Genomic DNA, 72,089 nt, shown 5'->3' on the forward strand with positions numbered 1-72,089 from the left:
AGACAAAAGCTGAAGTATATTTCTTTGGCACTCGCCACATTTGGAGGTGACATTTCTATCTGCACTCTTTCTTAGTGGTGTAACATGCCAAGTCCAAACTGAAGGCTGCTGAAAGTATGTTATTTAAATAAAACAATGTGCACTCGATTACATAATTATGTGTTGCATTATAGTAGCATTGCACTTTGGAGTGATGCTATTACTCTAACAGTAAAAAAAACTGTAAAGGTTTACACAACAGTCACCAATCATTCATTCATATGATCTTCATGTTACTTTGACATGTGGGGATTGGCTTGTGGGAGTTACCCTCCCTGACCTGGCTGACCTCCAGAAAAAGGCCAGCAACATCTGCAAAGATAGCACACACCTGGGTCATTCTGTTTGTTCCCCTGCCATCCGGAAATACAGGACTATCAAAACCCGGTCTAACAGGCTGAGAAACAGCTTTTTCCCCAGAGCGGTTTCCTCCATCATCCTCCTCGCGTATGGATTGAGCTTTAACATACGCTGTGTGTGTGTGTGTGAGAGTGTGTGTGAGTGTGTCTTTGCTCTCTATTTTCTCTTCTCACAGTTTATTTTATTATCTGTAAACCAATTGTGCAGGTGAAATATTTCTCTTGGAATTGCCCCGACCAAGGTCTTTATTTATGAGTTATGAGTTTTCCTGTTAGATATCATATTCCTACATACTCGTGTGCTGTTTGCACTGTGCTTTTGTACTAAATGAGAAATGCAATTGAAAGAGCGAAAAAGGAGCATCCTAGAGTAGGAAAGGGAACATTTTCACAGATATTACACCTGGAGATAAGTGTTAATAAGTACATGTACGTGCAGACGTAGATACATACGCACACACAGGTGAAACACGTACAGATCATATTTGTGGAGGGGTTAATGACGTAAAGCAAGTTGGTGTGAAAAATCACACTGTGAGAAGCAGTAAAAGAATACATCTGTGAACTGAAGTTGATCCACTGACAAAGTGCTTTGGCACTGCTACTTTGCCAGTAAAGCTTCAGATAAACAAATCAAACAGATGGCGTGGCAGACTGAGAGACGGATAGGACATTGAAGAAAATGAAACACTGCAACAGAGCAGAGGAAAGAACAACAAAAATGCTGTTTGATTCGACATAGAAAATACAGTACAACCCGATTTTGATCCCTTCGATCAGAGGATTAGTGATCACCATATCCCTCTCTTCAAAGCACAATCTAAAACGACAAGGCTACCAAGAAGGGATTGTGTAAATGGTCTCTGCATGATGAGGAAAGTACTCTGCTGAGAAAAATATTTGTCTCTGTGAGAAACGTTCAATGAGAATATTAAGCTATTCTCTGGGGCAGAATGCCACATGCACTAAGCCCGATTTGCCCCCTCAGGCTGTTCATTCGGTGTGTGAATGAGTATGAATGGTGCAATAGTCCTAAGCAGTCCTTGCATAGTAGCCCCGGCCATCAGTGTATGAATGGGTGAATGACGACATGTAGTGTCCAAGCGCTTCGAGTGGTCGGAAGACTAGAAAAGAGCTATACAATTACCTGATTACATGATATATAATAATATATAATATAATACAGAAGTTGTTTTCATATATGTTTATTAGGTGAAAGGAATGTCCCAGGGGAAATCTGGAAACCAGATGGGGCTATAATTTGTGCTTCTATAAATATATATATATATATATAATTTGGTAAAAATGTATTTACATTTCTGCCAGATTGATTGCTCTAACGTGAATGATTGGACAAGGCGCCAGTTTATCAAAAGGCACATATAGAGACAGACAACCATTCACAGGCAATTTTTTAAGCTCAATTGTTGGAGGATGCCGGAGGGAACCCACGCTGCCACGGGGAGAACATGCAAACTCCACACAGACGGACCACCCAGACCGGGAACCAAACCCTGGCCCCACTCGCTGTGAGGTGACAGTGCTAGCTCCTACACCACCATGCAGCCCAAGTAATGTTTTTGTGTTGTTAAATGTAGCTAAAACAACTCTCGACTGAGACTGCTGTGATGTAGCTTTAGCCCCTTAGACAGTGTACATCTCCCATCGTTAAGATCAATAAAGACACAGTGTCTGCCCAGCCTAATGGACAAAAGGTGCCCTGTGGAGCTTTTCTGTAATCAAACAAAATAATGTTTTCATTCAATGCTACTCACGGAAATGCTTTGTCTGTATATCCTTGAGACCTCACAGTCAAAAAATACAGATTTGATCTTGAAAATAATTTTCTACGGATTTTTATTTTGCATTTACCTTTAAATGCATTTACCGTTAAAAATTGTTTTCTATTTTTAATAGCAATGTAAGTGTGGAAACAGAGAAAACAATGTAGAACACACAGAAACGGCTAATTACTAAATAAAAAAGTGATTCTGCTCTCCATCTGCCTGCAGATACTTTTGTTTATTTTTCAGGTCAAATTCAGTTAGAAATTGTACACCTTATAAAGTGAGTGAAAGATCCATACATCGCTAGAGAGAGAGAGAGAGAGAGAGAGAGAGAGAGAGAGAGAGAGAGAGAGTGGGGAAACTTACAAGAGCTGTGAGAGAACACTGAGCACATTAGCTACGGAAATATGAATGAGCGAGTGAGTGAGGGATGGAGTAGGAGGAGAAGGAGGGAGAGTGGACAATATTGATCTGAACACATGCAAACACATATGGCTGAGTGTTATACAATTCTTCTGCTGGTGATGAAAGCGGAGGACAGGAAGTTGCATTGACCAAAGAAAGCAGTGAGTGAGTTCAATCACTCATTAGTCTGCTTTCAGATTAATGACGACACCGTCTCCATCCAGAGCCACAGAAGACATTATACAACAGTTTTTGTCATGTTCACCGTGTGGTCATCTGGGCATAATTCAGTATTCTCTTGCTAACTGCCTGCTGCTGTTTTAATGAGTTGTTTTGGTCATGTGACGCAGCCAGGTCATAGTTCAGAGATTCCAATCAGGAAATCAGGCTTGAGTTGCATGGTCAGTTTGCAGCTCCAGCTACCTTATCCTTTCCTTCCTCTGTTTGTGCTTTCAAAAACTTCACTTGTAACTTATATTAATACCAATAGATAGTTAAGTACACAAGCGTCATGTGATGTATTCTGTTAACTTATATTTAAATACATGTTGTTTATCTACATGTGAACACTTCCAACGTGTAACTATCTGTGAGTCGCCATGGTGTTTCCTTTTAATGGCTATTTGATTGAGTATTTAGATTTTCCTTTCCTTTTGTGGGTTATCCATGTCGGTCACCTGGTACAGTGTATGCCCATTTACAAGACCGAATCCTTACTGCAGTGGCCTGGGTTTGCATACAGAATTGGGGACAGCATGCACTTTAGTGCATGCTGTCCCCAATTCTGTCCAAAATGTGTTCTTTTTTATTTTGTATGTGTCATTTATACACTATATTTTTTATTTAGTACATTTCATAATTTACGTCTGTGGTCGTGTGACGTTTAAATAGCATTCAGTACTTGGTGCCATCTTTCTGCATCATTTCAGTTTAAAACAAAATCCTTTCATGAGAATGCAGTGAAGAAATTGTGGCCTTTGACTTTCTCTTGATATCCACTATTAGTGGATTTGTATAGAGACACACACATTGTGGAGGGAATGGTTTCACAGACCGAGTAGTGCTCTTCATACTGAGTAAACTAAGCTTCCTGTGTAAAATTGGCAGAGTGTGGCTTTAAAGACAATTAGTTGGGACCCTGCACTCTTAATAGTCAAATGTATTTTTATTTTAATAATGCTAATAATTTTAACTAATAATTTTATTTTACTAATGCTAAAAAGTTTCCCTTGGTGAATAAAGAGAAATAATTGTAAATCACTGTTAAAGTACTCATAAATCTAATCACACAAAAGTGATGACCTGATCCCTAAATGGCTGTCTAGCACATTAGAAACTTGTTGCATTATAAGAAGAAAATAATTAATTACAGTGCCCATTCCCATTGTTCTGCCGACTGTGTGCCAGTGTGTGGAAAGAAAGCAGCAGTATATGGTTAAGCGGAAGTGGTGACGCCAAGGGACAGAACGAATGAAAGACACTGGCAGAAAAGGGAGGGAGCAGATGAAGACAAAGAGAAATGTGATGTAGGAGAGGGGAGGTGAGCTGAAGAATAGCACAAGCGTCTTTATTGGTGACAATGGGAAAGACTCTGAAAGATGCTGCTGACTCTTTAAGGGCATCTTTGAGAAATAGATGGGACGTGCCAATGAGAAATGTGTTAGATGGTTTCCTACCACACAATATGACTGCTGGGTGACCTTCCAGAAGTACATGTGCTGGTTTGCTTTGTCTCACTGGTTATGTGCGTGACACTATGCCTTTTGCTGTTTACTTCACAGTATGTCTGTCAAATCTTTTACTGCAAATGCATGTCACGCGGTATGTTGACCTCCTGCCTTTCTCATACCTCCTCATTAGTGACGACCAACGGGGTGCAAATACACTGAGCGTCCAAGTTGTGTTTCGTGTTCACTAATGAGAGGAACGGTGAACCATATAAAAGCTATTCCCCCTTATTAAACCGCCAGGACTCCAGGATATTAATTGAGAAGCAAATCATTTCAAGCCAATGTGAATTGTGCAAAAGGAGGCTGCAGTTCAATAACAGGAAGATATTACCTTTTATTTAATAGCTTCATCACAGGCCAGAGAACAGAGTGTGTTGTTACCTTGACAACAGACACACCTCTACTATATCCCATCATCCTTACTAACATGCTCTCCCACTTGCTATCAGTGTTGATGGTGTTAATGTCACGCAGGACTGAATTGCGCAACCACACCTAACTAGGTGTACCAATCAATCCAGGAGGCTTATTTACATCAGCTGATTGAAAGTGCAATCAGTTTATCTCAGGTTGTTTCACAACACACAGAGACAGATACCAACACTGCGCGGAAGTTGGTGCAGTGACACACTCCTCAGTTGGTAACAGATAAAGACAGACGTGCAAAAAGAGATAGGCAGGCAGATGTGTGTGGAAGTGGGTGCGGCCCCGGGGAAGCCTTTTTTTTCTGTGTGGGGATTACACTAATGCTACGGAGCGATCTTCACACTCATTGAGGAGACAGTGCCTACACAGTACCGCAGACCTGCTGTGTGGGTGACTGGCACAACACTGATTGACTGACACTCAGTGGTGGCATTTAGACAAAGTTGTGTCTCAGCAGGCAGGAATGCAAGCGCACACACTCACACATGAAGCTGGTACTGTGGGTGTGTGTGAAGGGGAGGCCTGTGAGGTGTTGGTCCCGGATGGCCAGTGGGCACCAGAGCTCGTCCACAAGTCCTGATAAGGACAAAGCAGGAGGTGTGAGGGAACAACAACACACACTGTGAAACGGATCCCCTCAATTACTCATTTGTTTATGATGCCTGTGGCTCAGTTGGCTTCATGCTAAATTAAGCGTGTACATGTGTGTGTGTGACATGTGAATATGTATTCTCTCGTATAATTCATCTGTTGAGCCACCTGTGTGTTACAGTATTATGAATGTGAGCACTGCTGATGTTTACCTCATTGTGACTCTCAATCTGAGCAGCGTTCCACATTTATTTTTATTCTCAGACATTTAAAAAAGAAGAAGAAATCTCCAAGGTTGACTATGCTATTTTCCTCTTCTTACTGTTGCTTGTCTAATGTTAAACTGGCATAAGCAGTTCTTATAGGACTTTCCAGAGCTGACGAGACCAAACTAACCAATGATCGATACAAGCAAGTGAGTCGACAGCAAAAGGAAACAGGAGAGCAAACAAGTGAAAAACAATGAGCACCATTTTAAAGAGGCCTTAAAAGCTGATGGCCTCTTGAATGCTTCCCCAAGACTCTTCAATTAATTATTTCTCAGATCCTATTCTATACTTCCTTCTAGTCAGTGTAATGTAGCTGCAGTTGCTCTGATTGGTCCTTTGCATTTTTGCATTTATTTAGAGCAATACGTACAGATCCCTGGATAAAAGAACAATAGATATGCACAAAAGAGATGGAAACGTATACAATATAATGCAATACAAAACACTAGGTTTGCAAATAATACAAACTTAGTTGTTTGTTTATTAACTCAACTTGAGGCTTCACAGTGTGGTTGTACGAAGTGTTTCTAATATTCTGTCCACCCTATTTACAATGGAGGAATACATAATATAAGCACCACGCCACAAACCAAGCTTCAAATTTAAATCATATGGTTAAGGATCAAATAATTTTAAGTTTCATAAAGATAGTTAAAATAGAAGGGTTGTTGCTTTACATTAGGGATTTCACTCAGTCCATTAACGTAGTAAAGCACTTCACGTACATTCGATCAACCAAAAGGCAAATGACAAAGTTGTATTTATCACACTGTATAATTGTCACATTTGATGCTATCTTGCTGTAGCTGGTGGTTTAACACAAGCAACGACAGATTGAGCCCCAGACACACAACAAAACAGACTTGAAGTGCCGTGCATCTGTTGTGTTTTGCTGTCTTTCTGCTTTCTGGTTTAATTACTAGCCTCTTTCCCCTATTTTTAAACCTAATTAACAATAGTTGAACGCATGCAATAAAACCAGAGGCAAGTCCCATTCACTTTCACAGATTTAGTTAAAAGTGATCTACATCTATTAAATTGTATATAAAAAAGAAGAAGAAAAAAAGCACATTTCCATCTGACCACTCTTGCCTTGTTTATCCACTCATATCCCATCATCAAATAATCTATCTCATGAGCTATAATTGGACCATGTCGTATTTAACCTCCTTGCTTTGAGTGACTCTTTTCTGGCACCGACTTTTCCATTGCGGTTGACTCATAATTCGGGGGCATCCTGCTTTCCTCAGGCAGAACCATCTAAGTCCATTTTCTGTATCTTTCTGTCTGGCTGCAGTGCGCCGGAAGCAGCCCATAACAGTCTCTGAGAGAGCCAGCCAGGAAACGAGCTGTGCGCTCTTCTCCTACCCGTTCTCCGCTCCTCCACAGAGTCATCATCACTAGGCACCGTGCCTTGCCCCCCCTTCACCCCTCCCTTCACTGTTTCTACTTTCACTCTCTCACCCTCCCTCCCTCTTTTTCCTATATGCGTCGAGAAAGTCTCCTCCTCTCATATCTGAGCGCACGTCTCCAACCAGTCTTTGCGCGCGTACAAATTCCCTACGGTGGGCCCTCCCCTTTCCGTTTTTTTTGCCGCCCTCATTCATTCATGACCCGGGATCGATGACGTAGGAGATTCCTCGGTGCCCACTGCCGTAGTATATATGGGACACTGGTAGCCACCAACCAGCACACTCTCAGTCGCTCCGACTCGGGAACCAGAGCTTCAGCGGAGATAGCAGGCTTTACTTCGCCCTCTTAGGCTAACTCGCTTTGGGCTTTGGTTCAGGATGGACTCCTCTTCGATTTCTCGGAGCCGACGATGCTCCATCATACGCAACTGCAAAAGTAAGTTTCTCTCTATTATCTTTGGTTTTGGATACATGGACGTTACAGCTACTGTAATGCTGCTTTCCTAAAACTTTTGTAACAATTTCTAAGTTTTAACAATGTTTGCATGGATGATACAAATTAGAAAGGAAAACAATTTACGACTTAAATGATTTAATGTGAAGTAGAATATAACAGGGACTTTTGTAATAGCGCAAAGAAAGAGCTGCTAAGTGTGGACAGTGTGATTCGTTTGATTAGGCTTTGCGTAAAGGTCGGTGCCTAACGCCGAGGCGTGAATTTAACTTATTGTAGAAACACAAATCTGTAGTGTGTTGACAGTCGAGATTTAATTACATCCAAAAATACCAGTGCAGTAGGCGCTAATGTACACGAGTTTGCACTCAGTTTGCCGTTGAAATGCATGATAATGGCCAATTTCAGAACCATGGACAGCTCCCGCTCACATCCCTCTCCCCGTCTTCCTGCTTTCCTTCAGGCGGTCTCTCCCTCTGGCTGGTGGTGTGGCTGGTCCTCGGCAAGCCAGGTCCGGCATCGGCGTGCCCGCACCTGTGTGTGTGCTACCCGACGCCCATGACCGTGAGCTGCCAGGCGCAGAACTTCACCACCGTCCCGGTCGGAGTGCCCTATGAGTCGCAGCGCGTATTCCTCCAAAACAACCGGATTACGGAGCTTAGAGTTGGCTCTTTTGGCTTTGGGACTCAGGTAAGAGGAAAACGACTTTTACTGGAAGGGAAAGAGACACGTGAAGCTTAAGTTATGTGCAGAGAAACGTTTTATTTCAAGATGGTTTCGAAATGTTCCACGTTTACAGTTACTATCCATTAAGAAGAATACTCACCGTTCAAGTCATGTGTTTATTTGTATCAGGTTCTGTGGCTGTTCGCAAACAACATAACGTGGATTGAGGGAGGGGCATTTAGTGAGCTGAGGGACTTGGAGGAGTTGGACTTGGGGGACAATCCCAGCCTCCACAGGCTGGAGGGGGGAGCCTTCCGCGGACTAGAGAAGCTCCAGAGCCTCCACATGCACCGCTGCCGACTCACTGCCCTGCCCCATGACATCTTCCACAAGCTGTACAGCCTGCAGTTTCTCTACCTGCAGGTAGGGGCGCTGGAGAGACATACAAAGCATGCATATAACTCGGACACCCACACAATTTACACACATCATCACAAACGTCCAGTTACAAATATTACGAATTACAGTGTGTCTGTTTTTTTCATGCTAATCCCCCTCCCTCCTTTCCTCAGGAGAATAATCTTCACTTCCTGCAGGACGACATCTTTTCTGACCTCATCAACCTGAGCCAGCTTTTCCTGCATGGCAACCGTATCCGCACCCTGTCAGAGAATGTGTTCCGCGGACTGGTCAACCTTGACCGCCTCCTCCTACACGACAACCGCATCAGGCAGGTGAACCGTCGCGCCTTTCGGGACCTCGGCCGGCTGACCATGCTCTTCCTCTTCAATAACTCCCTGGCGGAGCTGCCAAGCCAGACCCTGAGGGACACCCAGGGCATTGAGTTCCTCCGCCTCAACGCCAATCCCTGGTCTTGTGGCTGCGAGGCCCGCGCCCTGTGGGAGTGGTTCCGCGAGGCTCGTGTCTCTTCATCGGAAGTGATCTGTGCTTCCCCTTCCAACCGCCGCAACCAGGACCTCCGCTTCCTTCGCGAGATGGACTTTGCCCTCTGCCCCCTGCCAGACCCTGGCTCCATCGCCGGCTCCACCACCACCACCTTCAGCACCAAAACCCGCTGGTGGTTCCACAAGAACAAGCCCCAGTCATCAACGAAAGGTCTCTTTGAAAAGTCCTCCGAGACTGTCAAAGCTGGTTTGTACGGGAAAGGCCCATCCACAACCACCTCAGTAGTCAAGTACGAGTTGGGGGAGGAAGAGCTGGCACTGCCCAAACTCGACGCAGAAGAGTACTGGGTAAACTACGGCAACGAGGACTCAGGTGTCACCCTGCGATGCGTTGAGCTCGATTGTCCACCTGAGTTTGACATGCCTCCATCTTCTTCCTCTCCCTCATCCTCCTCTCCGACTTTCCTTGCACTACTAGCCCTTTTTGTTTTCAGCCTCAACCTCCACTTGCTATTTGGCTGAATCTAACTTTTAGTACCACACCAAATTCCCCTTCCAGCCTGTTTTAAAGGCTGTGAGAATACCTGTTAGACCACCCCCTTTGCCCGCTTTGCTGTAAGCCATTTCTCAAGGCACAGCAAGAGAGATAGGGGGATGGTAAGATTCTGAATCTACCACCTACAGGGTTTAACACTTTTCAGGGCTGATAAGAACTCTTCAGCTAAGATCATATATATCTACAATACTCTGCAGGTTTGGCTTTCTGTGTCTCACCTGTATGGTGTCACGTTATGATTCCCTGCAATCAGGGCGACGAGGGCTGAGTCCTTTACTAATGTCAGTGCAATTTGATAGCAGTTGTGAATGATGTTGTCAATTTTGTCAGTGCATCCAATTAACTGGCTGCTAATACAATTACTGTTAAAATCAGTGCACAGTAATGACAATACTGTAACCACTTAGTGGCATGTAGATAGGTATGTATTTTTGTGATATTTGATATCTGTGATCCACTCCAATCACTTTCATCTTCATGCAGGAGAGAAGGGTAGTGCTTCTTCAGGACAGAGCACAGTGAGGTTAACGTTGAGACAGACGAGAAGACAATATGCTGTGATGCTCGGAGGGAGGGAGAAGAACAAGATTAATGCAGGGGGGATGTCAACAGTAAGAAAAGGAGACAGGGATAATGAAAGGGAGATAAAAGGAAAGGGTTATTCCAATAACTAGGAATATAACGAGGAAGAGATAAAAGGAGGGAGGAGGGGGACAGTGTTCATGCAGCAATAAGAAAAGAGGCAGTCAGAATACAGCGAGACGCTGAAAGGACAGGGCTGGCAGTAGAAGCAGCAACTTGCAGGAAAGAAGTAATAAATCCACTCGTCCGTAGTGGTCCGATCCATCCATCTCACACATACCGCACCATCTGTAAATGTGTTGTCGTTTGAGACAACCACAGGGAAAGAATGCTTCCTGTCAGGAAGCCAGAGATTTGGATTTGTGGATGTCTTTTTGTGACATATTGATATACTGTGTAAATATTGTTGACTTGAATGCAGATGAAGATCTTGATAAAAAAAATACTTGATACAAAAACTTCCTGAATCATGCTTTTCTTTGGGGCAATATTTGCAGAACTTTAGAAAAATATTTACGGTTCTTTGCATGGCCTTTTTGTGTCGAAAGGAAAATAAAACAAATGTGGGACAGTACAACTAAAAACAAAAAAAACACCAAAAAGTTGCAGATTACACCAAACTGTGACTCCTGAGAGGACTGGCCACTAGACAGCTGGAGGTGCTCAGAATGGCGCATGCTGTGAGTATCCGTCTGTGTGTGTGTCTGTATGAATGGATTAACAAGCTGCCACCTCTGCAAAAGGCAAATACGTCAGTAGGTTTGTCACTCCACTGATTCATTGGTGGGCGATGCCAGATGGACAGACATGGTGGAAATTGGCTGATTTGTAAATACACTAAGAGAGCAATTAAAGAGTCTGGTGACTGTCAAAGCGGGAGACATCCGCTCTCTCCTTCAGCAGTGGTTATTCATATTAATCTCGCTCCCTTCAAAGCATGTTCCCACCTTGCCTTTTAAGAAGCAAGATACAGTAGGTGTGCTGATGTATAGCAACTCCTTTTCTTCTATATGCACTTAGTTTTCCTAAAGCTTCCTCCATCACTCAAGGCCACAGATAGGAGATAGGATGAAAGGAGAGGGTCCCAAAGGTGACACCGTAAGGCAGAGATGTACTAGGCGTGAAAGAGTAGGAGGTAATGTTTGAGGCACACACACACACACACACACGCACGCACGCATGCACGCACGCACGCACGCACGCACGCACGCACGCACGCACGCACGCACACACACACACACACACACACTGCCATTGTGTAAGTCCTCTAGGCAGTTGTCCAGCTTTCTCAACTGTGAAACTGTTGAGCTGAGGAAAAACAGGAAGTGTGGAGATGAAAACTGCATGAACAGTGTAATATTCCTGACCATTCACCGAGATTTAGAGCACGGTGACCCTGCAAGTTTCAAGTTTCAGTGCTCCAATGACATAAATAACACCTGCCAACAACATCTTGCCAACTATAATTGTAATTAAATAATAATGATGGTTGAGCATCACATGTATATAAGATTATAAAGATTTCTGTGTTTTTTTTAAGTACAGATCCAAACTCACTATGAGGCCAACATCTTGTCTAAATTTGATTACTTCTGCCGACAAGTAAAGAGAAACCTGATTACAACTTCCATTGCGTTATGCACATGAAACACCCAGGTTCACATTGTCGTACTCTAATGTGTACACACATCGTAAAGGTTGTTGTCTGTTGTATTCATCATTCCTCCTTGTCATACTGGTAGAGATCCCTTCTTAAAGCGATTCCAATGAAAGCAAAGGGGGAAACAATCCATTTGTCCTTATTCTGTGCAAAAATGCATTGAATAATTCAGCTGAAGCTAATATGAGACTTTTGCAGTCTGAGTTAGTCAAATCAAGAGGGTACTTTTGGTGGTGGACCTGACCAGCGTTAATATCCATAGAGTCATGTAGCTAGCATGTCTTAAAATTCAATAATGGCTGAGAGTCATAGCTCGGTGGATCCGTGTATTCCTATAGACCTCGGTAGTGATGACTTCATGAACTTCTTCAATGGTAAGATTCTGGCTATTAGAGACAGGATCGGTAATCTACTGCCCTCGACTACTGCCGGTCAATCCTCAGGTGGGATGGCAATGGAGGAGGCTGTGGGCCCTGCTGTGTGTATGAATGGATTTTTTACCATCAACCTCGACCAACTGTCTTCAATGGTTTCTACTTCTAAATCGTCTACCTGTCTCCTGGACCCTGTTCCGACTAAGCTGTTTAAGGAAGTTTTACCTTTAGTTAGTGCCTCTTTACTAGATATTATCAATGGGTCTTTACTAACGGTCATGTACCACAGTCTTTTAAAGTAGCTGTAATTAAACCTCTTCTTAAGAAGCCCACTCTGGATCCAGAGGTGTTCGCTACAGACCTATCTCTAACCTTCCCTTCCTCTCTAAGATACTGGAGAAGGTAGTCGCAAACCAGTTGTGTGACTTTTTACATAACAATAGTTTATTTGAGAAGTTTCAGTCAGGATTTAAAAAGCATCATAGCACAGAGACAGCACTAGTGACAATTACTAATGACCTTCTAGTTGCATCAGATAGGGGACTTGTCTCTGTACTGGTCTTGCTAGACCTTAGTGCAGCGTTTGACACCATTGACCATGACATCTTATTACAGAGACTAGACCAGTTGATTGGTATTAAAGGTACAGCACTAAGCTGGTTTAAGTCCTATTTACCAGATCGATCTCAGTTTGTATTTGTAAACGATGAGGCCTTGGTTACCAGTGCCGTTCGCCATGGAGTTCCACAAGGTTCTGTGCTTGGACCAATTTTATTCACCTTATATATGCTTTCTTTAGGCAATATTATCAGAAAACACTCCATGAACTTTCACTGTTATGCTGATGATACTCAACTACATCTGTCGATCAAGCCAGATGAAACCCACCAAGTCGCCAAACTTCAAGCGTCTCTTAAAGACATCAAAACCTGGATGACCTGCAACTTCCTGCTGCTGAACTCGGACAAGACTGAAGTTATTTTACTCTGACCAGAACACCTCAGAAATCAAGTATCTGATGATATGGTTTCTCTGGATGGCATTGCTCTGGCATCTACCACCACTGTAAGGAATCTCAGAGTTATTTTTGACCAGAACCTGTCCTTTGGCTCTCACGTGAAACAGATCTCAAGGACCGCCTTTTTTCACCTACGGAACATCTCAAAGATCCGCCACATCCTGTCTCAACGCGATGCAGAAACATTGATTCACGCATTTGTTGCCTCAAGACTGGATTACTGTAACTTCGTATTATCAGGCTGCTCCGGTAAATCCCTTGGATCTCTCCAACTGATCCAGAATGCTGCAGCTCGTGTACTAACGAGGACGCGGAAGAAAGATCACATTACTCCTGTACTAGCTGTTCTCCACTGGCTTCCTGTAAGATCGAGAATCATGTTTAAAATCCTTCTCCTTACCTGCAAAGCCTTAACTGGTGATGCACCATCATATCTTAAGGACCTTATAGTGCCATATTACCCCACGAGAGCATTACGCTCACTGAATGCAGGGTTACTTGTGGTTCCCAGAGTGTTAAAAAGTAGGTTGGGGGCTAGAGCTTTCAGTTATCGGGCTCCTCTTCTGTGGAATCAGCTTCCACTTTCAGTTCGGGGGGCAGGCACGGTCACCTCATTTAAGAGTAGACTTAAGACTTTCCTCTTTGATGGCGCTTATAGTTAGGGCTGTTTCAGGCTTATAGTTAGGGCTGGCTCAGGTTTGCCCTGGTCCAGCCCCTAGATATGCTGCTATAGGCCTAGACTGCTGGGGGACATCTTAGGATACACTGAGCTCCTCCTTTCCTTCTTTTCCTCTTTCACTCCTACTCTCCTCCTCTCCTCTTCACCTCTTCTTTCTCTCCTTCTGGATAAATGATTGTCTCTTCAATGCATATTACTAACTCTACTTTCTTTTTCCATGGATTCGTGGCTGCCTGGCCAGGGTGGAGGACCCCGGTCCTCCCCCTGGCCCTGATGATGCAACCATGGCCCTGCTGATGCAACCGGCCTGGAGCCGGTCCTGCCAGCTGCCATGGCCCTGCTTTCTCCTCCCACTGCCCCTGGGATGCCCCTCCTCTCTACCTCCTTCTGCTTAGTGGATCGTGGCTATCTGGATCATGGCCCATGCATACTACTCATTATATGAATAATTTCTGTCACATTCATTGAATGTGCTGTAACTCCGTTACGTTATTCATTCTGGCCACATGACATCTATTGCTTCTGTCCATCCGGGGAGAGGGATCCTCCTCTGTTGCTCTCCCTCAGGGTTCTTCCCCTTTTTTCCCTGTGAAAGGGTTTTTACTATCTTCATTGGGGGAGTTTTTCCTGATCCGATGTGAGGTCCCGGGACAGGGATGTCATGTGTACAGATTGTAAAGCCCTCCGAGGCAAACTTGTATTTGTGATGTTGGGCTGTATAAAATAAACTGAATTGAATTGAATAGCTAATTGTAACAATGGCCAGGTTTTTCATAGGACTATTTATTCAGTAGAAAGTAGTTCTAGAGAATTTTTCTTGACTTTTTGATGAATTTGGCTTTTTTTTTGCTGAATTTGGCAGTAAACAAGTTTTATTTCATTGTCGTCATGAGAACTTTGCATCCTGCAGAGTGATTGGGCAGGCAGGTACATATGCTAACACAATTATTTGGCAGGCAGAGGAAGATACAGTGTATGCGTTTTACAAAATAAAAAGAACATGTTATAAAATTATGGGAGCAGATCCTAACTAATTTTCACTTTGTCAAACAGTATGTCTGCACCAGACTTCTCTGAGCAGACGGACAACAAAGCAAACGGAAAGCTGTTACATACAAAAGTCACAGGCTCACACTGCAAACACACACGCAAACAAACACACACACAAACACACACACACACACACACACACACACACAGATCATACTGTGTAGCATGGAGCTCACTCGGTGGACTCACAGCTTGTCATGCCTATATAAGGATGAAACAAACACATCAGACAGCTCATTCTTCTCACTCCAATTGGTCTCAAAGCTTTTGTGTGGCAGAAAGATTCTATGACGCACTTTCTTCCTCGAGTACATATAAACTGTGTGGATTCGATTGCACAAATTCAATGTCACTCAACCATCAGACACAGTCGGGGGCAGGATGTGAACATATCTGTGGAAGCTACAGTATGTTGAATACATTAATAATAATGAGTCCCAGTTTATTCATAAGAAGAGAGGGAGCACAACAGAGATGGGGAGGGCTGGTTGCTGCAAGCTTTTTCAAATGCGTCACTACTTTGTAACAACTTGCCTCCACCTGCTGCGCCCTCATTCCTTTATATTATTTTCTCTCACTCCCTCCCTTACATGCACGCACGCACGCACGCATGCACGCACGCACGCACGCACGCACGCACGTACGCACGCACACACGCACGCACGCACACACACACACACACACACACACACACACACACAAACATTCACAACCATGCAAACAACTTCTCACTCTCTCATGCACATACACAATCTGCATGTTGTTCACCCTGTTATGTGTTCAGAAGTTGATTTTTTTCACCCTCTCAGACTCTTAATTAAGAAATCTCTTTCACTTTGTGTCACCACGCCTCTTGCTTTCACACATATCCTCTTTTCTAAAGCGCCCTTGACGTCATGTCCTCTGCTCTCCACTTGCTATCTTTTCAGTTTGCCTTTCTAACATATATCCTCCAACATGAGCCGACAAGCTCTTCTGATTCATTGATTTTCATTCACTAATTCCAAGAGGAAACTAGATATGTGTCACTTCTATCCACCCATTTGTCATTTGCCTGTTCGCTTGGTTAGATTCTGTCTATGATTAGGTTTTTTATTTTTTTTTACTCATGTTTTTAAAATGATTGACATAATTCTATTGCAATTTCTTTGAAAAAAACAGCCCAAAGTGCACACATCTTTTTACGTTTTTTAAAGTTGGTAGAAATATTTTCTATATCAAAGAGATGAGAAAAAAGGTTGCAGCAACATTTCAACATGAGAGAGATACCTTTGATGTGGTGTGCAGCCATGAAGCACTGTCATAGTTGGTGAACGTTATTTAGATATGTAAATGGCTTCACATAAGAACATATGGACACATTTACAAGTGGTGGATCAATTTAAAAACAACACCTATCCAATAAAATGCAACTCAAAACAACACAAAGCACCTTAAATGCTCTTCAGCCCTATCCTAAGATACAATTATCTAAAATAGCCCCAAATGAATCAGAAATAGCTCCTTAACCAAAAGGCTTACATGCATATTGCTGGTCTTCTTTTAATGGTAGCTAAGGAATCTAAATTAATCCACTGTAAGTAAACATATTTATATTACCTTTTTAGAGTAGATAGAAATGCAATAAAGGAATATATTTTTTTATAATTCTATAGCCAATATCACCATTATAACCACACTCCCATGGATAATGATGCAAGTGAATGTCTGCTACAAAACTGGATGAAAAAACATTTGTAAAAGCTTTGGCACAGTCACCAGGTGGTATTGAACAGTCAGAGCTCCAGCACCCTTGCAAGTCAGTCAAATTTGACTAAGATGGCAACTGACTCACTCATTGACGTATCGAGAAAATTTGATACAGCGTTGAAGACAGCGCCTGTGTTGAATGCAGCGCCTGTCATTCCTTTGAAAGTTGCTCAGATGCGCATTAAGTGAAAAAAGTTTGACATACAAGTACATTATTCAGATAATTATACCCAGATATTCTGGCGATCTTACCCATCACTGGCAAGGCCTAGGGCTAGGACACGGTTTTGAGCCACAGAGGCTCAGTTGCTCTTTGGTTAAACTCGGCCTGAGAAAACGTTTTGGTAAGCTTGAATAAATGGCGGCCGATATACAATAGAATATTTTAAAATAGAAAGCATTTGTTTATGGTCTTTTATTAATGATCTTTTCAAAAATTGCAGAGTTGTAATGGTCACTCATATAATAGGTTACTAAAACATCTTCCCTGCGGGCACCTCAAACGAATGTACCCTGATATCTGATGTTGTGTGTGCTGATTATTATGCCACTTACTACAGATACACATGCATGACCATGTCTAAGGTTATTTACTCTGATCAGTTTTGTGTAACAAAAAGACAGAAAAAAGGGAAAACTCTTTAACGCCAATATGGAATGGGCTGTTGACAGAATGAGCTGAAAATTAGTATTTGTGTAAATGTGAGGAAGACAGAAAGATAGCAACAGAAGAGGTGTGACGCTTGAGTCATGTACTTGGAACGCTTCACAGGCGAGAACATTTGGAAGGCTTAAGTGTGTACGCACGCACTCGTGCAAATGCACCCTCCTTGGCAGCTTTTGCCATTGCTGGTAACGTTACGCCTTGAGAAAGGCCCACTGGGAGACAGACGTTCCTCATCGCATCACACAAGCAGGATCCACGCACATGCGGGCCTACACACGCACTTACACAAATGCTAACAAAATTCTGTTACTTGCATAAGTCTCGTCACATCTTCTCAAACCAGGTGGCCTCGAAATATCTACATGTTTTACACAATACACAAGCATTTACATTTCAGTGTGTATTTTATTGTCTCTGAGAAGTTGAGTATGTCATGAACGCTGCTGTAAACCTGTTCCCCCTGCAAATATATCCATTTACAAAAGTCTAGTATTGATGTGCACAAGAAAAACACTCCACACTTTGAGCTGAGTGCACCACACACTTGCATACGCTAACATGTACCCGCACAAACACAGCAAACAGATGGGACACACTCACATAGAGATGTCTCAAAGGGCTTCTGACATCATCTGTCGGATTGTCGTATGAAGTAAGATGAAAGTGAGTGAATAGGCATAGGACAGGGGGAAAGAATAACAGCAAGTTATCAAGATGATGTGATTATTAAATATCACTGTTATCGTCAATACTGATGTATTACAATAACACTACCCTTAATACAGAAGCACCATGGATGTCTAAAGCCCTGAATCAGTTTTAATGCATGTAATAATCCTGACTAAATCCACAACCGTCTCAGTAAAAGTTCCTCAATATGGAATTCTGTGCATATCTATTGCCTCCACACGGCTCTCAACATGGCGAAAGCTGAGCTGGGAGCTAGAAGCTAACGGTTCTAACAGCATGGAAAGTGTAAACAACAACAACAGCGCCAATGGTGTTTACCTGAGTGTGAACTGGAGGGTGGGCACTACGATTGGAAAGGCGTTATCAATGGTAGCTAACATATGAGTGCAGAGCAACGGCCATGAGCTAGCCAGTGGGACACAATAGAGAGACTCACATGCTATATATATAGCACACGGTTGCCGCAAAACATTTTCGGCTCAAGGATACATTACTCCCCTCGACCTTTACATAGCAAATAGTTGTTTGCTGCTATAAATGCTCCGAATCCTGTATAGAACCTATGAATCAATAAACAAAACCAAAAGACATGTAGTGCTATTTATTAAGAGTTAACGCTCAAAAAGTGGTGTGTGTTGATCGGATTTTATTTCTGACAGCATAAGCAAAACACTCAAGTCTTGTCCTCACATTCAAATTTAGATGTTGCTAAATCCTGACTGGTGCATGAAAAAGTATGAACGTATGTGAAAAGTATGTGACCTCACCTTTTTCATCCAGACATAATCTTTGTTAGTCCCTACCTCATTTCAAACTAGCAGTGGTGGGCCGTCAGGGCCTGCTAAGCCTTCTCTGCTGGCCTAAACAGAATCACAAAGTTTAAATTTAATTTTGTTTTTTTATTTAAAAAAAAAAAGAGTTTTATAATTAAAAGTTATAGCTATTTTGTAATGTCATTGTTTTTCACAAATACACTACATGTACTATACTTCTTTTTCCCTATTAGCTTATTTTCTCAATGCACAGCTCCTCTGTTCCTCAGGCAGCAGACTCTGCAGAGCCTGTCAGAATCAGAATCAGATAAAGTGCTCAGACAGTGTGCCCTGCTTGTTGCAGGCATTCGGCTGAAGGCTGAGCAACAGGCTGCTTGTTAAGCGTCTGCTCACAATCACATTGGAATCGGGGGGCCGGTTAAACTATATGACGGTGCCTGCTAGCTGGCACGCGAGTGCGCTGTCAGCTCGTCTGCTGTTACAGCAGGCGTAGGTGCACAACCCACGGCCCGCCACTGCAAACTAGTGAGTGCTAATGCTAAAACAAATACATTTCAAACAAAATCACGTAGAACCATGTGGCTCTTGGTAAGAAGCTAATTGGAAAAATCTTTTTTAGGACATTTGTGGTAATGTGAGGTATATTACCGTAAAGGCTCTATTGCCTCCGGATTGATGAGGACAATGAGACATACATGGATTGACAGGTTATTGTGAAAGACACATGTCACCCCTTCCTCCCAAATTAGATACACAGTTATTTGACAAGTAGCTCTTGTGACACATTATTTTGAGGAAGCGGTGGTTTTCAGGGATGGGTCAAATGCAGAGAAGAATTTCCCCAAGGGGACTAATAAAGTGCATGTTTTTTTTTGTTTTTTTCCACAGTAAATTATCTTTGAGTAATGTTGATAACTGCCAGAGGCAGAAAAGCTCACAGAAAATATTTCTGGAAACTAAGGGGGAGGGCATGTCTGATCTCTTTTCTCATGTTCATGATCATGATACAACACTAATCCATTAGCCCTCCTACCCTCTTCTCACCTCGTTGTCTCTCTCATTCTAACTCCCTCCTTTCTCACCCTGCTTTTCCTCCTCTTTTCTTCTTTCTCCTTCTCAGCCTCCTGTGTCATCCTCGGGTACGTTCTGCTCTGTTCTCTTCGACCGGTGATGACTGGCCGTGTTGCAGAAATCTCACCTCAGTTAGCAGTCATTTCTACTCATCTTTCTACTGCACTGTTGTTTTTTCATTTTTTTCTCTTCATTCAACAAACAAAAAAAAAAAACGACTGGCGGTACCAAACTTTTTAGGCCCATCAAATGATCAAACCGTTCTTAATCACAAACATTTTGTCCCCAAATAACCACATTATTATATACTTTTTCTAAAAATCTAAATACTACTTTCATTTAGATTCGTTTTTTTTATTGTCATGAATACATGAATCAATGGTCCATACACTCTCAACAATACAATCCACTTCTTGATCAGTAACAGCAGACAAAATGCATTTAAATAATTAAGAAATTATCAGAGTAACAATGCAAACTCATGTGAAACCACACTCAAAAGAAAATATCCTTTGCGGACAAATCCAGATAATCAAATGAAAATCTTTTTCGTTTCTGGGGTCAGGCTGAAAATCATGGGAAAGTGTCTGCAAACTGCTAATGCTACAATTCTTGGAGTCTGACTATAGGTTATATGTTACAGAAATGACGCTACCAAAAGGTTCACTGTATCAATAATCTCTCATAATAGTTACTGATTATTGTACCTAACTCTGCTATGATTGTCTAATGATGAGTGCAAAATAAGACCTCAAGGATTTTCTTTTTAATTGAAACAAAAGTCTAACAAAAGTCTACAAAATGTGCAATATACTCACGTGAAATAAATTACAGTGATAGCTCATAACAATAAATGTGCTCATATGTAGGCTTGAGATATGTAGGGATGAGATCCTTGCAGATAATGGTTTCCTGTTGGAGAGAAATTCGTGAGTGTTGGAGCAACATTAGTAACCCCCATGTTTCACGAAAGGGAAGTCTCAGTTGCCTGGTTCTTGGGTTGACGCTTCACAGCAGTTGTCAAAATTCTGCATGCATGTGAATGTTAGCTAAGTTAATATGGAATTCAACGGTCGACTACAATCTTGTGAGTGGTTACCGGATGTGAACCCGGTAACTGAGTAAAAAAAGAAGCTTGGGTCAAACCTATAAAAAACATCACTGTGTATTCATTTGAGGGTGAGTAATGCTCGACAGGAAGCAGGAGATGCAGCAGCAAACACAACTTTACCAGAGGCATGGCGGGGGAACAGGGAAATGACGGACCTGGACAGTAGCCCACTCAGCATAAATCTGAACAACCTTGGCCACACTAGGATTTAACTCAGTGCTCACAAACATAACAAGGATAGTTGTTTCCCTGCAGTGTAAGTGAGAAAACTGCCTCTACTCTGAAGAGGCTACGGTCCTGGCTCTTGTCCAGTTCTTTCTTCCTTTCCAGGCAGAGCAGTAACATTTGCATAAATGACTGAAGTCTTAAATGGCTTCAACAAGTTCACTCTCTCCTGATTCGCCGGGGGACACGGAGTTGTTTTGGAGTTTTATTGAACAGACACTTGACAATTGCTTTTTTCTGCATTTCTGTATTGCATAGCAGTATGGTCCTTACTTAAACACCCTTAATTAATGGCCCAAAAACAGGCCCTGTGAATAGTCTGCATAGACACTGCTGGATAGTCTGGATAGACACTGGACAATAACGGTGTGGGCTGTGTAGTTAGATGTTTACCATTTAAATTTCAGTGTATTTACATACTCTGTGGGAAGGTTTTATGGATGGCAGTGCCCAGTTTGCATGGTTCACAATTTAATTTATAAAGAAAATGTTCTTTAGCTGTGGGTGCCTTTAGAGTTTTCTGAGTCACCAGCTAATTTAGGTTTAAAAACACCTATCATTCATGCCACTGCAACACTAGGATAAATACGAACAAATCTTAATAATGTGTCTGGGGGATCACGTGATGTGGATGATAAATCCAAGCATCAATGATGTAGGGAAGGTTTTTTAATAGATTTGATATATTATTTTAATTGACGTGTTTGGAAAAGAAGGCAGGAGTACCAACACGTCCACAGCAGTAATTCAATTCAGTTTATTTTATTTTGTATAGCCCAGAATGACAAATTACAAATTTGCCTCGGAGGGCTTTACCATCTGTACACATACGACATCCCTGTCCCAGGACCTCACATCGGATCAGAAAAAACAGAGGAGGATCCCTCTCCCCGGATGGACAGAAGCAATAGATGTCATGTGTACAGAATGAACAACGTAACAGAGTTACATATGACAGAAATGATTTATATAATGAGTAGTAGGCATGGACCACGATCCAGATAACCACGATCCATGTCAGCAGATGGAGAGAGAGAGAGGGGGCATCAGCATGGCAGGAGGCAGGACCCATGATGCAAGGCCCAGGGCATAAGGCTGAAGGGCAGGAGGCAGGATCGGCTCCAGACACAACCACGATCCATGGAAACATGCGAGGCGAGAAAGCACAAAAGCACAGTACTTTGCTTTGCTTTCATGGTTTGGACGTGCAGAGTGTTATACTGATAAGTACCTCATATAAATGTGAACTATTCCTTTAAATGACAGAGATGTCCTTCATGCCAATGTGATACCACTTTTGTATTTGTGAGCTAAACACAGGTAGAACCAGCAGCCTGTTCAAATTCTACGCCATATCAATAGACAAAGAAATACTGTTGATTTTGTGTTTGCATAAATGCTAAGGAGATCACCATATAGAAAAACATGGTTAAATAAATTAGAATAACTGTGATAGTGGTAATAGTATCATATCATAGGACAAGTGAGTGTTGGTAAAACTGAGTGGGAGGCAGCATGTCCTCATAGTATGTATATTGTAAAAAAGAACAAGAGATGAAGGCGAAGATAATATATGTGGGTGTATTTGTGTTTGTGGTTCTGTATTTTTAAGGGAACATTTTTACGTTTGTTTAGTGAGTTATAGTTTGACATTACTGAGAGATGTAGCTTTACGTTTAGCATTTTTTTTAGATGCTGATAAATTGTGTCTATGCATGTAAAGGAGACGGGCACGTGTCATTTTTCGTGACGTGCCTTTCAGAGCTCTGGTGTTCAGATCACACTGAACGTGTTACAAGTAACGATCCTTGAAAGGGGTTGTTGTTATCAAATGTTTTATGTTCCATCCATTTTCCGTTTCAACCTCTGGTTTTAGCCCTTCAATCATACTTTTCTCCACTCCAACACTTGTGTCAGTATCATTTTCCAGTATCACAACCGAAAAGGCGTCATCGCATGTTAAATATAGAATCCAACTGATCCCACCCTCATGTCACATTTGGCATGCTTGATGTTGTCGGATGTACAGCGATTCTTTTTGATCTCAGACCTTTTGAGAGTTCTCAAATCTGAAGTGAGTCACGCTAGTTTAATTAAGGCCTACCAGCCCCTCGCCTTCTGTCGTCACCGCCACGGCCTATTTTCATACTGCAGAAATTGTTATAAAATGACTGCATTAAATATACAGTACATCATCTCTTTGTGGAGCTCATGGATAAACCTTTGTGTCTTACTCTTAAACCTCGAGCAAACACAGAAACAGTTGGTGTTTGGAAATGTTCTTTTTGGAGTGATTCAAAGCTTGCTCCTATTATCTGCCAGTGTAATTATTTAAGAATATGAAGTTTAGTGGTGGATTAATTTATTTATTAGCCTGAGCTGTTTTTAAGCCAAAATTGCGAGACAACAAATTGCATACTAAAACCAGTTTATCTTTGAAACCTCAAGGGCTTTTTGAATAATTGTGGTGTTATAATAAAAGCAACACTTGTGAGATTTGGCCAGATGTGTAGATGTTACTGGTTAAGAGTAAATGAAGATGGCACACAGCAAAAACTTGAAGAAAGACAAACACTTTTAGGATGATTATCCTTTAGAACAGTGGTTCTTAACCTGGGTTCGATCAAACCCCAGGGGTTCGGCGAGTCATTCTCAGGGGTTCGGCAGGGGTCAAGACACACACACTATTGCCCGATTCACACGAGCGCTGACATCTTTGCTCAAGTAGTTGCAGATCTGATTTCAAGCCCAGCAAAATTCAGCCTCCAACTCGACTCCACCGGCGTTTCCAATCTAAGCCAGCTTGTTGTATTTGTGCGCTATATGAAAGACGTCGAGATAAAGGAAGATTTTTTTTTTTTAATCTATGTGAAGAAACTCGTGGATGACTTCAGAGACAACGATCTTTCGTGGAATGTGGTTTCCTGCCCTGCCGGCTGGTTACCTGCCCGGCTGGTTAACTGCCCGGCTGGTTACCTGCCCGGCTGGTTAACTGCCCGGCTGGCTGGTAGACATGAAAACTAAGAAAAGGAACAGACTTTGCTGCGAAAATGATATGAGAGTGGCACTTGCCAAGGTGAAGCCGTGCATTGCTGAACTTGTATCTGAAAGGCAACAGCAAAAGTCACATTGATTTGAAGTAAATATTCATTGAGTCTAACCAACAAACATAAAAAAAGGAAAAAATTGAATATAAATTGCAGTAGCAACTTCTATTTTTTTCCTTTTTTTTATGTTTTAATGAATGTTGTTAATTGTTTTTAAATCTTGTTTTCTTCTTGCATTATGTTTTGATGCATTTAACAGTTTTATGTGAAGCACTTTGAATCGCCTTGTTGTTGAAATGTCCTATACAAATAAACCTTGCCTTGCCTTGCCTTGCCTTGTTCTGCGGTATTTTTTAGGAGACAGGGTTGCAGGAGTCATCGTGCTTAAAACGAGACAGTCGTCTTTTTTTTCAGCCACAGTAAGTCGTAATTCTCTACAATCGCTTGGAACATTTGTTTTTATGCATAGCTGTGTTGGGTTATGTTTTGCTGATGCTTTGTTGGAGAAGAAATTGAAGGGTATCTTATTCAATCTGTAGGTTGTCTACTTTCTAGAAAGCTATTCTGTTGGTCTCTAGCATGAGAAATTAATATTGATATTTGGTAATTCATTTAGTTGGTGTTTGAGTTGTGTCATATGGATTGACGATGTTCTTCTATTATGTTGTTCATTTTGTACACATGACATTTATTGCATGTCATATTTATTTCAGCTGTCTCTCACCTATTGGCAGGTGTACTCCCTTTACGGACGGGGCTAAGATATCAAGACAGGCCTTTGCAGGTGCTGCTGTTTCTGCTTTTGTGAGAACGGTTGAGATTACAGAAAGTCAGACAGAGGCTGCTTGCATCCAATCCTCAGAGTTAAGCAATACAAGTTACATCTAAAAGAACATATACTGATAAATTGCCACAACATGGTGGAATTCCACTTTAACTTTCCTATTGCTAGCACATGCCTTGTCTTTCACTGAGAGCTACACCTCTTCTCACATAGGGAGCTGATAAGAAGGGTTTAAGGGCCATCCCCAGTCAACTCAAACAGAGATGATATAGAGAATGCACAACAGACAGCACTAGCAAGCATTGCGTAAGGACGTTTTCAGCTGTTGGACCTGAGCTACTAGTACCTTCAACCTCTGCATCTGAATCACATATTTTTTAAGAAGTTTGACATGGAGGAAAAAACGCAGCGACAGGATGTCCCAAATTATTTTAAGAGGCTAAAAGCTCAAAATGGACTTCAAACTATAGTTGTGCGTGAGTTTGAGAAGGCAGACAATCTAAAAGTACAGCAGATCTTTTATGATGGGATGATGGAGATGGTAGCAGACACTGCCTTCAGAGGCTTGAGACACCACCCTGAGAGTCTCCTGCTCTATACAGCTATGGCAGGTAAGATTACGATATGAATAACATTTTGAGTGCTTCTGCAGTATGGAAATGTACGTTGGTAGTTGCAAGTTGATTTTCTTGCACTTTGAATCGCCTTGTTGTTGAAATGTGCTATACAAATAAACTTGCCTTGCCTTGCCTTGTTCTGCAAGTTACAGGAGGTTAGTCATCAGTTAGCAATGTGGATATAGTGCTTAATGCCGTGTTCACACCGGACGCGGCGCGAATTTGCGATTTATTCGCGGGGCGGCGAGATAGACGCGTTTGAGGCGGCGCGAACAGAACGTTTGACCTGGGGCGAACAAAGCGAAGGACGCGGCGCGAATTCGCGTGAGTTGAATTCTCCCAACTCCGGCAGAGAAATCGCATGATGCAAAGTTGCGGCAGCCAATCAGCGTTGAGAATCAGTGTTAAGAAGCTCTGCCCGTCATCACCGCCATCCTGCCGTTCCTGAATGAAACTGCTGCTGCCCCGCCAGAACCAGCGCTGACAGCGGCTTCATTGAGACGCTGTTGTGGGACTACGGATAATATTATGAACCCAGACACCATGGAGTTTGATATTCCAACATATATGGAATTTACACAAAAAGTATAAAGCAAAACTAGTGGTTATTTCCATGGTGGATGGCATAATCGGTATCGGTGCAGTAAATATTCTTTGGGAATATTTTGCAATATTCTCTTCACCTTCATAAATCTTGAGTGCCTTGAGTACATAGTAAAGCGCTATACAAATAAAATGTATAATAATTATTATTATCTTGTCTATCTTTCCTATGGCAGTTGTATGTTTTGTCATCACCATGTGTTGGTGGGTGATAGGACTCGTCCCTTCAATTGTATTGTATGGGCGCTACTTCTACAGCAGACGAGTGATCCATCGTTACCTGGAGCACACCATGAGCCGAGACATGGGAGACATCGAAGGGTTTTACAATAAATCCCCAGGTATATTATATTGTAGTATATGTTTCATGTGTAGGATTAACTGAAAACTGATCTGCTCCAATTTCTGACTTATTGTTATAATGCATACAGTAGAATTGAGGCAAGTAAAATGTTACCAAATTATTAAACATAGCATTAAACATACCATTACATAAGAATGGCCATCTGAACATACAGATCAGGGCAGTGAGTTTTTTCTAATCCTGCGCAGGCAGAGTGTTTGAACACTAAATGTTTTTTTTGTCAATGACAGTTTAATTTAGTGTAAAATCAAGGCATTGTCACAGACACTAAATAAAGCTTATAGTCCAGTGAAAAACACAAACTTATACCATGTCCTGTTTCTTGTAATTATAATACAGTTTTCATAATATACCATGTTTAATCCAGATGTAGACAGGTATATTCAATGTCTGAATTATTTGAAAATAGCAACTAAAAGACTACATTACATCACATTAGGTTAGCAGTTGTATTGCTTATGAAGTGTGTGGTAGTTGATTTTCTTTGAACAGATCCGAACCGATTTATCCGAATTCTTGATTGAACATGAATCATGGAAAGAAAAACACAGTTTGCTGGACTGCAGACTTTCTTCATCTCTCTGAAGAAATCACAAGACCCTTATACCATAACCCGTCACATAGAAGTGTCCATTCATGGCCGTTAACCAGCTTAAACTTATGTTTTGACATAGAGGTCAGTTATTTACATTTCAGGGACAGATGCTGAGCACAGGCATGCACAACACTAGTCCATATATAGAGATGGTTAGACAATAGGCATGCAATACATAGATCTCTATGGAAATAAGAGTTGACCCTATGGCCCTACTGGGTCAACCAGATACACCTGTTCAACCAGTGTGCGCCCAGTCACACAGAGTTCATCTGTGAATATCAGTGTGTGTAATTCTACAACAAAGCTGGAAATATATAATAATAAATTGTGTTGAGACCTCTAATAAACTGCTATAACATTACATGCAATGTTATCAATCCTAACATGTGTATACAGGAGATATAAAATATCTCCACAAGTGTACAAGCTTAATGGAAGACACTACAAGACTGTGTGTGGATACACAAGCAGTACAGATATGTAGGAATACAAACAGAATATGTAGGAATACAAACCCAAATAAACAACGATACATGTAATAAAGTAAGACTGAGGGACTCACTGAAAAGGATAATGTGCATCTTATTTGAATGATTATTGTGCTTACAAGATGAAGTTGGTTGGGGAGGCCAATTGCCTGTAAACAATATATCAAATACATCATGTTTTAAACTGAATGATTTTCCTTTTTTCACATTCTTTATTAATGAGGTTCATGTTGTGACTTTGCCCTCCACGTTAGACTCCTGTCTGTGGGTAGCAGTGCTGGATGGCAAAGTGGTGGGTATCGTAGCAGCAGTCGGCCGGCAGAAGCCAAGAGGTGCTGTTGAGTTGCAGCGGATGTCTGTTGACCGGAGCTGTCGGCGGCGTGGAGTCGGCATGGCGCTGGGACTAAAGGTTGTGGAGTTTGCCGTTACTCATAGATATTCCTCTGTTGTCCTGGGAACCACAGCATACAAGCCCACGGCCCACCTGCTCTACCAGCGTCTGGGCTTCCACTGTGTGGGGTTCACCAACGGGTACGGCACACCCGATGTGAGATTGGATTTACTAGAACGTATTTTCTACAGGATGTGTCATCATCACTACAAACTCAATGTGTCAAATAGCAAGATCACTGAAAATGGACAGCACTGAAAAAAAAATGAAAAGAAACACAGCAGAGGTCGTCTGTTCAAATGCTTATCTTAATCTTAAAGCACTACTGAACTTGTTTGGGCAGAGTTTAGCATGGCTGACTTTGACTATACAGACAGTGGTTTACTGACATGAGTCAGATGAGGAAACAAACATGAGTTGTTGGACTTTTCATTTGAGATGCTATGCGATGAAAGTCCAATGTGTGCGTAAGAAGCGATATATTTCATATTTAGTACCTTTTTCAAATTGTAATTTAGTTTTGATTCCATTTGAAAGGTTAATATGACCCTATATTCATAACATAATAAGTATATATTTTTATATTGCATGTCTCACACTGGCTGGTATTAACGGGTTAACATTCGGCAATGTATTAAATGTCTGTGATTGTCTCTGATGCTATGAATGCCTTACATAACAAATGAAAACAATACAAATGTTTCTAGTAATGTACTCATTGTTATGAGTAACCTTACAATTGGTGCAGGGGCCTTTTTAAAATGTTAAAAATAAAATTTGCATGACTTTCCTCCTGCAGGCTTTCTATTTTAAGCTTTTACTCTGTTATTTACTCAGTATTCAAATGAACCACATAACCTTTATCTCTGGGTGAACAATGCTTTATCTATACTCCATGGAGAGTTCATCTCTGTGTATTCATGACTCTCTGTCTGAGGCTCTTTCTTAGATATCAACCGATCTTGAAAACACAACTGCTCGGATGAGATAATGGAGGGGTGTAGCAGTTGATCCCAGCTCTGACAACTCCACTCTTCTTCTTAGCTTCACTTCAGTTGACTTACTCAGCACCAAGATCCTCAGCAGCTGGGTGAAGATGCTATTTGTTATTGTACCATAGCTTGTATTTTATCCTCCCAAGTCGTTATAAAGGTACACAAATGACCATAAACACTATAGAATTGAACATTTGTACAACTTTCTACTTGCATCCTAACAGTTACTATAACTAGCATCCAACCCTTCAGTTCAGCTCAATTTATTTTAGTGTTTTGCCCCGTGTCAAAACACTAAAATAAAACCAGCAAACCAGCACAAAGCATTTTTGGTTGTAAAAACCCGTCAGTGTCTGATTTAATATAGAATATATATACAATTCAGTTTATGAGCTTACACATTTTATTGAATATTTATTAAATAACTATTTTTAAAGGATTTTTTAATGGATGCCAATTTTAAATATATATTTAAAAGAATTCTCACGTACCTCCTGGAGTGCCTTTATGTTCCCCCATTTGAGAACCACTGCTCTACAGCATGTGATATTCACACAGGAACCTGACTCAGCAGAGTTGTTGAACACATTTGAGCTTTTGTCATGCTTGCATTGTTCCATAGTGACCTGTTACTATTGTGTTGTTGTTTTTGTTGTTGTTGTGATCCACAGAAATGAGTTTACTATAATAGTGAGGCTTTTTCAAATATAGAGGCCTCTGAGTAGGATCAAATATCAAATGGATTTAATGATTAGATTATAACGTATTGTAAGAGTATATATAGAATGCAGAAAGTGTTACCAAAAATACAAATGCTGTTTTCCTAATAATAATAATAATAATAATTCAATATGGTTGAATAGAGTGCACATCATACAATGTATTTACTGGCCCATTGCACAATGTTTTGCTGAGAATGAATACTGGAACAAAACTTGAGAAATCAAACTGACTCTCATATGATGATATGAAAACTGCACTTTCAGCATCTTTGTATTTTGTGAAATCTGTTGTTCCTCTTATGCATTCATGTCAGCATGTGCTTCATGTTGTGAAATTGGCAAATAGTTGCTGTTTCTCTATGTAGATCACACCAACTGAAAGTGGTTTATATTTAATGATCTCTCACTACTGTGAGATCATGAATATCTTCAATAATGTCTGAATGCCTTCAAGACCAAAAAGAAAGCAGGTGTTGATCCTAAACTGAGTTTTACTCATGAGTTCCTTATGTCTGGTTTAAAGTGTGTTTATGAGGCAGGTGCATCATAAACACACTTTTAAACTCCTGGCCCTCTAAGATTGATCTCAACGCTGGTTGAGATCAATCTTAGAGGGCCAGGAGTTTAAATTTAACGAACCCTCTAAAATTGAACCTCCATCTGATTTCGCTGACCACCTCGTCAGCAATTAGGAAGGAAGGAGGCGCTCCCTCCTCCTACTGACCAACCCTACATTTCTTCCTCACTTAAGACAAATTTAAAGTAACCCTACAAATCAGTGTGGCACTTATTGAAGTGTGATGTTTGCAGGGTGAAGTTACAGAAAGGGAATAGGTTTGGGTTTGGCAAGATTTCCTTCATATTTCCAATTATTTCACTGTGTCATCATTTTTACAAGTCAAGGTAAGGTTTACTTTGTTTGTATCTTGCATTCATAGTATTTACGGTCTAAATTTGATATTATTAATGTTGTAATATTATTATTACACTATACACCATTTGCTGATGTTTATTTCCTAAAGGTAATGCAAGTGTAATGTATCCTCTTTATGTCAACATAGGAACTTACTGACTGAAATAATTTAAAGGGCACACATTTTTTCTAAACATTATTGAAAAAACTCTCTTTCAGAAGCTAATACTACTGTTTTTTTTATTTATTTTTTTACTAGTAAGACTCTAGCTCATGAATCAGATGCAAAGATGTCTGTTGAGTACCGCTCCTCTACAGTGACCAACATGGACATTGACAACAGTAAAGTTGGCTATAGCCGACTTTTAGGAGATGGCAGCAAGCTCCAGTATGCAGGTAATAAAATGAGAACTTCATTCAAAATGATGTGACAATATAAATAATATTAACCATGAAACAATAAGCTTTAAATATTTTTTCTGCTCACTGATTTTGATTCACAGCCAGCAATTTGTCTTTTTTATTTCAGATTCAAAGCTCTCATATTTGGAAAGGCACAATCATGAAACCCGTAGTTAAAGCTGCATACATAAATTTTATGGCACATTAGAATTGAACATTGATTACAACATTTAAACGTTTAACAGTTCAACCTGTAATCTTTTAAAGTTGATATGGTGAATGTGTATTGCCTATTTACTCAGTCAATATAAAACAACATTTGTGTACATTTGGAGTAATGTTTTTGGCAATAGCTAGCAGTTGCAGCAGCCAGGTAGATTTAAGCAAAATATTGACACAAAACTTTATGGGGTCAAAATAATCGATGATTACTGCTTCAATCCAAATGCATTACTGTTGAAACAGGTCATTTTGGAAGAACATAATGGAAATAGTCGAAAATCTGACAAAATAAGTTACACGAGCTACGTCTACATGAAAATATGACTACCATGACACAATAATGACAACTGTGATCCATCAGGGATTTTGCCATAGTTTGAATGATATCAGGTTTACGTGGGCAAAGTTGCAAATCACTGAGCAGGATTTATTAATATAAGATTTATAGAATTGTTGCATTATATTTCCGATATTTGACTCAATATTTTTTTCCCATAATAATTTTCTGAATGTATCTGTAAATATACATTCATGTAAAAATATAAGTTAAAAATGATACAGCCTAGATTGAGAAGGTTGTCCTTACATTTTTGTATGTTGTTTCTGTCTTTCAGTTTATGCATTAAGAAACAGCCCTTTCAGGGCTGCCACAGTTGTTCTTGGGTTGCTGTGCACTCTTTTGTTGGCTGGGGTCATAGGTCAGAGTGTCCACTGTGAGTCTACCACTTTGTTTTCACTGTCAAAGAGCCACATGTTTTCAAACGTTTTCAGATGTCATGGTAAAACCATTGATTTACCGATATCTCTCATCTCCCGCAGACCAAAAAGTAGAGCAAGACCATCAGAACAACCTAAAAGCTGCGAGTAACGAGCAAGAGAAACAACAGGAGAACCTGAAGATGGCGCAAAGTAATGTAAAAAAGCTTGACACCAAACTTATTCAGTTAGAGCAAAGGAATGATTACTTAACTAAAAGGAGAGACCAAATACAGACCAATAACGATTTACTGACGGTAGAAACAAACACCCTTAAACTCAGCCAAAGCCAGTTGCAGACCAGTAATGCTGCTTTCAGCAAAGAGATAGAACAGCTAAAAGCCAGCAAAGACCAGTTACAGACTAATACCAATGCCTTGTCTGCAGCCAAACACTTGTTACAAACACAATATGATTCAGCAATCAAACGCAAAAGTGAGTTACAGGCCAGTTATGCATCAGTGACCAAAGACAGGAACAATTTACAGAACAAATACAATAATGTAACCAGATTAAAAGAGCATCTGCAGTTGAGGTACAATGACTTGATTGGAAAGGTAGAGCATTTGCAGGACAGATACAACTTCTCTAGCAGTGCGAAAGAGAAGATGGAAAGCAGTCACCAAAACCTGACGATATCAAAAGAAACTCTGCAGGCCTCTTACAACCTACTGATAAAAGAGATAGATGAGCTGCGGGCTTCTTACGCGACCTTGCTTACGGAAAAAGAAGAGCTTGAAAGCAGTTGCAAAATTGCAATGGCGGAGAGGGACCAGTTGAAGGTGAAAAATGACAACCTGACTGTTGACAGAGACGCGGCACAGGTGGAGGTCGAGAAACTGAAGAAAATAGCTCCAGGTAAGTGGAAATAATTAAGACAAAAGATACATATTGAGAATGTTTCATATTGCAAAATGTTTTCTCACCTGCCAAAATGCATTTGGCCTTCTTCTCATACTGGAAAAACTGAAGGTCCCATTTAATTAAAAAAAAATAAAAAATCATCACAAACACCACCATTTTAAAAATGGACTGTAAATCATTGCTTTTAAACACTTATTGATCAATACACATTTTGCATTTTCAGCTAGGAAGTGCCCCACTGGCTGGACAAGGTTTGAGTACAGTTGCTACTTCACATCTGTTGGCAAAAGTAACTGGAGTCTGGCCAGAGACTACTGTCAACAAAAAGGCGCAGACCTGGCTGTCGTAAAAAGTGAAGAGGAAATGGTTTGTTGAGCTGTTTGCATTTGTCTGTATCTGCATAACTGTCATCGTCACTCTAGAAATGGTCATAGAAGCACACAGGAGAAATTTAAAGTTGTTTTAATCTACAACCTTACCACTAGATGCCACTAAATCCTGCACACTGGACATTTAACAATAGATCAATTGACCATGTATGATGTGAAAAGTGTTGCTTATAGTGAATAAGCCACAAACAAATATCGCCATTCTCATACAGACCCACTCAGCTCCACAAAGACTTTAAGTATCTTTCTGCTCATTGGTCTCATTGCACTGTTTTGTTTCAGTTGTCCTTAACCAAAAGGAAGTTTTGGCAAGACGATGATTTTTTTTTTTAACAACAAATCATAGTATTAGTCACACTTCAATTTCATACAAAGTAACACTCCTGGAACTTGTAGTTAAAGCTGCATGGAGTGCTTTTTTTGTGGCTTATCTGGTCCAGTGGAATCAGTTGTAAACACAACATTGACACGACCTTAGAAGCTTATATGGCAAAAGTGTTAAGCAATTCTTTGGCCACCCCACAATCTTCAATATTCCCTCCTTCATCTCGTTTTGGGTCTCCAGCTCCTTCATTCATAACATACTTTCATCCATTGTTAAGATAAACATATTGCAGCTTGAAACTATTTGTTCTGGTTAACCCAAATAATAACCGTGTACGATATGCCTGATGTAACTTTATTTGTCAGAAACTTCTGCAATAACTTTATTCTGATGTCTTTTTTTTTCATAGCGCTTCATCAACAACTTGTATTCAAATGAAAAAGAAGTCTGGATTGGATTGACCGACGAAGGAATAGAGGGGCAGTGGAAATGGGTAGATGGGACACCACTGACCACAACGTAAGAAACTATGCTCACATCTCTTGGAACCTGTGAGAACAGGATAGAGTAGTATTTCTTTTTAATATGGATGTCTATCTGTGTCTTGCAGGTACTGGGGCAAAGACCAGCCCAACAGCTTTGATGGGAGGAACCAGGATTGTGTGGAATTCTGGCACAGTACGACGGGGGGCAACTGGAATGATGAGATCTGCATCATACAACAGCAGTTCATCTGTGAGATGTAGTTTACATGGACAGAGAGGTGTTGAAGTCTGTCTGATGATCATTATGTAATATCACAGCAGTTCAAGTATGCATATTGGACTGTTTTAAGTTGGAAATAATAGAAATACCAGACAGTTTGTTTGAAAATGTATATTATGTGACCAACACACAATGACAGTGATGAGTAATATGCAGTTATAGTTAGCTGATGGCCTATGGACTTTTAGCTTGCTTTAAGATGTGTCTTCTGGCGACATGCCCTGCTCTGCCAACAGCTAAAAAAGAGGCAAGAGTGAGTTGCTTCAGAGATTTCATAGTTCACTAATGTTGGCTATTTTGCATTTAGTTGTGGCTGCTTGTGTTACCAGTCCAGGGCGTATGAAGGTTCACACATAATCCAACAGCCATTCAATCTGTATTTTATATATATTAACACATGGGGAAAAAGCTGCTTACATTGCAATTCAAATTCTGTTTTGCTTATTTCATATTCTTATAAACACAATTTAATGTATATTCATGTAAAAACAGTTTGAATAAAATACTTCCCTTTGTGCCACACTAGTATAATAATTCACACTAATAGTTCCCTCAGAACTTCTTACTACACTCCAGTAATTTGGACACCTAAGGCGATAGTTATTAGAAAGATTATTGCCATTTAAAAAAAGAAAAGAAAAAGAAGAGTTTTAGTAATGACCTTTGTTGGCTCTCTATCAACACTATCCTTCGTATATGTGATATTGTGGAACAAATTACACACATTAATCAGGAGTGACTAATGTGATCCAGGTTATGTATTAGGTTATGGAATGTCATGAAGAAGTATCTGTGTGTAATGCCTTGTTAGTTAGTTTGAAAAGTAATCACGAACATCCAACTTCAAGCAATAGGTCTCTGAAAATAATTTTAACATTGTTGGTTTGTGTCCATACTTGCATTCATTAAAAAAAACTAAACAACAAAAACAACCACAGGAAAACCCTTTCTGTCCAACATGAACATGAAAGTTATACAGTCGTGTTTAATTTGGATCATTTCAGTTTCAAGGTCTATCATTCCTTTGCTTGTTTTTACATCCTATACTCGTCTTCGGCTCATTAATAATTGAGGCCCGTCTGTTTTGTGACTTTACTTCTGGCAATGGCTGTGGGACTCAGATGCAAGCAATGGTAGCATGTCTATGTCAATTTAATGACAACAACGTAAGGATGTACGGTAATGACAATAGAAAATCTAAAATAGAAAGTTCAGAGTAACTTTACATATTTTTGAGACATGCCAATGTGACTATATTTTACATATATTCATATATATATATATATATATATATATATATATATATATATATATATATATATATATATATACTGTATATTTTCATTGTCACAATCAGAATATGGTTTGTCGGTAAGGTAAAGGTAAATTAAAATGTCTCTTCATTTAGAGATGTATCAAAAATAAAATGTTACCCTTTGGAGCTCAAGATTAAAAAAAATGCATCTCTTAAACTAGACACTCCAAGTTCCACCATTTTAATAAATGTGACCACTTTTACAAGTTTGTACAGATTTTTTAAATATGTTTTTGTTTTTATGTTTTTCTCATTTCCACTCATGTCCATTCATTCTCTATGTAATTTGCTCATTTCATGTTATCGTTTTTTGCATATAACCACTGGAATGTACAATAAAGTTATTTACATTACTTTCAGAAAATGTATGCCACAGTAATGTCACCTGAATGTAAATAGATAAAACACCATTAAAATGATAGAAGAACAAAAATGTTAATTGAATCTCAGATATATATTTGAATTCCACAAAACACAATGGCGAACAAGACTTTTGGCTTAACTCAGTAACTGCTATATACATATCCATGGATTGCTCAATGCGCCCTGGACACACGCCTTAAAATACAATCCTAGTGTGCAAAAAATAATCTCAATTAATATTCTCCTCATTATTTCAGTTGCTGGCTACAGCACATATCTACATGCAAAGATAATGAGTGTCATATCATTTCATCTTGCGTGGCCTCTGGGATCAGCACTATTGTTTACACAGATTTTTATTTGACAAGAGATTCGACCCAACGCATCCCGGGATATATTCAGTAGGCTTCAGCTGACAACTAACAACAACAACAACAACAACAACAACAACAACAACAACAACAACAACTTCTTCAACACGGATATACTGTATAAATAACTAATATTAGTCACATAAGACATTGTTGTATTTATTAGTTTTATTAAGTCTCTACAAATAACTGTTGTTCCATGTGTGATTCAATGTGGGGTAACATTTTAAAAAAATTCATCGCATAATATGTCAAAAAAATCATCATGATATTAAAAAACAAAACAAAAGCTATTAGTTATGCATCAAGGTTTCTTATGGTCAGCCACATTGTCCACCAAAATGATTGTGATACGTGTGGCACAAAACTTTTTCTACTGGTATTAATTTGCGAGCGGATAGGGTCAAGTTGTGTTACTGCCAAAAGGGATAAAAGTTTAAATCAACCTAATATGCATCTTAAATAGAAAGCAACGTGCTATTAATTTGAATTTCCCAAAATGTCAAACTATTACTTTTCAGTTTGAAGACACTAGGGTCTCCATAATCCAAAAATGTGCCAGAGAAGTCATGAAAAGACATCCCTCTTCATTTCAGAAAAGAACAATGAAATAACATCTATGCCTGATTCATTTTCCTACTGATGTAATGCTTATATTGTAAAAGAAAAGATTGTCATTGGTGTTTTATAAACACTTTTAATTTTATGAGAAGTAAATGTATGTTTCTCCCAATGCAATGCAATGTTTTGTTTTGGTTTGCAGTAAAAAGACACCATGGCCCTAGATGCTTCCAAGATATACCAATCCATTTTAGGAAAGATAGGTGAGAAGATTCATTTTTACAGGGTGCATATGCATCATGCATCATCAGGGTGCATGTGCATCATCACAATTCCGAAAGCAATTAGCTGAGTGAAAGGAAGGATTAAGAGCTGCATATATTTACAGTCATATTTGTAATTTGTAATGAATTAAATAGTTCTTGTATAATATGTATTAGTGACATGCTGCATTTTGCTTATCAATACCATTTTTCTTTTCAGATTTCTGTTGGTAAAGAAAGAGAGGACCCTGAGGTAGGTGTGTAAATACTTTAGAGGGACAGACAAGTATAGACTATGTTGCACCGGAAGAAAGAAAAAAAAAAGAGGTTTGTGTCCAGTGTTGTGGAAAGTTTCCTCTCACTGAAAGCAAATCAGATTAAATCAGTGAAAATAGCTAAATTGGTGATTTCATCTGCTGTTGGAACCACTAAAGTGCAAAAGACATTAATGAATGATCTTTGAAATGTGGTATAAAAGCAGACCAAGGACACAATAAACTCTGTCTCTTATGTAATATGCTATTATGACGGCTGTAGAAAGACTGACTTACTGGCAGGGCACAAAAAAGTGCAATGCGACGTTGTACAATGTGGTGCAATTGATGTGGCTCTTGATTTCTCTTGAACATATTCCTACATCACCAGCGACAGTTACTAAAAATACAAACTTTGAATAAATTGCCAAACCTGTTTTCAGCGTAATGATTCAGTTTTACTGTAAATGGATGCTATCAATAATGATTTCCAAAGAAACAGTTTAACAATATGATTATGTTTGGTTGTCAGATCAATTGAGTGTTGACGAAATGCAAGTGATGAGTTAGTGGGCTCTCTTATATTTGCCAGTGGTGCCCCCTCCTGGTAAGACACAGTTACTGTCAGTGAAGCCAAACTGGTCCTGGGCTGGTGATGCCCGTTGGGACTGGAGGGGCCCAAGAACATCAGAGAGATGGAGCTCCGTTAAAAGTTAGAAGGTTGCTATTTAATATATTTAATATTCCCATCACTGCACTATGTTCATAATAACATTTTAATTCAAATGACTGCTCTCTTGCAGCAGTGATAAATACATTACTTTAAGATGTAAGCCAATTATTTAAGGGTTGAATTTTCATCCAGTCAAACTTAAAATTACATGATGAACCAGTTATGAAATGATGGGCCCCTCAAAACAAAACTGAAGCTTTCCGACCAACCAGAACACACCCCGCCCCCGACCGCCCTAGTTACTTCTTCTTCTGTGATATTTTGTAGCTTAACTCTAATATTTCTGAACTCTACAAATCTGTTCTCGGCTGAAACAAAAGAGACTGCAGAGACTGTCTAAATCCTCTCATTGCGCAGTTGTATTATGAAACAAGATAGCCGCTCTGTTAGATAGCTCCTCAGAGACATAGTCAACATAATAATGTGTACTACATTATAGGTTTTGTAAGGCGGACTAGGGCTCTCTGTGATTAGTGAACTGAACGAAATGCTTGAGTGGATTTAACTAATAGATAACGAGCAACCTCGAACAGTCTCTTCCTGTTGATTCACAGAGCCTTGTCTCGAGGAGGTGCTGACAAGCTCACACTCAGTACTGTTAACGAGATTAAGAACATACATCAGAGAACAAACTGGAAAATACAATCCCTTCATGTCACATCTTCAGGCCTTTTTGACAAAACTTTGAACGTGAATGTTGAAAATTTCAAAATGTCCTGCGAGATTGACTGGACCAACACCATCAATCCCCTGGACCAGCTAACTGTGTTGTCCCTCTGTTTAGATGGATTTCTTCAGCAGGACATAGTTGTGAAAATTTTAGTTTTCAGTCCCGCACCTGCTGCCCATCCATGACACAAGATAACTCACGATGATGCTGTGGTCCATGTACAAAATTGTTCTAATCTTCAGACCCTCCAACCACACATTCGGAAAGTTAAGCTGTGAAGAATAATTTGTCTAATATTCCCCTGGGTAGGGCGATAGTCCAATTCTCAGATGCTGAACAAACTACTCAGTAACACTAAGAAGTACCATGACATATTTTATCATCGTAACGTGGCGTGTACGTATGTACCCAGGAAGATTTCAGACGAGCTAGTTGAAAGCAGTTGGTACCTTCCATGTGGCAACAGAAACACAGACACATGCACTGAGCCGCTGGCTGCCACCAACCTCGGTGGAGACATCAGTGTCTCAGAAAAGCAATTTTCATTTCTCTGCCAGACATCTGGAGCTGTTTGCAGCTTCTGTGATGAATAACATTAGCTGATTAATTCAATAATCTCGATGGAAAAGATGTGAAAGCAAAAGTCATTTTGATTAGCAGCATACAGTGGAAAACCTTTACACTCAACATTTTGAAAATTAAACCAAGTTTAGACAACTAATGTGAGCCAGAAGAAAAAGACTGATGCATAACTGATATGCTAGAAAGTTCCCCATACAAAGTATCGGTGGCAAATCTGGCTGACAACGCTCGCTGGTGTGGGATCCTGGTTCGTGAGTATAATAATAAATGCGAGTGTGGATGAATGGTAAAAATCTTAAAATTCAAAGACAAACAACTGCCTTTCAGGGGAACATCTGGGAAGAGTTTTGTGGCTGGAAACTGAGTGCTGAAAAATGCAAAAAGCTGGCAACCAGAACACTGAGGACTACAGTGAGTATTTGAAATCAAAAGAAAAAAATCTGAGAAGGAAACAGCAAAGAGATGACAGCTGCAATGTTACGCTTCATTTACGGGGTGATCACCTCAGAAGTGCAACTCTATTTCCTCAAAAGTACTACACAAGAAATTGCTGTGTACTGCGTTTGACAAGTAAATATCTGTTTGTTCTTTATGCCTACAGCTCTTTTTCTTTCTTTCAAGAGTGTGGGTAGCTGTACGATTGTGCGCGTCATCTGCCAAAATACAGTTGTCAGAGAAAAAACATGTAACGACTCTTTGCACTTAATGCTCAGATGCTGCTCGATGGTTTCCAACTTGAACATGTTGATGGAGTTGCAACAAACATCCCAGAGGAAATGGATCTTGATGGTTCATACTGAGCTTCACTACACTATGGATTCCAACAGGAAGCTCAAAGTCCTCAAGATCATCTGAACTGAAGACTCAGGAAAATCATCTCTGCTCAACAGCATGTTAAGAGTTAGTCTTGCTGTCAGCAAAGGAGCGAGCACCAGAGGGACATTCATCCTGCTGATCAATGTCAACAAAAGCGACTGCATCAAGACATCTTATAGATGGAGATTCATGCGGTTTCCTGAGATTGAAGGATGTAAGCAAGAAGCCAATATATCATTTTGTGCATACCAACATGTCGGACATGTCTACTGCATCGAGGAAGAAGAGAGACAGCTTGTACGTTCCTCTGGTTTGGTACAGGACTCGTCCAATGGCTCCTTCCTGTGTTGACTACAGTGAGACTGCAAATGCATTGAAAAGAGACTGATAGTGGACCTTAAAAAGCACCAGGAAAGAGGTGATCTGACACATTTGATCAGTAATTAGATAGATCATGGAAGGGTTTATGATACACAAAATGTATGTGAACACAGAGAAGGGGAAGAATCATTTTAGGGAAGCAAATTAAAATTTCGTCACCAAAAAGCAAATCATAGTTAAATTTTGGGGACAAAATAATACAGGAAAGGTATTTGGTCAATCAAAACTAGTTTATTATCAATCTTATTCACTTTTTTGTTTATCTGCAATGCATTCTTTTAAAGATTTGACCTATCCAAGACTGTACAAATAAAACATTCAATATGTATATATGATTGCAAAAATAAACATTTACAGTACTTTGAGTCATTTCCATCCAAAAACATGGCATAATTTGCATGGAAGTGTAGCAGAGACCAAACATCCACCCGTTAACCGTTATCAAATATATATCAAAAAGATATTACAGCATCTGCAATAATTGTATGTGTCTGCATTGGCTGAATATCATGGTAAAGTAATTACTATGAATTAAGTTTGTACAATAAAGGTGTAAATTACATAATCTCCTTTCACTTTTACTATGAACCCTACAATAATATTACACAATCATTCCTAACAATTGAATTTAAGTTAGAATTTAAGATGTTGTGAGAACAAATCCTCATTCTAATGAGTTATTAATTATTTCCACCGAACTCTAGATGAAAGTCAGGTGATGGCATATTTAACGGGTCAGTTCACCCAAATAACTTAATTAAAATTACTCTCGGAAATCTCAAAGGGGCAACACAACATCTACATTTAGGTTATGCTGTGTTCACACCAAACGCGTTGCGAATATTTGCGACGCAGTACTCGTCGACAATAATGCTGCGTTCACAACAAACACATCGCGAAGTTACTCGCGCCTGAAAGGGGCCGTGGCTTATCTCCGTAAAAACAGTTACCGTTTCCGCCATCCACCATGGAAATAACCACTAGTTCTGCTTTATACTTGTTGTGTAAATTCCACATACGTGGGAACATCAAACTCCATCGTGTCTGGGTTCATAATATTATCCGTAGTCCCACACCAGCGTCTGAATGACGGCCGCTACCAGCGCTACTTCAAGCGGACCAGCAGCAATTTGATTCAGCAATAGTAGGACGACAAATTTTTCAACCGAGTTGAAAAATGTCAACTTGCGCGAATGAGGCGAATTATTTGCGTCGCGCCATTCGCGTCATTTGCGTCTGTGCATTGACTTTGCATGTAATCTACTCCCACGTCAAATTCACAATGCGTTTGGTGTGAACGCAGCATTAGAGTTAATCCTATCCCTAACACACACACACACACACACACACACACACACACACACACACACACACACACACACACACACACACACACACACACACTTGTTGCTGATTCGGGATTCTCTTTTCAAATATATTCAAGTTTAAATTCCCCTCTAAAGAGAAGCTTTGGTTAAACCATCTCCTTGCTTAGTCTTCACTCTATAATCTCTCATTACACGTTAAATACATTCACACAACAGTGACACATTAAAGGGATTCTTGAGAAATGGTGTAAGTAACAGAAAAAAGAAAACTACAAACACCAATAAGTCTTTGTACATCAAGAAGAATTACAAGAACATTAACAGTATGCAGTCTGGTCCATATTGTGTTGAGTGCAGTTGAGTGAGGTTTGGGGACGAGTCAGCGAGACATCATTCGCACAAACTCTGTGGAAAGAAAAGACATGTTGTTACTATTAGTTAAGAAAAAGGATAGTTTCACCATGAAGTATATTCTTTCTTCCACCATCTCCTTTTACTTCTTTCCTGAGCCTGAACATCCCCTACTAACTTGATTGAAATTCACATTGCTACCTTCTTGTTCAGTTTCCTTTCATAACCAATTCAAAACCAGACTGAGCAATTGTTATATAAAACTGAAAAATCATAGCTTGTATTCTGAAAAAAAAAATCCAAACTGCTGTATTTGGATGTATTGAATACCATAAGTAATATACAAGTTAAATATATGGTTTGGTACATGAGAAAATTAAAATGTCATAGATGTGTGCAAATGTGCCCCAATGCAAATTTTTGATTCCTTGCCTGAATTTTCTCTGTACTAAACCCTCTCTAACTTTGTTCTGCTTCACTTTATCAAAGTCAACCTTTGCAGAGAGAATGTTCACATATTGTGCTATGATTTGGGAGAGGTTTGGGAGAGATTTCAAAGAAATAAGCATCCTGAAAGTGCTTTTTTTCTAGACGGACCTGACACCTTTAAATTTTTGCTGTGTGTCATCTTCATTTACTCTTAACCAGTAACATATAGACTGATATTTACACATCTGAACAAAATAATACATGTGTAGCCATTTATTATAACACCAAAATTATTCAAATAGCCCTAGTGGTTGCAGAGATACACCCTTTTTAGTTTGGGTATGCAATTTCCGAGCAGGGGCCTAAACATTGGTTGGTTTTCAATGTGCTAAAGCATCAATCACTCACCTTCAAAGTCCACCTCTCCATCCCCATTGAGGTCAACGTCTCGCAGGATCTCATCTATCTCGCTGTGGTTCAGCTGCTCCCCCATTAGCTTCTTCATGGCATTCCTCAGCTCTGAAAGGCTGATCTGACCATCGCCATCAGAGTCAAACTGGGAAACAAAATCGATGAGTTTGAGAAAGCATATGAAAAGAAATGCATCAGAAATTAAAGTTGGGGAAATGGGGTGGTCTATTTGGCTGTAAGTTAATACATTATACTGCCTACCTCTTTGAAGGCATCCCTCAACTCCTTGACTCCAATCATGTCTGCAGTCTCAGCGAGCATCTTGGGACCCATCAGTTCAACAAAGTCCTCAAAATCCACTCTGCCGCCACCTGAACAGGGAGAAAATAAGTACACACAGAAGACAGAGTTAACTGATCTTTTTTGTGTCTTTAACAAGCAAGCAAATGAATGACCAGATCGATAGGTAAATAATCGCAAATTACTCACAGATCTGCTGGCTGAGTTCTATCAATTCCATCTCTGTCGGCATGTATCCCATAGTCCTCATACACTCGCCCAGGTCCTTACAGCTGATAAAGCCATCCTTGTCTTTGTCAAACTCCCTGAAGGCCTCACGCAGCTCTGCAGGGAAGATGTGTAAAGAATAGTAAATAGGTACAAGAAATACATAGATTGCAGTTCTAAGTGTATACTCTGTAATTGTTATGTAAAAGCCCTGTACGTGTAGAGGTTTTACATGATTGTCTCATCTTTCTAATTGATCTGATCGTTATGGTTTTTTAGGACAATGTGAACATCCCGGTGATAATTGGTCTATTCTGTGTCCTTCAAATTATTTCTTCTGAGAGTGTAATAGGAGAGTGCAATGTTAAAATGACTGGAGTACACTTTTAACTAAATTATAACCAAAGAAAAAAAAAAGAAAAACATGGCAATATGTTTTTTACTCAACCTGACACCATAAAGTAATACTTGTTATTATTTGCAATGTACTGAGTTTCTACATAAACAAATAAAAAATGTCAATGGCTATTTATTCCATAGTCAAATCACATATTACATTCCCGTGAATGCAGAGTTTGAACCAGACCTGAGGAATATGAGGGGCGGGAAAGTTAAACTGTGCTTAATTTGTCTATATTAGTCTTTGAATACTAATCCTATACTTTGATCTTCCACAGTTACAAGTAAAATAAATCTCTGCTGGTTCACATGCTGACATTCAATTGGTGGATGAAGTCCGGACATTTTGACCTCTACAGTAAAGCATAAACCAAAGTTTGAGGTTTGAAAGGAAGAAGGTGGTTCAGGAAAAAGAAAAGGGAGGGATGACGATGGAGTGAGAGAAGGATTGAGGATTTCGGATTAAGCTTGTAATATCTCTGTACCTACCTTCCATTTCCTCTGGCCGTAGATCTCTGTCCTGCGGTGTTGCAGATAGAAGACAGGAAACACATACAGTCAGGTAAAAACATACACTTTCAATCGTATGTGTCTTGTTCTGTTTCTCATACACACATGTACAATGGCTTCAGCTTCTAGTTCTAGTTCCTTTGCTTGTGTGAAGCATTTTTGTTTCATGTTCAATCACCTGAGAGGAGATCCTATTGCTGGATTATTTGGGTTTTGATCTGAGTGACCCAAATAACCTTTTTAGTCAATCTGCTACACACGCTTGTGTCCACTCTCTGGTGGAGGAGCTTTGAAGGTCTGCTGCTCATATGCTCCATGATAAGCATTCAAAATGCATCATTAAAAAGTTCCTTTCTAAACACAGAAATAAGGCCTGCACGTCTGTTTGCACTTTCAAAATAGAGTTAGAACCTAAAATGTTTTCTAAATGAGTTTAAACACTTTTAGCTACAGCCATACCCATACAGTTTATTTTAAACTGGCTTCAGCATGTGGTGGCATGGACAAAAGGTAAGGCCAGGATACGTTTGTTCACAACATATTCAGCAGCAGGAATAATACAGGCCTGGATTAGAGGATGCAGGAGAGAACAGTGGCCAGGAGATTACAGCTGTAAATTGTATTACAAATCACAAAGGCTTAAAGGTTTTTCATTTCTCTATCTGCCTGTGATTTTTTTTCATCTACATCTGCACTGCTAGTCGGCCAGGACATGATTAAAGGACATTAACACGTCTGAACAGGCTGAACATGCGGCAAACACATTACGTACCAATTTGTCTTTTTTGCTAAAACAAGTGACTGTCAGGTTGAGCCAAATTCAGCCACAGAGGCAAGTATGCAAATGTTTTCCTTGTTGTTCCCAAATTTTTTAGTTATCGGCTTTTATTCCCAAACTGCTAACACCACTGAGTTCTTGAGAAAACCCTACAATGTTAAAGTTTGAGAAGATGAAATGTATTGTGGCATCACAATTTGCTTTAGAAAGGATTCCACTAAGTCTATCATGTTGCAAAAACTAGATGCCACAAACACCAATGGATATAAACGATGTAAATGCAAACTCTAAGATATGTAAGCTGTGCTCCTGAGGGTGTTCCTTTTACCATCATCTGAGAGGACAAAGGGCATTATGGGGGATTAATAACCAGTAAATGCTATCAGCCTCACACTATTCATCTCATAGACTAATCTATGTACTCTATAGAGGAATCCTCTTTCCTCGATCCATGAATATAAGTATTAACAGAAAGTTGTCCTACAAGTTCAGGACTGTGGTGGCTCAGAAAAGATACTGTTGGGTTTCTGGATTGATGAAAGTCACTTATAACACTGATAATTATCAACAACAAGAAATTTAAGGCTAATTCGTACGTGACGTAAATGGCATCATCTGCCCATGTCCTACACGCGCACCCTACTTTACTAAGTCTGTGTGCTGCAGACATCATACATACGCATAGCACGTTTCATTCCACACTCCAGTTCAGTTGGTGGCGTATGCACCTCTAGCTGGTTTGCCAAGAAGAAGATAAAAGTGCAGATGCTTGTTTTGAAGAGAGGTTGTGTCTGCCATTACCCACATGTATATACTTCATCTTCAAAGGAATACAAAGACAGCCAAATGGCATTCAACTCCTGGCAAACAACGTGTATTACCGCTATACACGTTGTGTAATGGGAAATGTGCGTACGACTTTAACCAGACCAGTACAAGTCCGCAACTGTCCGCTTAAATGGAACGCCAAAAGTATGTCCTAAATTTAAAGCCATACTAGTCGCTTTATGAACCTGTAACACATACACATCTTTGAAATTAAGGTTTAAGTCAGCATGCTAATGTTCCTCACAATGTCAGTATTTACATGCTGGTCTGATTAAGTTAGAACATTATACCTGCTGTTTATAGTGTCAATGTTTACAATAATCTTAGTTGAGCCTTTTAGCATGCTAACATTTGCTAATTGGCGCTAATCCCAAACTACCGCTGGTAGGAATTTCATTCGTTTTTGTAGGTATTTGATCATATATATCAAGTATATTGGACACATATTCACTCCCTTTTTAGCTCAGTTCTCTGTGTCCACTAACTCCTGAACCCCTGAAATATCTGATCCTTCAGCTGCTAAATGCTTATGTTCAGCTAGATGTTAACTCTGTCTGTCTGCCATTTAAGTTCATCTGAGTGATGACAGAGAACAAAAAATGTCAGTTTACGAGCCGTGAAACCAAAATAATTAGTTAAAAGATGCTGAAACACTCGATAGAGCTGCGATGGAGCTAACATAGAGCTGAGGGGAAATCCATTCACAAAGGGCAAACCTATTCAAATTGCATATACTCATTGGATCCGTTCATCTCTCCAGAAAGACATTAACTCTCCATGGCCGTAGACGAGAATAGTGTCAGTGGTCATAAGACTGTTTACCTTTTATATTGAATTACATTTATCCATTCACCAAAGCCACACAGAGGTCAACTACAAAATACAGTATAATAATTTTGTCTTATAAATGACATCATATTCATCTTAAATTGATTATATTTCGTACTTGTGATGAGTCACTATTGTTACATTTTGTTATAGACTCAGCCCAAGTTCTTCCAATACCTCACGTCAGGTGCCTAAAGCTTGTGAGGCACCTGTGATGATTGACATCCAATCCAATGGCTTTTTTCAATTAGCGCAAACAGCGAAAGGAACTTACTGTTTTTGATCCCTGCCATATTCCCTGTCTCTACATTAATTGACATTAACCTGATATAAAAGGTACACATGATATCTACAGCTCTGTTTAGAATGTGGATTCACGATCTAAATTATAATCTAGACAGTTGCGCTGTCTTTATAGTACAATCTGTTATATGACCTAGTATAGCTTGCAACTCCTGTACAGTAAAGTGTAAGAGGTCCCTTCTGACACTTTCTTTCTTTCTTTCTTTCTTTGTTCCAAGATGATTACATCATTTGAAAAACGTAGTATCAAATTATTTCTGGTTGAAAAAAGTTTTAATAGTTAAAACATTAACCTAACATTAAACATAATCCAAGGTTGTAATGCAAGATTATGTCCCCCCCCCCCCCCCCCCCTCCACAAGCTAAATCATATTATGCAACACATGTCATCTAGCACAATCACATAAACTTTTATGAAATGTGCTGATATGGTGGTATACAGGACTAATGGGGGTTGACACAGGGTGAAATTGTCATTGGTGGAAATGGGATGGAAAGGCTGTGATGATGTCTCGCTGGACTGATGGATGGCCACAAATGGACCTTCCCTTGTACAGGCACTGCGAAAATGGATGGATAAAGAGATGTATGAGAGCATTTGGCGTTCATAATGACGTACTGTGTGTGCATGTGTGTGTGTGAATGTCATACATACAATCTGGCTCTGTGCGAAGCCCTGTCTGAGGAAGATACAAGCAGGCCCAACTAAGTGGTGCAGCATGTTGCAGTTCTTAACCAGAGCGCAAAGGGGCTCATCAAAGTCCCGCTCGTTCCCTCCCTCTTCCTCGTCATCCGTGTCCACCTCACCTGCTCCACCCAGGCCCCCCAGCATGGCGGCAGCTAATGGGGCGCCACTTCGTTCTATGGGCAACTCCCCCTTAGAGGAGAGGAACGAACTACATTAGGACCCACATCAAATTACCACTTATATTCCATTGCAATGAAACTGGCAGATTCACATCTACATGTTTACTGTCATGACAGTCAGAAGTCAAATAAAATGTAATTCAATATATACAAATATAGATTTATCAGAAACAAAATGTATTTTAAATCAGGCTGAAAAATTGTTTACAACTCAAATGTAGCTTTGACAGTGTCAGATGTATCACAAGCATTATCTTACGTGTCTATCAGTTCAAACTCTTTGATAAATCGGTTTCTCTCAGCTCAAAGGAAATAAATGAATCCTTACCTTTTTTCTTTTACAGTTCTTTTTAGAAGCCTTGTTTATGTTTCCCATCTCACTGCCCTCTTCTTCCTGTCTCCCCTCCTCCTGTCCCCACACTTCTCCCCTATTTCTCTTCCTATTTCTCTCCCTCTCTGGTCAATTGTCACATAAAAGTCCAAAATCCATACTTAATCCATTGCATTCCATGGGGCAACGGCGGCAAATTTGTCCACTTGCACCACTACTCTAAAAGCGAAAAATAATCCCTGTCAGTACACGTGCTAAAATCCAAGATCCTATTGGTCAAGTGAGAGGCAAGGTATGCATATGATTTTGCATTAAATCCTAAACTCCTCCAGGTTGCTGGAGGCTGTCATGCTGAGCTTTGAGACGTGTAGTGTGATATTATGGAATAGCAGCAGGCTGCTAGAGATTGACGGGGTGGAGTTGGAGAGCTGGGTCATATCTGGGCTGAAACAACCTCCTGCTGCCAGATTTTGGCTCTGATTGTATGACTCGACCATATTCTCCCTCCCTTTCTATCTCTCTCTGCCTCACTCTCTCACAAACACATACTTTCCCCCACCCATTTATCCGTCAGCCCTTCTCGCCACGGGTGATCCCTTGAATTTGGACCAACTTAAACTAATCCACCCCACCCACCTTCCTCTCTCTGTCTCCCAAACATCGTGCTTATGTTCTCAAAATGACTAGTCTGGCAGAGAGAGAGGGGTGTGTGTGCGGGGGAGGGGGGGTAGAATTATGGATGGGGAGTTGGCTGCCTATTTAATCCCTGGCATTTTAGATTAGAGGGTAAGAGTTATGTTGACAGACGATGGGAGTACAATCTTGAAAGGGGTGGACTAGAAGAATATGTAGACTACTTTAAAGTAAAAAACAGATCAATTCTGTTTACAACATGGAAACAAACACAACAATGGAGCAAACACACCTGTATTTTGAGATTTACCTCAAATAGAGACAATTAGCTAGCAAATTCCTTTCATTTCAATTTAGTAAATTCAGTTTTTTGTTTGAAACAGTTAAACGTATTAGAATTAGCCATACAAGAAAAACATGTGGAATGTGTAAATGTTCAAACTCCTCTTCATGTTTTTGTAAAGATTTAGAGAAAAATTACCATGTAAATAGTAACATTTTTCCCTGCTTAATTCTGACCATATTGAGCTGAATGGTAAGTCTCTCTTAGTTAGCTATGTCCATCAGGTTGTATGTCATCAAACGTAAACTTTAGCAAACAACATCCCTGCATTACTGGAAATAATTGAGAATTTTGAAAAATATCTGTTTTTTTACTCGACAATTTAGAGAGAAATATTAACCTTTTAACTTTTGACGTTTATCTGACAGCTGTTTATCTGACAGCTGTAATTACTGGTTTATATATATATATATATATATATATATATATATATATATATATATATATATATATATATATATATATATATATATATATATATATATATAACAGACAGTAAACAAAAGACAACAAACTATAAATATTGCAATGTGCAATAGCCTATACAGAAATGTTTTGTTGCATATATGAAATTTCATTAATATAGTTGTTTCTTTGTAGAAAGGTTAGATCATTCTGATGAACATTGGTGCAGTATTCATTAGGAGCGGTGGGTCAATAGGTTAGTGAGATGGTAGAATCTGGATCACTGTCCACCACGGTGTCAATATTCATAAACAAACACCAGATGGAAATTTCATATCATACACAGTCTTTAACATGATAAATAAAAGATACATTTGTGTTTCTAAATAATATTTCTACTTTTTAGGAACTCATAAAAATATCTTGACCACCCAATACATTTGAGGTAAAATAAAAATAAAAATGTCATCGCACAAGACTTCTTCAGTTATTTATTCATATCTTTCCTACTTTTCTTTCTATTTAATTATTCCTTCCCCATAACCTTTACCTCCTGAAATTAAATCCCCAAAACTGGAGAAGCAAAACTAAACTCTTCACTGAATACTTGTTATCTTATACTTAAGTACAGTTTTTAATCAAGACATGTTGTTTATTACTGCCAAGCTGCTTTGCAACCACTGCACCAGGCTTAGATACACGTGAGTTCATGAAATGTAACTTCATACCTCCCTCTAATACACATTTGTATGCTGGTCATGTGGTTCTGTATGTGTGCCAGAGATTAGCAGCAGTATGTGTAAGGCCAATGCTCAGCGCCCACAGCCCTAATCCTCTGTGGTCAATTTAGGAGAACTAACACATGTTTGGTGTCTCTCTATGTCCCCATATCTTTCTTTGTGACCTTTCATCTGTTTCCTGAGGTTCATCTCTTTGTATTCCCCTACATATTGCATTGCATTATATTACATTTAATTTAGCTGACGCTTTTATCCAAGCGACTTACAATAAGTTACATATTACTACTTCTCCATTTCTTTACTGCAGCCTCCTTTTCAGTGCAGATTCCTCCTCAGTCTTTCTTCTTCTCTCTTCAATATTAACTGGGCAGGTACACACTATAAATTCAACTAGTGATTCAGCATCTACACACTATTTCATTTTAATTAATCAGGTGCTTTTGCAGGATACATACATTTATCCATGAGCAACTTTACACTGTCAATGTATCACCAGCAGAGTGCAGTAATGCTCAGCTTACGGTTATAGCGAACATGAACTTGCGCTCAGCTATGCACCACCACTAGATGTCAGCCTCCTGCCTTACTATTGAAAAAGGCTATACATTCTAGTTACAGGAAAATCTGTTTATTTTCGATGGGTCACTAAGCAGAAAGGGAGATGAGAGATAGGGTGGAGTAGTAAGTAGTGAGAGGCTGAGTGGGAGAACCTGTTTTCATGGACGGGTGGCACAACAATCACTGAATCTCTAGCAGCTTCACAGATGGGATTCTCCAGCTGAGCCTGCAGTGTGACCTTTCTGTAGACTTGGGGGAATAAATAAAAAAATACACTGAAAATCTATTAAGTAGAGAGGACAGAGATTGATGAGATGATTTGCAACAAAGGATTTGGATCCACAGTGTCTCGGTTATATAATAGTATGTGCCTCAGCCCACGGATCCAGCTGGACACCCACCAGATTAGCAATGGAAGCCTCAGTGCTGTAATGTTTTTTTGATTTCTACATTGTTTCCCATCATGTATTTCACAGGCATACACGGAAAGCTTCAGATTAATTTAATCGGAGTCTTTTTTTTACAAATACAAAGCGAAACATAAAAAGTAGGCACATGCACACAGAAAGTCAAAGCAAAATAGTTTTTGTCTTTCTCAATGGAAAAAAAGAGAAGCACCGACAGGTTGCCTCAATCAACAGCCCTGTGTGAACACAAAGCTTTTCAGCTATAAAACCCAAAACAGAGCAGCTGGGTGAGAATTTGTGCTCTATGCCTCGACAACAGTAAGTACACCAGATGCCCGAAAGACAAGGATAGAAGATAGGCGACAGAAAATCCAATAAACAACATGATGGACACACTCCAAAGTCAGGATTTTGGTGTAGGTCAGGTCAAACATTTTGGCTGAGATCGAGTGCGTCCAAGTGTTTTTGCATGCTTATGTGTGCATGTTGACACAAACACTCATGCTTAGACTAGTTCAAATGAGACCTACACATAAAAATGTGCAGATCCTCTCTTCAACCAATCAAAAACAATGAGGGCAGCTGTGCAGACATCATCAGATTGCGGCTATAAACAAGATACTGCCTGCACAGACAGTGTCCGTGTCATCCCTCCGTTACAACATGCATCTACCACAGTAGTATTTACCATGATCCCAGTGCTTAATAAACGAGTATAGTACTATGTATGTGCAGTATACTGAGCCTGTTTGACGTCAGACATATAAAGTGCTCATCCCCTCATTCAGTCTTTATCTGTTTACTTCGTAATGTCCATACACATCGAACATGAACATGCACATGCACATGGACAGGCACATGCCTTGTGACCTTGAATGTGTGCTGATCTCACTGGCAAATGAATGAACACAGTATATCTGCTAAGACATCTGAGATTGGTTTGAGTTGCCACACTGACGGATACAGACCACAACCACTGGCCAGATCCACATTTAGGAGAAACAACACAACAGGACAATCAACTGTTTACATAATGACTGAAAAAGACAAAAGCATTCGGAATATCAGTTCTTTTTCCATACACACAAAGACTGTATTTGTACTGCATGTAACAACATCGCTATATTTCAAAACATAATGGTAATGGTTAAAAGGGTAATTGATGAATAAATAAAAACACCTTTTACACCTAAGTGTAATACGAGTTGGTCATTAATAGTGACGAACTCACACATATCATTCAACTTTGCAGTTTCCTTCGGCTCTACAAAGTGTTTAGCATCTTTCATCTTATTTATTTTTTTGCATCTATCTGTCCTTAACTTTACAGACTGCAACCGCATATGGCAGTCTCGATTGTCCCACATTCCCTAATCTCATTCTCGCCTACTTACACATTCCCAAAGGGAGGATAATGGCTCACGCACCTGTCCAGATTTTGTTCATGCATTTAAATGTGACCTAAAAGTTCTGAGAGGTCCTATGGATTAGAGATTCTCTACAAAAATAGGATGAAGGGATATAAGGTCACAGAAACGTTGGAACTGCGTGTTTTTTATCTCCCTCCAGGAGTATAGGACTCAACTGTTGCTGCTAAGAGTGCCACCGTGGTAATGGTGCACCTAACCCGCTTTTAAATCTGTCTACTAAAGCTGTCATGCTATTTGTTCTCATTGCATTGTATGCATCGTCTACAAACACAGACACTTAACAGTAGAGTTCTGTAACTCAATGTGTTTTCTGTCAAAGACTGCAAAAAAAACAGTTTCTGAAATATGTTTTCTAGATATGTATTTTATGTTTAAACTCTAAAGTGTAGAGGACAATTCTTACACGTTTTCAGAGCATAATATACATTTATTTATACACATAATATTGAAAAATGTATGTACGTAGTAATAATTTGTAATCAAAGATTGAATGAGAGATCTTGAATTCCCCCAATAGAATGTGTGACAAACTGTCACACATTCTATTCTATTCTTCTTGTGGATGAGAAAACAATAAATATTTTTTTCATTTCAGTGGACAAAAGTGCATTCAATATCAATTCAGTGGAGGAATATCTAAGTGTCAAGTTTTTATTCTACTACAGAACTGTGCCAGAGCGGAAAAAATAATTTGCAAAAAAATAATTATTAAAGCATTTGTGCTAACTATTTTACATGAGCTTGGAGAAGAACTATTTAGAACAAAACTGTGTATTCACTGTCTTTCTTTTTGTTTCAACGCTTAAAATTGAAATATATATATATATTTAAATTTTTTTTATATATTTCATATATATATATATATATATATATATATATATATATATATATATATAATATATTTAAAAAAAAGAGTGAGTGTAAACTGCATTTTAAAGAGTTGGTTTAGCCATATCAAAGAAAAAGGAAAATTTTCGAGGTTTCAAGGTTTTTTGTCACTGTTAAAAATGTAGTTAAGGGGTAATAACATTTATTCAGGACCAGAGCATAAGACCACATTCAGACCTGTGGTAGGATACAGCCTTTCGGGAACACTGTGAGGGGGCTAACAGGGAACTCCAACAAAAAGAAAATAAAGTAAATGCTTCTATGCGTAATTCTAGAGGGCGTGCACAGTCGTTTCATTTGAGATTTGAAGATTTTGTTGCTTTGTACAGATACACACTCTTTAATAGTTTATCAAGGAGGTTGACAGCTTTATGTCACGTGTGTTCACTGTTGGTGATGTTGGTGGTATCTTTCATTTATCTATAACACCTAACTATTAACAACTTCGCCTAGCTATCCCTTTAACGCCATGTTTATCTTGCTGCTAGCTGGAAGAAACAGTGGTGCATTAAAACCTTTTTCATTGAAAATAGTGATGCATTTTATTAATCAGTGACAGATGATCACCTAAATGCAAACACCAATACAAAACAACATGGGCACAGGATGCATTGTTTCCTAGCCTTATTCATTTCCGAAGACCTCGCCAATGTTTCATTAAACACATTCAGTAGAATATACTGGATTATGTCGTATGGAAAAAATGATGCTCCTCTTTAACTCCCAAATTTAGCCAAAAAGGTTGAGGAGACTTTGAAATGGTAGAGACGTTATTGAACTGTTCTGACATATGAACACATCTTCAGCCTATTCAACTACCATAATGGACTAATGGAAAGCAATATGTTCATAGCATAAATACATCAACTGCCATTCACTTGCCGTATAAAGTGACTGCAATGTTTGATTGCAATAAAGAAACTCTCAAAATGTTCTACTATCTTGCATAGAAATATTCAATTTGCCTGCTCAGTAGTAACTAACAAATAAGCTGACTCATAAGCCATGTTTTGCATTTGATAGTTAGAAATTAAGCACAGTAATTAAACTGCTGTAAAACATGGATTAGCATGGCGGTCCCTGTGAGTCTTAACTTTAAAACTGATTAAATCTCTCACTGACTTTCACTGACCCATTCATTTACAGTTCGATGTGCTGTATCTGTCAAACACATTCATGCTTGTCAGCGGAAATAAATCTGGTGTCTCAAGTGATGTTGTTTAAGTGATGTACGTCTAACCGACTCTTGTCCTCTCACTCGTTTAAGCTATAATCTCCCTTTACATCGCAATCAATCTCTTCTCTCTTTCCTTATGACATCCATCCTTCAACCAGCCCTCCCTTTCTCCTTTGCTCCATCTGTTGCCAAGTGTATGGAGGACTCATCTGAGCAATGCAAGCTACAGAGGGTATATACAGGAAAGCAGAGGAAAAAGTTGATGAATTTCTTGTGATTGTAACCTAATGTTGACCCGATCACTAAGCCCTGTGCCCTGTGGTGCTTTCTGCTCGGGGACAACTGTTGCTGGGAGATTTCATCAGCTGCTTGCTATCTTAAGTTAGGTGTGGCTAAACAAGGTCCACGAAAATGTTTATTTTCCTAAATAATGCAAATTGTATTAATTAATTGTGTCATACAGTTAGTATGAAGGATTATTGCAAATATTGAGAGGGTTAAGGTTGAGTGCCATTACTAGGCCCAACCTAGTGAAACTGCCATCATGATTTTTTTTTGTAAAAGCAACTTGACCAACATGTAAACTTGCAAAAAAGGGCTAAAAAGTGGAACAGTGTGAAACATGGTAACTTGACTCAAATGTGTGCGCCAGGTGGCAACTTCCGGGTCTTAAAAGTGAAGCAGATGTGCCTTGAAATTACATTAGATCTACTGGCCAGAAAGGGGCAACTCTTCTTGTTACAAAAATAAGTGTGATTGAATAAAAGAAGAAAAAATTACCCACTTCCCACTTTATTTATTACCTCAGTAAACATTGTAAACATGATTCTATGGTCTCAATCGCTACTTGATGTTCATTTAGTAAACGATGGTCCCATTTAGAGTAACATAGACGATAAAGCGTATGTTTTAGTGCGTGGCTACCATGTGATTGACAGGTCGCGACCACGACATTGTCTTATCTGGCTGTTGTCCACATTTTCTTCTTACAACTTTAAAAGTTAATTGATATGTTTGTATCTCCTCAATCTCATATACAGTCTATGGCGTTTGTCCATGAGATAACAACGAAATGGGGACCCACTCATCTAAACATGTCTCCATATCACTACTAGTGGTCAACAACTCCGGAGGGTACCTTTACATTTAGTAACAGTTTGATAACTTGCAAAGCATCATTCACAGGCCAAGCAACGGTTCTCACGTCCTCTAATGTGCTCATAGCTATTTAAACTCATTTAAACACTCTCATCTTCAGAGACTCTGGAATTTCATTAATTTATTTATTAGTGAGCAGTTCACGCTGAGTTTCTTAGATGCCTATTTTTTAGGCAGCACTCAACAGGACATTTTCAGTCAAACACGTCAACAACGCCACATGGGACACCTGGCGTGCCTCCAATCCCCTGTTCAGTGTCCTACCTGTCCGAAGACTGAGTCAACGATAGGTCGCAGCTTTCTCCTGTCTCCCTCTTGCAGCCAGACGTCACCGGGGTCTCCCACGGGGGAAGACAGACTCAAGCTCTTGGCCTTAGTCTTTGGAGGCCTTTTTATGCTAGCTGAACTCCATCGCCTTAATGATTCGATCTTCTTCTTTATGGAACCCTGGAGAACGGAGGATGATCAAAGAGGTTGAAATAGAAAAGTTGTCTCACAAGCAGATATTGTGAATTAACTAATATACATTATTTATACATATATTGAACTCTTTGCACACTTTAAGATTGAAATCCTGTAAAGTATGGTATTAGAGAAAGTCGAGGTAAAGAAGCTGCAGGTAGATTTACAGCACCCACACTCCCACACCTATACTGTAGGTTAAAGTGCATCCAAAGAAATACGATTGAACATTGGACATACAGTACATGTACCAGCTCAGAAAAGCAATATAAGTGATGGGAATTAGCAGTTCTTACACACATATTATTGCTCTATAATGATATTGCTTTTTAATAAATAAAACATTATATTTGTACAAATAGAGTAAATAGGGTATCCATGCCAGCCTGGCCTCAAAAGACAAACACTGGGGCATGACAGTATATCATGTTGAGAGCCCCAGTGGCAAGATTTAGGAGACCGCAAAGGCATATTTTGGCGTGTGCATCTACTAACCTTCTTAACTAACTTCCCCTCTGACACCTCCACGGATGATACGCTTTTTGTGTCAGTCATCTTTGCAGACCAGCTTGTACACACAGAGACGTCCTCTTTCTCTCCGTCTCTCCTCCTGTCAGACTCTTGTCCACTCTTCCTCTTTATCTGTCTCTAGAGCATCTGACACTGGTTGATAATCTGAGGCGTATCTCCCACTGTTGTTGCTCCTCCTCTCATCCCTCCCCCTGTATCTGCAATAATCACTCACTTTTTCATCTGTCAGCGTCTATCCACCTCTTCTCCTGGTTTCTCTCCCTGCAAATGTTGCTTCCTCACGCTTGTCCATTCAGGCACAAGGAGAAAATGTCTTTTTAAACTTGTGCTGTTCCTTTATCATATTTATGCATGTCTATTTGCCTGCCTTTTGATAACTTTTATATTTATTCAAAAATACAAAAAGAAAATCTATATTTTGTTGAAGTGTGTCAGTTGCACACATCTTGTCTTTTTTTAGCCTGACACTATTTTCTGTCCATGTATGTGACATCTCTAATAATCCCATATTTATTTTCCTCTCTGATCTTGTCTGTTCCGACGCTGATGTAGGCTTGTCCTCAATCCTCTGCACTGCATTTACCATATGGGCCTGTGTAGTGCACGGACAAGCACACACAAAACACGTTCAACATGTACAATATGATGGCCAACAGCGCATGATACCAAACACTTTTGCTGGATTTGGTTTAGTATGAAATGACATCTACTCTTTGTAAAATATCCGGCCAGGAACAATTTTGGTAAGTGACAAAAAAACATGTATTGAATCCGTCAAATAATTTTATTCATTAATTTAAATCATCCCCAAAAAAGAATTGGAGCTTGGAGGCTACCTTGCTGTCTATATAATAATAATTATAATAATAACGTTATTGATATAGCACCTCTAAAAACAAAGTTTACAAAGTGCTTTGACAGGCAAAGCAGGAAAAGCAAGGCAATAATAAAAAACAGTGAGGCCCAACAAAGCAAGAAAACTTAGGTAAGAGTTAAACCCGGATGAAAAAGTACAATAGATGAAACAAAAAAAACTATCGACACAATAAAAATAAACTAATAAATAAACAACACAAAATAATGTAGTGGAATAATGTAGTACAATCATTTAGTAAAATTAACATTACATTAAAGCCAGTCTGTAAAAGTGGGGTTTAAGAAGTGATTTAAAATACATTACTGATTCTTGAAAGCCATATCGCCTCATGCCGCGTTCACACCAAGAGAGTTGCGAAATATTTGCGCGAGTGGATTACATGTAAAGTCAATGCACAGACGCGAATGGTTGCGAAAAAGCTTTTTCCGCTTTTCCGCTTTTCCGCCTTTTCGCCCGATGCTGAGTTGATTGAAATGGCATGGTTTACTGTGTCAAATGCCTATTTTAGAATATCTGAGGTGCTGGGATAGAGACTTCCAGCGGAAGGGGGCAGCAATGGAGAAGGTCCTGTCCTCCCAGGTCCGATGGACAGAGTAGCGGGTTAAGGAGGTTGCCGTCAGCGGATCTGAGGTTGCAGATGGGAGCGTGTCAGCGCAGGAGGTCTGAAAGGTATTGTAGAGGCTCAAACCTTAAAACATTTAAGTCTTCGAGCCACTAGGGGGGCGAACGGGAGAATAAGTTTGGATGCGTGTTCTGCCACAAACAAATCAAATGTCTAGGGCGCTGTGTCTCTTTGATCCATTTATTAATCAGCAATGTCCAATAAACTTGAGTTGAATAAGTCGTACAATACTGTCTGAATAAACTGAATTGAATTCAATTGTATGGGGAGCCAGTGGAGGTTTTAAAAGACTGGGGTCAGAGAGGAACCGGGCAGCTGAGGAGGGGCAACAAGTTGAGGGGCATCAACAGGTAATGCTTTTTTGAGGAAGGCAGGTTAGGGTCAGGGTTAAAACTGTAAGGTGTTTTTTGTGATGGGATTGATGGTGTGTTTAAAAGAGAGGGTTTGACGATGTTAAAACTATAATTACCAGGACACTCATGAATCAATGGGTGGAAATGCCAGTTAATAACCACAAGGAAAGTCACAGTTTCAGAAATACATAGTGGAAATTTACAAACCAAGTTCCCTCCCCATACCAAGTTCACTCCCACAGTATTAATAACAATTCGCAGTATGCAGCTGCATCTGACAGTAAGGAGCAGCCTTCGTATTGTGTACAAACTTGTACAAGCAAAACAAATCTAGCCTTGGAGACCAAAGGTATGTACAATACTTTCCTTAAGAGATCTTGTATCAGTGTGTTTATAATATCTAGTTTATTTCTTCTAACATGTGTTTACCTTCACTTAAAGGATAGTTTTGGGTGTTTTGACGTGGATTTGAAGCGAACATAGATAAGTATCACATTTGGATCAGTCGGCTGACTTAACTTAAGCAGAATATTGTAAACGTAGTGTAAACCTTTTTTTTAACCCTCATCTTTTAGGTGCCTAAAATACATTTTGTTGCAGACATAAACCAACCATCATTATATTTATTTCATATCCCAATTCATCTATTTTGTATGTGTGTTTGGTGAGTGTATACTTTAGTGTGTGAAAATCACTGACATGCAACAGGCTTTAATTCTCTTGTCATCATAGTCAGCATCTGTCAGCAATAAGTGCTGTAGCAGCGCACCCTTTAAAGCAATACTTACCATTCCTCACTCCACAGTCTCTTTAATTGTTTCCTTATTTCTATACCAACTGCTTTTTAAAGCACTTTATATAACCTATCTGCCTCAATATCAACCGTTCTCCTGCTGTTCCATTATTTTTATCCTTCTCTATGTGATTCTGTGTGTGTAGTCGAGTGTCAGTAAACCTGTTTTCTTTACTGCATCAGAGAAATGATATGAATTACAGCAAGACATGTTAAGACCATCCTGTTGTATAGTATAAGTCAGTTAACCTCATCCTTACCGCTCCATCCAGTCATCACATAATCATTTAGGGACTGCACAAAAATGTGCAGCAAAAAGGTGAATGTTATGTTTTACTTTTTTTATAAACTTTCTTTCACCCCGGATAAGCAGCTGATAATGGATGGATGGATCTTAATGGAACTTAATGGAATGGGTCTCTTTTATTTTCTAAGATCTGGCTATTATGAGCTTTATGACATCTTTAATTATTTGTCCTTTATTGATGACTTCTAGTAGAGAGATAATGTGCAATCACTTAAATCCATAACAATGAGGTGTATTCTGCGTTTGTCAAAGTTGATTATTATGATGTTTACGTGTTTCTTTTGCAATAAACCTTGACGGTTGAAATGAAATATAAGGTGGGGAAACAAAGAAAAGGCCCTCAGACTTGTACACAGGATGCATCTGGTGACACTTTTCCTTCCTAAATTCTTCCCTCCTTGCTCTTTTTTTTCCGTTCCTGTTTCTTTGTCACTTTGAGTTAACTCTGCCAACTTCATATAAAATAGATGAAACAGAAAGGGAGAAATGAGAGATAGTCGCAAAGCGAGAAAGTGACAGAAAGATAATCTGAATTGAATGGCCGAGAGGAAAGTGGAGCTTTGTATGTCAGTCTGGTCCGTTAGTTTTAATCCTGCTCTGTCTTTATATTCTGGATCTTCTCTCTCTAATATTCTCTCCAAATTACAACTACCTCTATGGTAATCCCACGCTAATGTGGCCTACATTACACCTCAGCCTGTTGGTGCGTGGGTGTGTCCGATTGAGTGTGATGGAACCAGACAAATATGGCAGCGTTGAAAGAGTCATTCAAAACAGATATCAGAAATGATCAAATCCAATCACTCAGAAAGGTGGTCAGACATTCAGGAGTTCAGATATAAAGTGCACCTACAGATTACACAATCTGAAAAGCATTATCCTACTTTTCATTTCATATCTGATTATGTAATCAGTGCTATACTGCTCTCTGGTGGCTACAATATGCATAGCACAATGCTCCAATCTGCACTAACCAAAGTGTATTACTTGTGTGCATTTGCTTACAATTCTCCTCACTCATGCTCCATTTGAATACAATTTGCAATAAAAAACATAATTTATCGCAGCAAAATGTATTTGTTTTCCTCCCTATCCCTTTATTCATCTCATGACCCCTCACAGGTTGCATTTGTTTTTCTTATTTCTGTGTCTATTTTTACAGTTTACTGTGAGAAGGGAAAAGATAAGGGATTTCAGTCCACAAAAACCAAATGATAACATCTTTATAGACTCATAGACTCTAATATACTCTATTACTCAAAAGCCCTTTCCTGAAAAAAGGGACTGAATTAACCTAAACCAGACCAATATTTTTGTCTGTACAAAATGCATTTCAATTTAATACCAAGGCCACATGTGTATAGACAAACACATCCTGTTTGTGAGGCCATTCAATGCTGTGCAAAATATCGTTGACAATATTTAAATGTATTCAAAATGTAAATATTGGAGTATCTTCCTCACATAAACTGTTGGAGAAATAACAATTCAGACCTGATAAAGGCACTACATAGAAAGTTAAGGGTCCAATCAGTTATTACAAATCATCCTGAAGAGGGACAACATTGTCAGTACCTAACTTTATGGTTACCCTAACGTCCTAACCTGTCCAATACATGTTAAGGCATGACTAACCTCACGATGGTACAAGATAAAAAGTCAGGGGATCACCAAAGTTACAATTCATCCTCTGGGGAACTTACATGTCTGTACCAAATGTCACTGCAATCCATCTAATAGTTAAGGTATTTCAATAAAAAACGCAAATGTTGACGTCATGGTTGCACTAGAGGAAATATTAGGGGATTACCAAAGTCAATAACATTAATCCCTGGGTACCACAAATGTCAGTAACAATTTCATGACAATCCAATAATTGAGATGTTTTTTCTGGACCAACATGGACAAAGCAACCTAATGACGTTGCTGTTCCTAGAGCCAGCTCCGAGCATCGCTAAAAATACTCAACAATTACATTATACTACTAATTCCTGTTTCACATTCTTTTTTTGTGGCCACAGCTTTTTTCGGTCAGAGAGCGTCCATTGAATTAGGCGAACATGTAGCCGACATGAAGACATATCTTAAATGATTCCACTGAATCAAACATATATTAACAAATAAACATCTTAGCTATGTTCCACTTCATCTTTTGATTCTTCTCTTGAATGCTCCATGTGAGTGTCTTTGAGGCCTTCAGAGGGTTAAAGAGTGGCTAGGGAGGTTGACTTTCAGGTGATTGACAGGGTGATTGTAAAGCAAGGCTCACATCTTGACTGATCTTCCGTCCAATATGAGCTCTTAAACTTCTCCCTGGCACAATCAGTAACCCCCCTCCCTCCTCGACCAGACCGTCAAACACTGCTCCCAGACTCTGTCGTATTCTCACACAGAAACTGGGACAGCTGAAGGCGTACAGAATGGGGTTCAACACAGGGTTCAAGAATGAAAAGGTTGTGGCCAAGGGCAGCCCCACCTCCACCAGGTCGAGATTTTTGAGCCAATACTGGGCTGTCACTTCAATCACGCAGAAGATGTGATAGGGGGCCCAGCACAGAACAAATGCTGCAATCACAAATGTCACCATCTTGGTGTAGCTCTGGGACAGCTGACTGTGATTGGTCTGATTACGGGTAGTGGGGGACCAGGTGGGTGTCATGGATGAAGATGAATCGGAGGCCCGAGACTGGAGAAAGATAGTCTTTTTTGTGGTTCGAGGGGTATTTGTAGTTCCTGATGCCCCATCTTTGTTGGACGCAATCAGTCCATCAGTGAGCTTGCTGGCACTCTGCTTCCTCCTTCTGCTCCTGTTCCTCAAGCTGAGAACAATTTGGATGTAGCTCCCTGCAATGACCACCAGGGGAAACAGGAACGCAAGCAGCAACTTGGAGATGGCTGTTGCTGCCTGCCTCACTTTGCAGTCTCTCTCCAGAGACGATGTATACAAGGCAAAATTATGATAGCACAGTTTCCTCCCATCCTGTTTTTCAGTCACTGAGCGGAACAGGAAGTAAGGTAGTGTATTGATGACTGCCCACAGCCATCCCAATGCACACACCTTCCACGCTCCTGCCACTGAGCGATGATTCTGGCTCCACACTGGCTTGGCTGCCAAAAGACAGCGGTCCACTGATATGGCGGCCAGCAGGAAGGCTGACACAAACATGTTCAAGAAGAAGATGGAAGCCTGTGTTTTGCAAAGTAGACTGCCAAGCTCCCAGCTATGTGAGGACGAAAGGTAGAAGGTGAAGAGGGGTAGTGTCAGAGTTGCCAGGAAGTCAGACGTGGCCAGGTTGAGCACCCAGACCGAGGCCACTGTGCGACACCGCAGGCGAAAGCCCACCACCCACAGGATGAGGGCGTTCTCCAAAATTCCCAGGCAGGAGACCAGACCGTGGATGTAAATCACTACCAAGTTGGCCTGTGTGTTGTTGTTGAGTTTGTGCTCCTTCATTATCTGTAGCAGGGGACAGATCAGCTGTGCCCCTGAGGCATCTGAGGTGGGCGTCGTGTTAAACATTGGTGCTCTGTAAGAAAGAAAAAAACAGTGATAAGAAGCGTACAGAGAGCTGATTAAAATCGGTCAGGGGTGCTGGTGCACACATGCTTGTTCTTGTTTGAAAGCACGTTACGTGCAGCTGATGTACTTGTTCATGGTTATCTACAGTGAAAAATATTTACCAGAACAGTGATAGTGTTCATGATGACGATGATATGAACAACAGATGTGCTATGGCCTGTAGATAGTTGATAAGTCAGTACTCCCTTTTCTCACATACAACAGTGACACAATCAAATGAGCACAGTATAATGTTGCTATCCAAATTGATAAATTGCAAATCTATTTTACTGCAGATGAAAACTGTTAAATCCTTATGTTAATAATTGTAAAAAATGTAGTGAACAACGTAACTGACATGACTACAGAGGATGAATCTGGCAGGAATACATAACAACATTATTCTTGTCAGCAGAAGGCTACTGTTTTCTGATGTGACTCATATTTGGTGCAACAGTCTCCTTAAGTTAACTTTAAATTGTGTTTAGTAACAAGAGCAAGAAAGACATAATGCCAGGACATTTCATGCATCATATATTTACATCCTGTGCTACAGCCTTTCAAGTTGCATGACACACTAACATAATTGGGCTACACATAAAGTTGAAACTGCGTACAATACACAAAAAATTCTCTAGTAACCCAATTGAGAAAAAACATTTACGCTACACTGTCCATTTGATTCAAACAACATGTCTAATCCTGTTCCTGTGGTCTAACCGCATACCAGCTCTTGGGCAACTACGCTTGCTTAGTTAAGCAATACTGTCAGAGAATGCTTGAGAGCCCAAATAGGTACTAGCTCAACAATCTCTTTTCTATTGAGATAACCAATGAAACTACCTTGTCTTTAGTCCATTCTATTTTAACATAGTTATTCCTCATTTAATTTTCTTTGTGTGTGATGAATTTGTGAGCCTCTGTGTTGCATGTCTTGTTCGTACTTGACAATGTCGAAGAGTCTCCTGAATAATGATACTACATAAATTAGTAGTCTCACTCTATTGATTTTTTTGTGCATGCATTGTAAAGCGTCAATATTGTATAACCTTGTATATTTAATCTCATTTCTGTTTCATCTGCCTTTCGGGACCACAGATGAAAAATAGCCTCTTGGCTAACTCTGCCACATTTAGATAAATGTGTTTATTAATGTGCACTGTACCCTTATCAAATAAACCATTATTAAACCTGGACTAAGTAATTAGTTAACTGAAAGTAATACAGGTCCTTATTTGTTAAGGTGGTGTAATTCAACCTCAATCTCAAGAATGAAATAAATGTAATGCAAATAAATTGAACTAAACCCTATTGCTCTCTTCTCGTGTTACACTCTAATGTCTGACCCGACAGATTCTGTGACCTGATTGGGAATTTCAGCTATTTAGATTTACTCTACTCTCACCCTTAGTTCTTCTCGGATTGTACATTTATAATTTCAGGTGATATGGTTGTGACCAATGAGTTTATAGTTTAGTAACTCCATATATGGTTATATGAGGTACACTTTGGAGTAAAAAGAAGTAACAGGACATGTGGAACCTCTAGTTATTACTAAATACTTCAGAATAAACAATTAAAGTGTTGCAATTGTATTCTTACATCCAGCCATGGCCCCATACTTAGTCACATCCCCTCAGACTGACTGCGTAGATGAGGTCAACGCACCCTCATGTCTGCACATGAATACAGACATGAGTAAATGTGTCCATGACACAATGCTGATGTGACTCCCATTTAAATATAAATTGCTAGTCACAAATCAGAATATGTTTTTGCCTAACTTGTAAAAATGTTGCCATTATAAGTTTATGCATACCATGGACATGTTGATATAGCATTGTGAATTTTTTTTAAAGTCTGAGACGAGGCTGACAAACATATTCATGAAATACATTTTTGGTTCAGAAACATCTCCATTCAACGTATCCCATATGTAGAAACTTTTTTTCTGGTGACTGGGTTGAACATTACGTTGTGAATGTGTTGATGTGATAGCTGAGAATTAAATAACCACAATATGAGAAGCAGATGCTTCTTGGAAACACTGAACACATAGTACAGCAACAAGATGGTGAACCTTGCAACAGACTGATGAGCTCTGTGGCTTTTATTTTGGTAATTTAATTTCCATGAACACAAAGTTGTGTGTTATGGCTGGGGGTGCTGATTTAACTGCCTGGTTAGTTGTCAATGTACACATTTGTAGCAGTGCACTTTCATGTAGTTGATATTAGAGTTGCAGTTGGCTCCACATCTCTACTTGTGTTTGACACTGTAACTCATTATAAGATGCTCTGCTGTTTGGTTGCTTTGGGGATTCAATATAGATGATTAACTGATGTTTTTTTAGGCACACCCAGCTAATATTTACTCTACACTCATTTACATAGATGAGGTGGAGTAAATATTAGGAACACATCTCATTATGAAGCAATAATGCAATAGTACCATCTATTAAAAAAGATGATCTAAAAAATCTAAACAGCATAATCTTAATAAAGGTAGAGATTATAGGGCTCTTTATATAGATCTGGTGATAAACTGGCCACAGAGTGTATTTACGAATCACAATTAAATTGTATTGTAGTCAGTCAAACCCACATCCAATGTTATTGTGAATTCCTCATGTTAGATATATCCCCGGATTATTGCTGTACACGTACAGCGTGATAGAAGTAGAGAAGAGACAGTAACTACTCTTTTGACATAAAAACATAGAGCTGCTTGTGTTTTAGAGCTGTATGATACAAAAATAAATCCCCAACCCTGCTATAATAAGCACCACATATTATTATATACACTATATCTGTGTTTGAATACATGATATGAATCTGAAATATGAATTAAATGTAATAGAAGAAACATACCTAATGTGGGAGTATCAGAGCAGCATGGAAAAAAAGTAGGTCTGCAACACATGTTAGGAGAGAGAGAGAATGAAATGTTTCACGGACATACCTCCCTTTGCTCCGCCCTTTAAACTGACAAGATATCTGATGAGTAAAGGAGCGTGTCAATATGGAAGCAATGGCCTGACATTTAAATTCATAGGCATAAGAGAAGCATTGAGAATTTGCTTACAAGAAGGAGACAGTAGTAACAGAGACCAAAATATGATGTGATATGTCATTGTCTGGAAGACTTGTATGAACTAGTTCCCCTGACACTTCATATACTGGGCTGTAGTTTCCATGATGATAGATTACATCAACATACAAGTATGAATTCATCTTTGGGGAGCATTGGTGAGAATCACTTCTTTCTAATTTCTTCAGATTAAACCCTCTATCCAGACCAAAATCAATATTAAATCATTTAATCTCTTCAACATCAATAATAATACAAAATGACTATTATCCCAAATCAGCTAAATAATCTCCACGTCCGACCAAACAATATCCCTCCCTTCAAAAACATTTGAACAAGACCTACAGATAATCCCCAGTGCCGACTTCTGGATCCAAATCTGCAAAACCATATTTATCTATTTCTATAATAAATTCTATAATAAAAAATGTAATTATACAGAGGAAGACTGTTTAAAAAGTTAAATAAATAATAAACACACACACACACACACACACACACACACACACACACACACACACACACACACACACACACACACACACACACACACATTGGAAGCTCACAGTATCAGCGGTGAACAACAGCAATGGTTGTTGTGATAAATTCATGGAACCATAAATAAATTGTCATTGAATGGCAAAACGTGTGTTACACGCATTATTGACAAAAAAATTGAAAATTAAGTCAGCCACTATAACCAGAACAGAGTTGCACACACATTAAAAATGACTAATGACAGGATCATCAGCATTAGAAGTGTTATTTGGTTATTTGACGGTTTTTGGCGGGCTCCGAAACATTTTTAGTTCGCTCTACCTTTTATCAGATTATTGAACAGTATTCATTTTGTAGGGAAAACAATTTAATGCATATATTAAAAATCAAAGAGGTCTTTCCCTAGTTTTTCAACTAAATTTAAAGAAGTATTTTGCATTGCTGTAAACTACCATTCACTTTTTTGTATATATTAATATTGTGTTTTTTATAATTACATTTTCCTTAATTAATATATTTATTTTTGTACAGCTAGCAAATAAAGGACAATGCAAAAAGTGTAAAGACATTTGGTGGACATGTTGGACGGTGGCAGAAAACAAACATGCAAGACGACATAAACATAGTCACACACAACACGCAAACATACTCACATTAAACCTCATTTCAACACACATGTATGTTTAAAAATAGCACATTTTCACCTAAATATTTTGAAAAAGGAAAACATCAGTCTGCCTTTTTGCATTTAAACAATACTCAAGCTGGGAGTGAGGAGAGTTGTTTCTGAGAGACATACAGTATGCTAATGTTTTAGCCACAGTAGTGGTGTGGCTTTATGTTAATGTTGGACTGTTGGTCCACCACTCGCGAGTGAATTGCCATGCCTTTTGGTCAAACATTCATAGACTCTAGTAGGCTTTTCTCCTAGTGTCACCATGAGGCTGGCCTTTTTGTTGTTTGCTAGATAAATTGGCATTCACATGTTCTGAAATGGAACATCAGTATTGACGTTTCTGTGGAACTCCCCAGGTGTATGATACAATTGTTAAAACACCAGAGTGTAAGAACTATTGAGATCTATTGGCAGGAATGGAATATATTATAAATGAGTAGGCTCTCTTCAGTTTATAATCACCCAAAAACAAAGCTCATAATTTAACTGTCAGGGCGTCATGCTGCATGAAGCTAGTTTTGGGTTTGTTGAAAGCCATTTTTGACGTAGTCAGGCTGATGCAAGCTGCCCCTGCCTTAAGTCTTTGTTCTCAGCCGAAACATCAAAGAGCTACTTTTGTATTGAAAGCACAGAGATGTACACTGTGCTTCAGTGGTAGAGCAAGGTTGTCCTTCAATTAGAGGATCGGCGGTTTGATCCCCGGCTCCGCTAGTACACGTCGATGCGTCTTAGGGCAAGATACTTAACCCCAAATTGCTCCCGCAAGCTTTGCCTGCGGTGTATGAAGATGTGAATGATGACATGTAGTGTTAAAGCGCTTTGAGTGGTTGGACGACTAGAAAAGCGCTATACAAAAGTGCAGTCCATTTAGCATTTAATTGATAATCCTTCTCCTCCAACTTGCAGTCAGTCAACGAAGAAGAAAAATGCCATGGCCTATACGCAAAGTGTTCTTAGTTGGTCATTCTTTCTCCTCATTCCATTCATTTTTTTAATCTGTTTTTTCTCATCTAACATTCCTTTGCTCTTTAATGTTCTGCTTTTGTCTACTTGTCCCTTCCTACACTTTCTATTTAACTCACTTTTGGGAACGTTTCCTTTCATGTCAGCTCCTTTCAAATGTATGCTTTCTTTCTCTGCTATGATGCTTTCCACCCTCTGTGCACTTTAAACCTATGAATCTGGGAAGATACGGGAAAAGGGTCAATTCGCCGCCCGGTTGCTATGGCAAAGGATTTGTAAGGCAGGGCACTATCGGCATCTTGCAGGAATGTTCCAAGAAACTACGCCTCTGGGTTTGCTGCAGTAAAACACCTCTTGCCCTGTCCATATTTTTCAGGAATGACAATTGTTATGTGTCATCCTATGAACATAGCTGGGATTGAGTGCTGAAATCTTTGAGCTTTCGCCCACGCTCAATACTCAAGTCAATCTGTGACCTCATAGTACAATGGGATTTTATGTGTGATACTGGCAAATATGCTGGGGTGATTAAAAAGTAAAGTATATTAAACTTTTTATTTAATTTTACGGCAATCAGACTACAATGGCCTTGTAGTCTTTTATGAAACACCTATTTTGACAAACACATGACTGTACCATCACAATCAAAGCATTGTTTTGTTAAAACATTTATTGTTATGAGCCACTTGGACTAAGAGAGAGATGAGCACATGCTGGAAGTCTCAACAAATGGTGTCTTAAGAATGACCATAAAGTGGTGGACACAATATTTTTCATATTACATTTTGTGAGTTTAATCTTATTTTTAAGAGACTTGTTGAAAGCGAGTAAATACTTTGTGTGTCAAAGTCAACCCTCCTGCCCTCCACTTCTTAACTTAAGAGGTTGTAAGAATGTATGAAGCAATTTCTCAACTTGTCCTATCTTTGTTTGAACCTTCACACTGTGTGATAATCTTGTAGATACATTTATTTAGAATTATTTCAATGTGTGTCACTGCACTCAGTTACAGTATCGTGGGTCCCTAAGGTGTGACCACAGTTTATGATTTTGAGATGATGACTGATAAAGACGTGACACACACACACACACACACACACACACACACACACACACACACACCCTCTCCAAGGTACAAAGTATATATATTCAGCTATATAGAGGAGTGGTGGGGTTACATGTCACACTTCTTTAGGAGTCATTGGAGTCATCACAGCTGAAAGACATTACGGTATTTGTATTTTAAATTTCAAATTGTTGACAAGGTTTACAGTTTTTCCACATTGCTAAAGATATTTTGATGTTTTTAAAACATTTTGAAATGAAATAATTTAAATTATTTATTAATTTGAAAATGTTTTTAGAATGATAAAACAAATACAACTGAATAATTCTAAGTATAGAATAAACACTACCATTTATCATATTGTGTATTTCTTTTGTGGGGGAAATATTTGAATGCATATATTTAAAATCAAAGTGGCCCATAGTCCATTGCATTGTTGTAAACTACGATTAACTTTTTTGTTTGTATGTTATATTTAACATCTACATTAACAGCTATTCTTAACATAAATAGAAGGTTAGTATCGGGTTAGCAGTATTGGAATTCAATCAATGAATATCAGATGGACAAAATATGGATACAAAAATGTACAACTAGCTTTCAGCTCATTATTTGCAAAATCACTGAGAAATCTCTGTGAATAGCAAATAAAAGACAAAGCAAAAAGTGCAATGACGTTTGGTGGGGAGTGGCTGCATCAGCACATTCTTCATGTGTGTACTAAATGTGTATCTTTGTTTAATGAGCTTTGCATGCCATGTTAGTACAGTACATTGAATAACATGGCTGCTAATAATTCTTATTTTCTGTGAAAAACACCAGGATATCTGAAAGGTTGCCAAAGACAAACATCTAAACATCAGCTTTTGTCGCTTGTTTTGCGTTTTCACTCGCCATGGGGTAGTAGAGTATCATTTTGGAGTATGCATAAACATAAATTCTCTTATATGACTTTGAGTATTTTCATTTCTTTTTGTTCTACAGAGGTAAATGTAATGTGTCTTCAGTTCTAATACAGCTTTCAGCAACATTTGTCAGTATAAACATTAAAAGTCAGAATACAAAGCAGTTGAATCACTTTGAATAACAGTCCTTTTTTTTCATCATGTATCATTTAACCAGCCTAATAACTGATATCTAATAATGTTCTCCCTTCCTGTAGATTGATCATGACTTCAGTGCTGGGCATTGCCCTGCTCACTTTGGTCCTATCAGGGCCCGTAATGGCCTTTGTCCCCATCGGGGGTGGGGCATCCACTCATGTTAGCATTACAGGAACAGCCCTATTGCAAAAAGTGACAGAGACATGTCAGTCGGTGGCTGAAGCAGCTGGTCATGAGTTCAACCCCACGGTAGGACGGAGAACAACAAACATGCAAGACGGCACAAACAAACATAGTCACACACAACATGCGAACATACTCACATTCAACCTCATTTCACACATATACACTGGGTACATTTTCACTCTACTCTGCTCCTTAATGTTTTTCAGTGAGAAGACATCAGTCTGCTTTTTGCATTTAAACAATATTGAAGCCGAGAGTGAGGGAAGTTGCATTTGGGAGTCACTTTACGTAGAACTGTCGTGATCGGCTGATATTTTAGCCACACTAGCGTTGTAGTGGTGTTAATGTTGGTTTGCTGGACTGTTGATCCACCACTTTGGTTCTGAAATATTTCAACAACTATCTGATGACTTGCCATGCAATTTGTTAGAGAAATGTATTGTCTCCAGCAGGTGAATCTTCCAATCTTAATATCTTCTTATATCTACATACAGAGCGAGTCCTAATAACGAAGTGTGCTGTGTTGCACCGCCATGTTTCTAAAGCAGCCTAGAACAGACAAACCAAAAATTGTTTCTAAGACCATTCGCAA

At 39.4% G+C, this 72,089-nt stretch overlaps 6 protein-coding genes across 7 annotated transcripts in view; 4 read left to right on the forward strand and 2 right to left on the reverse strand.

Annotated features, from left to right (window-relative positions):
* Positions 1 to 7,271: 7,271 nt before the first annotated feature.
* rtn4rl2a (reticulon 4 receptor-like 2 a) lies at positions 7,272 to 9,565 on the forward strand (the record flags this gene model as incomplete). Its single annotated transcript, XM_079219523.1, has 4 exons — positions 7,272 to 7,454; positions 7,936 to 8,162; positions 8,328 to 8,561; positions 8,711 to 9,565. Exons 1-4 carry the CDS (start codon positions 7,397 to 7,399, stop codon positions 9,563 to 9,565), a joined length of 1,374 nt encoding a protein of 457 aa, XP_079075649.1. The 5' UTR covers positions 7,272 to 7,396.
* A 15,905-nt stretch (positions 9,566 to 25,470) lies between these two features.
* On the forward strand, positions 25,471 to 28,398 carry LOC306737438 (N-acetylaspartate synthetase-like; the record flags this gene model as incomplete). Its single annotated transcript, XM_079219172.1, has 3 exons — positions 25,471 to 25,690; positions 26,476 to 26,640; positions 28,004 to 28,398. 3 exons carry the CDS (start codon positions 25,471 to 25,473, stop codon positions 28,396 to 28,398), a joined length of 780 nt encoding a protein of 259 aa, XP_079075298.1.
* Positions 28,399 to 30,649: 2,251 nt separating this feature from the next.
* LOC306737911 (uncharacterized protein) lies at positions 30,650 to 35,734 on the forward strand. The gene is made up of 7 exons (XM_079219719.1): positions 30,650 to 30,760; positions 31,030 to 31,166; positions 32,009 to 32,107; positions 32,214 to 33,008; positions 33,238 to 33,380; positions 34,138 to 34,247; positions 34,339 to 35,734. Exons 2-7 carry the CDS (start codon positions 31,061 to 31,063, stop codon positions 34,472 to 34,474), a joined length of 1,389 nt encoding a protein of 462 aa, XP_079075845.1. The 5' UTR covers positions 30,650 to 30,760; positions 31,030 to 31,060; the 3' UTR covers positions 34,475 to 35,734.
* A 6,775-nt stretch (positions 35,735 to 42,509) lies between these two features.
* Positions 42,510 to 57,428, reverse strand: cabp2a (calcium binding protein 2a; the record flags this gene model as incomplete). Of its 2 annotated transcripts, XM_079220372.1 has the most annotated exons (8): positions 42,510 to 42,535; positions 43,319 to 43,466; positions 43,583 to 43,692; positions 43,811 to 43,945; positions 44,717 to 44,747; positions 48,130 to 48,351; positions 56,676 to 56,858; positions 57,369 to 57,428. In XM_079220372.1, 8 exons carry the CDS (start codon positions 57,426 to 57,428, stop codon positions 42,510 to 42,512), a joined length of 915 nt encoding a protein of 304 aa, XP_079076498.1. The 2 variants fall into 2 exon arrangements, with proteins under 2 accessions (XP_079076498.1, XP_079076499.1); XM_079220373.1 differs by lacking the exons at positions 56,676 to 56,858; positions 57,369 to 57,428 and adding an exon at positions 48,670 to 48,717.
* Positions 57,429 to 62,571: 5,143 nt separating this feature from the next.
* On the reverse strand, positions 62,572 to 63,876 carry LOC306737439 (prostaglandin D2 receptor 2-like; the record flags this gene model as incomplete). The annotated part of the gene is made up of 1 exon (XM_079219173.1): positions 62,572 to 63,876. The coding sequence occupies one exon, from the start codon at positions 63,874 to 63,876 to the stop codon at positions 62,572 to 62,574; it is 1,305 nt and encodes a 434-aa protein (XP_079075299.1).
* A 7,501-nt stretch (positions 63,877 to 71,377) lies between these two features.
* Positions 71,378 to 72,089, forward strand: part of vwa11 (von Willebrand factor A domain containing 11) — a gene marked incomplete at its 5' end in the record, with an annotated part of 11,793 nt that continues 11,081 nt past the window's right edge. Inside the window, one exon of the mRNA XM_079219827.1 lies at positions 71,378 to 71,560. Within this exon, the coding sequence (XP_079075953.1) occupies positions 71,378 to 71,560 (183 nt within the window). The remainder of the gene's footprint in view (positions 71,561 to 72,089) is intronic.

The sequence above is a fragment of the Taurulus bubalis genome (assembly GCF_910589615.1).
Source record: "Taurulus bubalis genome assembly, chromosome: 6".
NCBI classification, from domain to species: domain Eukaryota; kingdom Metazoa; phylum Chordata; class Actinopteri; order Perciformes; family Cottidae; genus Taurulus; species Taurulus bubalis.

Bases quoted from the DNA above. Each gene is read 5' to 3' on its own strand.
- LOC306737911 (XM_079219719.1), top strand. From the start codon at position 31,061: ATGTCTGTTGAGTACCGCTCCTCTACAGTGACCAACATGGACATTGAC. The intron at 32,108-32,213 runs GTGAGTCTACCA...CATCTCCCGCAG, and splicing joins CATAGGTCAGAGTGTCCACT to ACCAAAAAGTAGAGCAAGAC. The intron at 34,248-34,338 runs GTAAGAAACTAT...TGTGTCTTGCAG, and splicing joins GGGACACCACTGACCACAAC to GTACTGGGGCAAAGACCAGC.